The sequence below is a fragment of the Ricinus communis genome, chromosome 5, assembly GCF_019578655.1.
Source record: "Ricinus communis isolate WT05 ecotype wild-type chromosome 5, ASM1957865v1, whole genome shotgun sequence".
Lineage (NCBI taxonomy): Eukaryota > Viridiplantae > Streptophyta > Magnoliopsida > Malpighiales > Euphorbiaceae > Ricinus > Ricinus communis.
Genome location: NC_063260.1, coordinates 15,716,896 through 15,788,984, shown reverse-complemented (window position 1 = coordinate 15,788,984; position 72,089 = coordinate 15,716,896). Strand labels below are relative to the sequence as shown.

The 72,089-nt window shown below is 36.4% G+C and overlaps 1 protein-coding gene and 1 non-coding gene across 4 annotated transcripts in view; both read right to left on the bottom strand.

The window, feature by feature from the left end:
* The window catches only part of LOC8263086 (protein VACUOLELESS1), a 9,884-nt gene extending 905 nt beyond the window's left edge, over window positions 1-8,979 (bottom strand). The window contains exons 1-13 of one of the 3 annotated variants that reach the window (XM_002526601.4): window positions 8,054-8,978; window positions 7,442-7,732; window positions 7,033-7,172; window positions 6,120-6,225; window positions 5,942-6,034; window positions 4,743-4,832; window positions 4,522-4,635; window positions 4,268-4,375; window positions 4,069-4,142; window positions 3,034-3,088; window positions 2,149-2,330; window positions 1,232-1,361; window positions 1,007-1,109 (exon numbers count right to left, since the gene is read on the bottom strand). In XM_002526601.4, the coding sequence (XP_002526647.2) occupies window positions 1,007-1,109; window positions 1,232-1,361; window positions 2,149-2,330; window positions 3,034-3,088; window positions 4,069-4,142; window positions 4,268-4,375; window positions 4,522-4,635; window positions 4,743-4,832; window positions 5,942-6,034; window positions 6,120-6,225; window positions 7,033-7,172; window positions 7,442-7,732; window positions 8,054-8,863 (2,296 nt within the window). In that variant the 5' untranslated portion in view covers window positions 8,864-8,978. Of the gene's footprint in view, window positions 1-1,006; window positions 1,110-1,231; window positions 1,362-2,148; window positions 2,331-2,918; window positions 3,089-4,068; window positions 4,143-4,267; window positions 4,376-4,521; window positions 4,636-4,742; window positions 4,833-5,941; window positions 6,035-6,119; window positions 6,239-7,032; window positions 7,173-7,441; window positions 7,733-8,053 lie in introns of those variants that run through there. The other 2 variants (XM_015723849.3, XR_007215917.1) reach the window with 2 other exon arrangements.
* Window positions 8,980-47,606: 38,627 nt separating this feature from the next.
* LOC112536099 lies at window positions 47,607-47,712 on the bottom strand. The gene has a single exon (XR_003080165.2). It is a non-coding gene; the product is annotated as a small nucleolar RNA R71 (small nucleolar RNA).
* Window positions 47,713-72,089: the final 24,377 nt, after the last annotated feature.

The window sequence follows — 72,089 nt, the reverse complement described above, 5'->3', positions numbered from 1 at the left end:
GGCTATACTTGCTGCTGCTGATTTTTAAGCTCTTCAGTCAACTCCACAACCAATCTATCCACTCAACTAGTTAACCATCTTTTGTTCAGCTATTCTCTCTAGATTGATTAGCCAGCCGCAGCAAAGGAACATCCGCAGTCAAATATATGAGGAGTTTCAATGCAGCAGGCATTTAAGTTGGCTTTCCCAACTATTTATACATTTGTTAAGTATGGCCACTATCATCCATTTTCCAAATAAAAATGTTTAATTGGGGTTTATTTCCTTAGTGGGTTCAACTGAATCATTGTTAGAAGAAACAAACAAACCTATAAAGGAAGGAACATGTTTTTGAAAGCCAGATGATTAAGAATATATATAAATCTTGATTTCAGTTTCCTCTACTTTTCTGCTTTTAATTTCACCAATGGGAGGTTTAAATTTAGGTCCCTCAAGGTTGTTCTTATGTGCTGTTTGCAAATTTGGTTTGTGAAACGAAAAAAGAAAAAGAAAAAGAAAAAACATTCATTTATCTGTTTGAAGCATCCAACTAACTAACACATTAAATTGCTTACTAACACTGGGAATAATTTTCCCATGGTCGTTAACACTTCAAATTTTTCTAATTTAATAATTAATTTCAATCTTGCTTACAGTACAGTCATCACAGAAATATTGCAAAGAGGTTAGCAAGCAATATCACTTAAAAATCAACTTCAATCAATAACCTAACCTGAAATGGGAGCACTCACATGCCTGCCACATTGCTTTCAGGTGAAAGTGTTCACTAGAGTCTCTTAGCAATTTTCACAACAATGACTATATTGTGCACAATAAAGTTCAACGATGAATTCAAAGACTAGTGGAATTTTATTTCCAAGGTTCAGTGATGGTGAATCTTACCAATCAAGCATTTCATGCAACACAAAAGAATAATAGTAATAAAGAAGAAAATATGCAAGCAAAAAGATTGATAGCTGAGTTTGGTTTCTATCATGCCACTTAAAAATTACACAAGGGATCTTACCAATTGGTGGTCTCTTCTCCTTAGAAAACTTTTCCAGGGCATCCCAATCTCTGATTGTTGCCAAAGCAAAAACTTTAAGCCAATACCATCTTTTCTCAGAAACCTGTAGGAAGTTAGCATAAACAAGATGAGGATAAAGATCATAACAGAAGGATGAAGTTAATAGAAAAATATCACTCTCTGCTCTTTATCTCCTGGAAGGCAACATTAGAGAGCTTCACACACCTTAAACTCTGTTTTCACTTTTATTGCAGCTCGATGATTTCCTAGCACAATGCATGTCCTAATAGTATCACTGATACTTGAATCAACAAATATGGCCTGCTTTGTAGAGACTTCTAACTCGTGTTGAATTCTGGATGAATAGCAAGTTATCAGCAGTGCAGGTATTAAGTGCACTTATTGGAGGAAAAAAGACAAGCAAGTTGCAGAAGGGTAAAAGAACAGAGAAAGGAGGTCAAACATGACAAGCTACAGAACACACCAGAACAAATGAAAGCAATACTACATAATATTTTAATAAAATTTACACTAAGAACATGCAATCTGAAAAAATTATAAGAAAAGAATGTCTTCAAATTACCCCCATCAATTTGTATCAGTCAAAAATCAGTCCAAAACCATTCAATTTATAGGGGAATAAATTCATAGTTGTGCTATTTTACACCACAAAGTGTGTATGGAAGGACACATTTTGCATTTAAAACAAATGGCATTGGTTGTTGCACTGACCAAAGCTTTTAAACATAATAATAACAGCAAAAAGAAACTCTTTTCTTACATACTTTCAGCTCATAAAAGCAAACCATTAATATTTCTTTGCAAGATAGTGTTGACATTTTAAAATTATCTGTTAATAATAAGCACATCCATTAAGAAAGTATATTTATCCAGTCCATCGGACATTCCAAAGCGACATGTGAGTTAAGGTAACATTCTCATACAGTTTACTTATTAGAACCGATAGCTATACACTACTTGATGAAATTTTTCATATTCTTTTATTACTTCTCCAGATAACTGATTCAGGAAATGAATAAATAATTGGAAGATGCAGTGTTCTTGAAATTTTACAAAACAGACAATGTTAATCATGACCGCTGATTTAGTGATGATAACCAAACATTGTTGGCAAATACTACCTCAACAGTTTTGCATGCTCTTCCGCAGCTTTAGACTCAAAAGCATGTTCCTTGGTCTCCAAGAAAAGGTTTTGGGCCTTTTCAATGAGCTTTATGCGTGGACCGTGAAGTGGAGATCCTTTACTTGCCATTGGATTTTTCCCTAGTTCCCATGATTCTTTCCATAAAAGAAAAGCGACATCCTATAGGAGCAAATGATTTCCAGAATAAAGCAAAAGGGCAAGAGAAATAGAGAAATTAAGTTAAAATTCATAAGATATTCAATGAAGCTTTGAAGTAACTAAATTAATTTGATAATTCATGTATTATTAAGTCTTGTCAACCCAAATCACAATTCTAGAATACATAGATTAGACAGACCCACCCTATTCTGCTTTGTATCACATATTAAAAATAGGAGAAGTCTTTTGTGTTGATACTACTTTCAACTAGATCTTTCAAATATTAATCAATTTATCTACAACCTTCCCATATCTCACACAAACAAAAACGCGCATATATATATGTAGAACATGTCTGCAATACATGTGGAGTTACAGGACAATTTTGCAATAACAATTGAAAACTATTACATTAGGGTTTCATATTCTATCAACCTGGATTGTGTCTCAAAATTTAAGGGCCGTGTGATAAATGCTTAAACAGTTTTTGTCCTTTATAACATAGCAGGTATTATTACATTGATAAAAGGCTCATAGTATGGAAAATTTAGAACAAATTACCCTGCTAAAACAAATGAAATTTTTAAGGCATTGCTTTCAGCAGCTTACCCAGCGAAAACCTAAAACCGATTAGATAAAACCTATATATTCTTACTCTCCTAAGGGACATCAACACCCCCAGAGAACCCAAAATGTTGACCACTATTGAGCATTTTAAACCTACTTGAAGCTGTCCAGTTGATAGGAAAAAGTCCTTCAAGAATTCATGTTTATAACACCTGAGACAATCACACCAACGGGTAAAATACAATCAATAAGTATTCCAAAATTTATGATTGCAGTTCCAACTAGAGAAATAACCAAAAAGAGTAGGATAAGAAAAATAAAACTCATCATGCAACAATACATAATAAAAATCGTTAACAAAAAGCTTCCATGCTTGCCATAATACAAGGGAAAAAATGGTCCATCCATGCGTGCAGGGAGCTGCAGAAGAAGCCTATGAACCTATCATGCATCAAATGGCAGCCCCTTGCATACAACTATGCTAAAAGGCACAAAGATGCAGTGAGACAAAGCATAAAGTGCACCAACAAGACATGTTTATTATTTCATAATATGCTCATTTGCAGAACTGAGGCATTGCATAGACATAGTTGTTCAATAAACAAATCCTATTTGGACTAAGCCGCCTCAGTGGTTTAGTAAATAACATATGAATAACTCACAATCATCACGGAAAAAATTTAAAATAAAATAAATATAAGGCCATACTTCTACTCTGGAACTATACTAAACACCTTTGCATTAAGATCTTCTATTTATTAACAACACTATCATCGATGTCAATGTCATTCTCACTGTTTAATCTTCATTGTCCTGTCTCACAATTTTTTGAGACTTTACAATCTCTCTCTATATTCCTCTGCATCTCTCTCCCCACCAACAATTTTGGCCCTCTATCTTTTACTTTTTATGACTTGAAGGTTCTCCTATTCTGTAATCTCTTATATGGAAGAAGCTTAAGATATCCCTCCCTAACCCAGTCACATCTCTGCTCCAAGTGAAAAACTTATTGGTTAAGATATACATTGGATCTGCAGGTAAGCTACAAAAAACCTAGATGCCTCAAAAGGACTGCTAGAACTTATTACATTTTAATATTATCCTACCGGTAATGGAGCACAGCATGAAGCATAATGTACGTCAAAAGTAAAATGCTGGATAAAAGAATAATACACTTTAAAGTTACACCTACCATGCGTAGGTTACAAACAAATCATGTGCTAAGGGTCTGGCTTGTATTGTTCCAAAGAATTCTAAGGCCGGCCTCTGCATCAAGTAAAATTAACAATTAAAACAAGTAATTAATCAATAAGAACATTTTTCTTATTCCCAAAATGGCCTAATTAACATACACAAGACAAAGACCTGTAAATGAATTATTGAAAGCAAACCTTTTGCCATATATGAAACAGAACAAGGTAAACAAGGTCAGTATCACCACTTTCAATGGCCTTCATCAGAGCTGTATCTTCTTCTCCAATGCTTAACAAGAGAGGAACCTGATGTGAGAGAATCCCAATCAATATGTAAGTTAAGTGTGTGCCTATATATATATGATAAGCATTTCTGCCCATTATATCATGCCACTTTTCTCTTTCTAACCGATGATACAAGAAACATCAATAAAATAAACTAATCAAAAAACCTGTTTGGAGGAGCGTGGTTCATAGTCAACAAGCATAGCAGCTAATTTTCGGCGACCACTCTTATCAGCATGGGCAGCAACTGCTGCATAAGATATACCCTTGGATAGTTTCAGCTGCAAACAATTGTATAATAAGTTGCATTTACATGGGGTAAGGAAAACAAGTCAACTTCTAAGTTCTCTAGGTTTAACCAAAAATAACTATCAAAGGAAGAACAAACCTTATCAAGCAAGATTTCAAGAAGAGTTGCATCGGGAATTGCTAGCGAAGCTGCTATCTTTGAACATGCCCAATGCATTATTACTACCTCCTAAGCAAGGTAATCAAGGGAAAGTGAATCCACATGTAAATGATTTTATGCTCCAACTAGACAACATCTAATATCAAGGTTAACCAGTTCACTATATGATATTATCAAACTACAAAGTCTTACGTCAAAGCACTAGTACCTAGATTACATGTACAATCAATTGGAAGCAACAAGCATCCAACCTCTATATAATTGATATAAAATTTCTGCACTGTCAGAACAAGCAAACTATCTTTTCCATGCACACAACTAGGAAATAAGACAAGGAACTCAAGAATATTAATTAATTCACACCTCCATCTGATAAACATATCAAATATCAAATAACCAACAAAGAAAAAGAAATCTAAATTTAAGGAACCTCATAATCCAAATCAACAATAGCTGATGTAGAATAGTCAATTGGAGCTTAGGATGCTGATTTCTTGACATTGTGCTAATTATTTAAAAGTTGAAGATAAATGGACCAATCAGACATTTTTATGTCTTGGATATTACTAAATGAGTATCTTTTGTTCCTTAGATGAATTTGAGATGGTTAATACTAAAATTTGTAACCTTAAGCTGCCTAAGTTCATAATACATTACACAACGTTTCAAGTCACCATCCCAAATGCTTAACCATCATGGCATAGGAACTTCCACCTGTACCCATTTACCACTTTAATGACTTATGTATTATGATCATACTTACCATAAATATGTAACAAAATTATATATAGCCAGTACCCACATTTTCTCCAGTGTTAAAAGTTCTCCTTCCCCAATGAATCTTGCAAACTTCTATGTGTTTAAACATATACTCTATATTTTACATGGCAAACCCGTTGCATCATGACCATCTAAACAACTGGAAGCAGGTAAACTGAGGCTCTCTATTCACTAAGCTACAAAATATTCTATACATAATATATTGATGCTCGCAGGAAAGCCAGTAGCTGTTCAATACTTCTTTAAAGCCCCAATTGCATATACATTAAATATTTTCTTAATGAAATCAAGTCAAAGTTCAACTTAAGATGTTTGGTTCGAACATAGAACACAACTATTGAAAAATGCCAACAAAACATGACCGTGCAAAGAATGGTGATGTATGGTTCAGGACTTACCTGATTCATTCCAAGGTACTCTGATATTCTTAATGCCAAAAGGTGTTGGTGAGCATTAATCAGACGACTGATCAGAACAGATGCTGTAAGGGACTGAATTCACAAAGTTTATTCAGCACAAATTTTCAAGAAATGATAAGCATCAAATTTAGAACTTAAATCACGAAGTGTTTGAAACCTTATACTGCTGAATACTTAGAGGGATACCAATCTTAGAGTCGCGTACAGCGTTTAAGACCCTTAAAGTTTTGCACATCTCTTGAATACGATCACGTTGAAAATTGCTGCCAAAGCCAACTGGATATCAATACCAAGAAAAGGAAAATCAGGAGAAAAAGAAGAAAAAGAAACAAGAATCTTTTTGAAGGTCATATAACCCACAAATTAATGAAGCATGCATGCAAGTTATCAACTATACATTAAAGTAAAACTAATGGACATGGTACTTCCCACACGTTGGTCTCAGCTCTCAAGTAACAATATCAGAAGAATCAATTTTAGAACCTCGAGATCTTTTCCTAGTTGAGAACAAAAAGGAAGAAATACACGATAAACCAATAATGTGATCTCCTTGTAAAGAAATATACATGACTTACATTTGTAGCAATAAATGAAACAAATCTTATACCATGTGTGCATAGAAGTACTTGAAGCATGCAAATACTGCCCATAAATCACTACATTCAAATTTCCCCAAACCTACTTCATATTCGAATTGCCGCAAAAACCAAACTAGAAAACAATTTTTAATGCAGGTGCATCTGACAAGCATACGAAAACCCAGACCACTAATCAAATTTATTTAAGTGATTACATGCAATCATTTCATTGAAGCAATACACAGATTTCACCATATTAACAGCTTAATTCATTTACAATAAGCAAACGCCTGTTATAAGGAACAGAAATGCATCTAATCTCCATCCAGAATTTCAGCCCATCAAGATTTGCTTTTAAGGAATTGCATAAGGGAACTTAGCAGTAAATTGATTTCACATCACATTAAAGATATCTCATCAGGCAATAAATGTTTCAACATATGGTAACTGACAAAATCTGATGATGTCAACTGCAGAACAAACCAAAGTCACCTACAAAAGGCTTGGCCATAGCTTGCAGCTCTTAGTAGTGTCCTTTGACGGGAAACATCAAATTCATGACCAGCAGCATCTACACATGCTTCAACAGCCTCAAGCAAGGACGCACGAATCAATCTCAGATTTTCATCTGCCTGGTAGACAAAAGACAACATGAATTTCCTCAAGAGAAATTACACTAATTCATAATTCAAATGACTTGCCTAAACACATTGTGAGATCATGATGTAACAAGAGAGCAACAAATAGCACATTGTAAATAGACCAGACAGGTAAATTGTTAAGACATTGAAATAAGTAAATTATTTAAGGAAGTACAAAACCGATGGCTTCCTATAAATAAATTGTGCAGAATTAAAACAAGATGTTATAGAGTAAGTTTGCAAAATAAGTAGTGGCATACCTTAGCACTTCGCCTGTCAAAATGATCCAATGCATCAAATAGTAATGATGCAGGTGATGTACTTCCTATGTTAAAGATAGATTCAGTAGAATCAGGTACCCGTTGTAGAAACTCCATACTTGTGTTGGATAAAATTCTCACTCCATCGCACTCAGGAATAAGAATCAAAGGTTCATCATAAATGTAGGAGATGCAACCATGAGAAGGACCAACCATCAAAAGCATATCATCCCAATAGAGCAGTACAGTATCCAATCCACACCAGGCCATTTGCTCAGGAGGAAGGGCCGACTGCATTTAGTAAAGGGGAAAAACTTATATGACTTCTCAAGACAATATTTTTAAAAAGAAAAAACAGCAGAGTATAATCATGCAAAGCTTGCACAATGCAGCAGGTCTGATATATTGTTGATAGCAGTTAAAGAGTATTCCAAGCTCTCTATGACAGAGGAATCCATTACTAAAGTAACATTATCCCAAATTCAGACCTTGTTGCTACTAGACACAACAGCAAAAAGAATACACCAATTTGAGTAGGGCACCAAAAGTAGATAACAAAACTCCACCATCGAATATTGAACTACAGAAAATAACTAATTATACCAAGATTACCTCACATTGGTACAGATATAACAAATCAAAATCTGTACTCAACAACGCAAGACTGCCATCATGTCTAAAACAAGCCAAAATCTTTCCATTATGAGACACAGCAATTTTAGACACTGGCCCCAGCAATGCCTCCTCAGAAAGACCACTGCTAACATTCACTTGCACATGCCTGACCTCATCCTCATCAACATTCACAAGCCCTTCTCCCACGCCTAAAATCACCTCCACATTTCCGGACACCGTAAACTGCGGTTCAATCACAGCCATACAATGCGGCTTCTCCTCAAACTCAAGCCCTAAATCCGCCATCTTAACAGGCTTCACATCCTTAAAATCCGCCACACAGAATAATTTCCCAGCCTGAGTCAAACACACAACACCATTCCCCCAAAATACGCACTCCACCACGTTTTGCTCAAAGCATTCTTTTCCCATTGAATAATTAGGTTCTATAATCTCCGCGTGAATATTGTAACGGTAAATCGTACCGTCTTGGACTATGCAGATCAGGGTTTGGTCTCCGGTCCATGACATGCCGATCAGGCGTCCGCCGGGGTGTTTCCAGACGGTTTCGGAGATTAAGATTCCGGCGGAGTTGAAGATTCGTAGTTTTCGGAGGGCTGATTCGGAGTAGAGTTGGACAATTTTTGAATCGTCTCGGATGATAGCGATTGGACCGCCGAATGGAGCGCAGGCTACTATATAACGTGTAAAGTCGATGTTCTTCCATTGCATTTGGTATATTTCTTGTTTTCGATAAAACGTTGTTGTTAAGAGTTGCCATTCTGCTGCTACGGAGACGTTTGACATTGTTGATGCAGATGATCTCGGATAGTGGCAATTATATGATTGATTTTAGTTTTCCGGAAAGGCTGATGATCTCCGTTTCTGTTTCACTCCGACTGTATTTAATAAATAACTAGTTATATATTGAGTGGAAATTAATTAAATATTTTTATTAATAAATTACATATATTGTATTTATTAATTAATTTTATATTCATATTTTATAATTAAATTTATTATATTCTATATAATAATTATTTTTATTATTTTTATTAAATTATTATAATTTTTAATATAAAATAAATAATTAATAAAGTATATATATTAAATATTCCCTATTCCTATTAATTTGTATATCAAATATAAATATAATAATTATTCTAATATCGGTACTCATTTTTTAAATTTAGATTTAAAAAAATTATAAAAATTCGATGATGAAATTTATTGTCTTTCTCGGATCTCAAAAAATTAAAAAAGGGCGAATCTGAGTAAAAATTAAGAATAATTGAATTTAAAATTACTTTTTTATAATTAATTTGGACTTAATTGATAGAAAAATAAAGTTTGAGGGGTGAAATTTTAATTTTTTATAAGTTTAGAACTAAATCGTCAAAATTTTTAAAATTTTGGCCCCCTAAAGACCAATCGGCTGAGCGTAGAGCCGATTGGCTCTCCATAATGTCGATTTGCTGTTTTTCGAAATTAAAAAAAAAATTAGAAAGTATTTATGATAATTATTAGAATTTTTAAATATTTTTAATGATAATTATTTAAATATAACATATTTATTCTATTTTTATTTGATAATTTGATAAAGCGAACGGATAATACAGTTTATTTTTCAAATAATTAAATATTTATTTGTTCTTGTAAGGTTTGTGGAACCTTACTGCTATAAATAAATTGATACAACCTAGATCTAGGGTTAGCTACATTCCTTAAGGTGTTCTTGAGCTACAGAGATATATTGATATATACAGGAATTAGCCGTTAAGAAAGAATTCTAAATTAGAAAATCCATTTAGAACAATAGAAATTTGTTAAAATCTCAAAGCAGAACTGGATTCTTAACCAATATTCAATGATGACTCAAATATCAACATCCAACTGTGACAACTTGAGGGTTCTTCAAATTCAACACCATTAGCATTCCCATCTTTACAAATTGATTCTTTTACTTTTAGGTATTAGAAACATGATTAGTTTTCTTAGTTTATTGATTTCTATATGTTTTAGATGATGAGAATAAGATTTCTTGTGAATTAACATGCTTATAAACTGCTGGGAATTAAATATGATATTATGAACATGCTAAAAATTATATATGATAATAAGAACGTGTAGGATTTTGGATCTACTACTATCTCTGTTCTTAGCTTTTAGTTATGATTAGTCAAATGATTAGAATTGCATGCTAAAATTAGTAATCTCATCATTTTTACTTAAAATTATTTTTAGGATTCCATGATCAAAATCTGAAATTTTATCGTTCTCATTTACTATTTATCTTTATTTTCTAGGGTCTGCATGATATGTTTAAGATTTTCACTTAACTCTATATTCTTTTGTGTTTTCTATTTAGTTTCATATATTTGTAATTGATTTTTCGTTTTCTATTGTCAGCACACATTTTCTAGATCTAGATATCGAGAAAATTACGGAAAACCCTATAATAAAAGTTACTGCCTTTCTCCAATCTCAAGAGATGGAGGACGGGCGAGTCCGAGGTCAGATTGAGTTTAATCTAATCAAAATTATCTTTTTAAAAATCAATTTGAGTTTAATTGTCAAGAAAAGTAAAGTTTGAGAGTCAAAATGATGATTTTCGCAAATTCAAGGACTAAATTGTAAGCTTTTTTAAACTTTTGCTCTTTAGAGCCGACCGGCTACACAGTACTATTCGTGGTTTTCCTGATCCGACATCGTTTTTTGACATTTTCATGTCCAAAATGACTTTTTCTAAAAGGATTTTTATTAATAAATACAAGATTTTATTTGATTTTATCAGGGATAATCTCAAAAGAACTTAAAATGTATCGATATGTTCTTAGGGTTTCTGATATGCATTGTTTTACATATGTTCATATGCCCAATTACTTCCAACTTTGTGCATAGTTATCTTGTTGTATGCCAGAATCACTTGTGTTTTGGTTCCTTTCATGTTTCAGGTGATCATCGATGGACATTCTCAGTATTTGAGGGAGATACATGCGAATACGGACCAGAATCCATCAAAATTGAGCAAAGGCTAGCATTTCAAGGTTGAGCATGGCCTGGACTCTAGCCGTGCCGAACCATCGACATTTGACCCTCAAAAGTGACCTTTCGGCACGATTTTTGAGGACACCACAGCCTCCATCACGGCCTGTGGTGGCTCAGCACCGACGAGGGCATGGTCAGGGAGAAGAGGCTGATTTTTCAGGACTCGGAGGTCCACCACAGTCTTGAGCGCGGCCGTGCTGACCAGCATAAGCTTGAGCACGGCCATGCTGAGACATTTATATAGGCAAAATCGAGTTCTTTTATAAGGGGTTCGATTTTCTGACTTGATTTTTCACAAACATGCACGAGCCACCCTTTTCCAGACTTCGATATTCGACTTTGGGAGACTATTTCACCTATTGAAGGACGAATTCCATTGGTTTAAACATCACATTGAAAATCAAGAGTGGATTTGGAGTCATTCAAGAGGCAATTTAGGGTTCATCATTCAGATTTGAGGATTTAAGGTTGTTCATCTGACTTGAAGAAAAAGGGTGTACATATTTTTAATTTGCTTTTCTGTGTTTGTTCCTTCCTTTGTGTTCCTTATTAGCATGAGTAGCTAGAATTATTGAACCCATTGGGGTTCCTATGTTGTTGGATTGCATTTAATGTTTATGAGACTTCGATTTATCAATGCTTGTTTTCTTTTTGCTTTCATTATTAATGAAAAATCACATTATTCATGAGACATTGTGAGTTGCGATGTTTAGATTGCTTTATATAATTGAGAAGTTCATTTAGTAATTGAAAATTTGAATAGCAAGAACTGGTTAATGATCACTTAGAGATAAGGGTAATTGACTAGCCGGGTTAAGAATTAACAACTCTTAATAGTAGTGGATTTAATCTTAAGGCTAACCTAAAATCAATCGTTAGGAAGAGATTCCATCGTTTAGGTTCTTAGGTTTAGGGATTCGATGTTCTCGAGAAGGAAATCAAATTCAATTTAGAATCCACTTACGGGTAATCACAATTGGTAATCAATATAATCTTTACCTTCACTAAAATCCAACTAGCTTAGGTCTCATTGGGTTTGCTTTTTCCTTTGATTATTTCACAAAATCCTTTCAGACTGTTTGACATTTAGATAATTACTTAGCTTGCATCTAGTAATAGAATAGTAACTTCATCGATTTATTAAGGTTAGATAATAAAAAAATGCTACAGTAGTTCTAGGATCACCCTTTTCTGAGAATACGACCTTGATACTCGCCATTAGTGCTAGTCTGCATCGATAGGTTCACTGCTTTAGATTGTAGCTATATAAATAGCCTATCAGTTTCCCAGACCCTAGCTCTATAAATGCATACTTAACTCCTAGGTCTAAGGGGGGATACCAATCTAAAAAGCTACAACTACACACTGATTTTTAAAAGCTTTTAGCAGTTGATACACTTTTTGAAAAAACAACAAAGAGTTGAGACACTAAGAAAGAACTAAGAGAATTAGAAAGTTTTTAAAGAGAATGAAAAAAGCCTTTTCATATCCCAAGTAGCACTAGATTCTCAACTGATCTTCGATTTAACTACATCATCATCTCCTGAGACTCGAAGAACAACCAACTACACTGACAACCTAAGGGTTCCCCAGCATCACCATCATCCATATCATCTTATAAAATTGGTTCTTTTTACACTTTTTTAGAAATATGATTAGGCTTTATCTTTATTAATTTATATGTTTTATGTGATTAGAAAAGGTTTTTTTGTGATTACATGTTATAACATTGCTAGAAATTGAATCTGATAAATAAGAACATTGCTATGAATTGAATTTGATAATAAGAACATTGTTGGGAATTTAATCTGATAATAAAAACATGTAAAGATTAATAACATGATTAGAGCTTTATATTAGATCAATAATTCTTTCATTTTTTTTTGTAGTTAAATGTTTTGGGATCGCATAATCAAAATTTGATATTTTGTTGTTTATTTGTTTACTGTTAGTTTAAATATTCTAGGATTTGCATGTTCTGCTTAGAGTTTCTATTTAATTCTATGTCTTTTGTATTTTTGACTTAGTTTTTCATGGTTTTAATTGATCTTTTATCTTCTGTACATGTGGAATTAGCTCCGGGGTGATCAAATCGTGGAAGAAACTACTAAAAATGCCAACCAAAGCCCTAGAATCGATTGGCTCAGTGATGGTTGCTATTTGTGTTAGCTACAATCTAAGGCAGTGTACCTATCGATGCAGTCTAGCACTAATGGCGAGTATCAAGGTTGTATTCCTCGGGAAAGTGAAAGCCTAGAGTTACTCCTTTGTTCTTTGTTATATTAACCTAAAATTAATGATGAATAATTTCTAAACTAACTAATAGCTACAAGCTAAGTTCTAAGGGAGATGCAGGAGTAAATGGATAAATGAAACAACCAAGACAAGAAAGCAAACCCAAAGGAAACCTAAACTAGTTGGCAATCAAACAAAAGATAAAGGATTGATGATTCCAATTATGCTACCCGTGGATGAATTCTTAACTGAATTCGGTTTCTCTCTCGAGATAACCGAATTCCTAAACCTAATAACCTAAAGTTGGAATCTCTTCCTAACGATTGATTCTTAAATTAGCATTAAGCTTTAATCCGCCTCTATTAAGCTTTGTTAATTCTTAATCTGGCTAGTTAATTATCCTTATCTCTAAGTGATTATTAACCAGTTCTTACTATTCAAAATTCCAATTGCCAAATGGACTTCTCAATCACATAAAGCAATCTAAACACCACAATTCACAACGTCTCATGAATAATGCATTATCTTATTAATACTGAAAGCAAGAAGAATATAAAACTAACTCAAACAATCCAACAATATAACATTAAGCCAACATAGTAAAGAAATCCCAATGGATTTAATCAATCTAGCTAATCATGTTCATTATCAAAACCCACAAGAATTTAATTACAAAAATGAGTAAGGTAGAGAAACCCGAATACACCCTTGGATGAGAGTAAACAGCTCCAATTCCTCTTGCCCAATCTTGAATCGATTCTTGTTCCTCTTGCTCAAATTGAAGCCAATCAACGAACCTCACCCAATCTTCAATCATTGAAGGGAATCCGATTTAAACCTTGGTCTAAGTCTCCTTTTTCCTTAGTTCCAACTCAGAAAACCCTTAGAGAGAGAAAAATTAAAGTTTGGGACGTTCTCCCCCCGTTTTCTTCTTTTCTTTCCTCTTGCTCTTTCTTTTAATTAATTCGTTCTGTCGTCGTGAACATGGCCGTATTGATGGCTATGTTGGGAGCACGGTCTGGTGTTCCTGGCCGTGTTGGGAACACGGTTTGGTGTTCCTGGCCGCGTTGGGAACACGAACCCGTGCTGATGGCCGTCTTACTCTCTATGGTCGTGCTCCCTAACGCCTCTTCTTCTTTGATGTCTAATGCACCCAACACGGCCCGTGTTGGGAACACGGCTAGTGTTAAAACCAACACGGCCATGTTCAGATTAGGGATGCACGAACTCGACTTGTTTCGACAACTTTGACGTCCAATTCTTCCCTTTATCACTCTTTAACTTCTGTTGGACCTAAAGCACATAGACAAATGCATAGGGTGAGTGTTGGGACCAATTCACATCCAAATGTACATAAAATCAGCCTTAAAAACCCCATTTAGATGTGTGTATTCCACGCACATCAAATAACCCCACACTTAGCTTATTGCTTGTCCTCAAGCAATCAAAAGTAAAATAAGGAAAATAAACCACTAAGAAACAATAATTAAACTGATAAACAAGCTAGAGAGCCCCTACACATATCCTTAACAAGAATAAGTCAAGCAAAAAGAAAAGAAGCAATCAATTCAAGTATCACAACCAAGATGCTAATGATTCACAAAATACTATCTCAACAAAATTATTCAGAACCAACTCCTCACAAGATTCACTCTAAATCACTCAAAGTGTTTAAAGGGTAGTGTTTAATTGCTCAATGCATTAAATACTGCCTTACTTACTATATGCTTGCTCTTAAATCCTGTTTCTACCACTTATGGAGAGTCAACAACCATGTCAAGAGGTCTTTATAAGGGTTGTAATGGGGATTAAGTAGGGATAGGTAAATTTGATAAGAGTTGAACCTATGGTGTTCTGGAATAAGATAAATGAGCCACAATAATTACAAGGGATAAACAATGAACAGTAGTCTAAGGTGGGAAATAGGAATCAAGTCAAAATGTAAACTCCCAAAAGCAATTAAACAATTAGCTCACTTACTTTCTTTCTTTTCATCACCTTTCCTTCTTATTCTTCTTCTTATTATTATTTTTTTTTCTTTTCTTTTTTTTTTGTGGAAATATATAAGGGAAGAAACATTCACATAATACAGTGAATTTCTTATGGATTGAAGGAAGCTACTACAAGTTTCCAATGCTATTCCTAAGACAAAAATTTCCAATAAAAACAACTCATATGCAAAATCATAACCCAAAGCAGAATAAAACTAAGTGGTAATGAAATATGATAAAAAATGGTGAAAGAGGGGGTTATCTATAGAATCAATAAACGAATGAAGGCTATTTAGCTAGAATGAAAAACCTAAGTGCCTCTATTATACCAAAGTGTTAAACTCTCCTTGTGGCCCTCATAAGCATTACCGAGCAAGTTCTAAAAGTAAAGACAGTAATTAGCACTCTCAACAAGAAATAAATAAAAGCATATAAAGTGTATGCTTACAATTGAGGCTCAATTTCTCACAAGTGTGCTTTTTGAGTAGGTTCCAAACAAAATCATCAAAACAGAATTAAATAAACCAAAGCAACTTATTGCAAAACTCAAACTAAATAACTTACATTCTTTCGCAAGACTGAACGCTATCGGTTTTACCCGAGCACATGGACATAAACAAGAATTCTAAATCAAGTCAATAGTAAGTGCATCGAAACAAAGTGAAAAATTTTCAAAATTTTACAAAAAATTGCACAAAGAATAAACAAATAACTGAGATGAGATAAATATCACCCACCCCACACTTGAAGGACACACTGTCCCCAGTGTACAAAATATAAGAAATGAAAAAAGAAAAAGAGCTAATACTGCCCTGACTATGGCTCCAGAGTGAAAAGAGGTGCATCATCAGGGATATCAAGGCGTTGGCTAATCTGTGGTAGAGGAGTGGCTGCAAATAATAAAATAAAGAATTAAAATCGAAACTGAAACAAAAATTAAATAAAATATGAAAACTAAAACTAATAAAATGTTTCAAAACAAAAGGTTAAAATATTAGAGATTAAAGATAAAAATTGGGGTGCCTCCCTAAAGCGCTTCTTTTTGATGTGATGAGTCTTCTTAGCTGGACTCATGGTGAAAAGCAAACGGGCGTGATCGACGACCATCCATCCTTCTTCCAAGGAAATGTCTTCAAGTATCCGCTTAGAGGGATAATCGTCAATTTCCTCTTCCCGACTGTCGAGCAAGCTGCCAGTATGATGGGCAAAACTCGCTCCTCGTATAATTGCACGTAGTTATGATGCTCTAGGGGCTCTTCCAATTTGAAAGCTGAAGTTTCACCAATTGGAAGGATCGACAGTTAGGCAATTTCTTCAGGAATGTCGATGGTTTTCTCCAGTCCTTGGCTTGGTTCACTTGCCAGAAGAAACTCGAGCTCCTCTAAGACTTCTTCATTGGATAACTCATGCTCATCTTCCATTATCGAAGGGACTTATGGAAAATCCACTAAAAATTCCTCTAACTGCAACTCAGCATCATCAACTGTACGCTCCTATTGGTAGTCTTTCAAAGGAATCATGTTTGCCTCTTCCTTTTCTGGTTCCATCTCCATGTTCAAAAAATCGTCCTGCACAGAAGCATCATCGTCAAACATAGTAGATAAGCCAGAAAAATCCTCACCTGAACGCAAAGTGATGGCGCTCAAATGTTCCTCGGATTCAGTAGCGTTTGATGGAGTTCCCCATTGTTCTGCCACTAGTAACTTGAAGATCAAGCCTACTTGATGCTCTATGTTCTTAATTGAGGCTTGTGACTTTCAAGTACCCTCTCTGTTTGTTGGAATCTATCATCAAGACTTGCAATGAACCTCATCATCAGCTCCTCTAACACTAACTCTTCATCTTGAGTTGAAGGTGTAAGATTAGGCTGCTGATGTAGTTGCTAAAATTCTGGTGGTTTTTGGCCATCTAAGCTCCATCCAATGGGTGAATAAGTGCTCCATTCTTGATTGTAGGTGCTTCCATACGAGTCATTTGGCCAACTTCTCGTATAATTCACCTGTTCATAGTTATAAGAACAATGAGCAACATCACTATACAATGGATAATCATTACTCAAATGTAAACCAACAAAATTCACAAAGAACTTGAGATGAAAGGATAGGAATGGAGAGTAGATCGGTACCCTGCAAAATGATTCCACTCGAGCTTCTAAAGATGCACAGGTATCCCAATTTTTTGCACTCTCTTGGTTCCTGATCCCATTTTCAAACTTGTCATACAAAGAGTTTGAATTTAGCATTGAACCTCCTTATCATTCACTATCTGAATCATAAACTTAAACTAAATATATATGTACAAATAAAATAAAATAAATAAATAAATAGATAAAAAACCATAAAATAATAATAAAAAATGGCTAAATTAACAAATAGCAAATTTCACTCTAGTTTTCAAACATTCCCCAGCAACGACACCAAAAACTTGATGGTTGCTATTTTTGTTAGCTACAATCTAAGGCAGTGTACCTATTAATGCAGTCTAGCACTAATGGCGAGTATCAAGGTCGTATTCCTCGGGAAAGTGAAAGCCCAGAGTTACTCATTTGTTCTTTGTTATATTAACTTAAAATGAATGATGAATAATTTTTAAACTAACTAATAGCTACAAGCTAAGTTCTAAGGGAGATGCAGGAGTAAATGGATAAATGAAACAACCAAGATAAGAAAGCAAACCCAAAGGGAACCTAAACTAGTTGGCAATCAAACAAAAGATAAAGGATTGATGATTCCAATTATGCTACCCGTGGATGAATTCTTAACTGAATTCGGTTTCTCTCTCGAGATAACCGAATTCCTAAACCTAATAACCTAAAGTTGGAATCTCTTCCTAACGATTGATTCTTAAATTAGCATTAAGCTTTAATTCGCCTCTATTAAGCTTTGTTAATTCTTAATCCGGCTAGTTAATTATCCTTATCTCTAAGTGATTATTAACCAGTTCTTGCTATTCAAGATTCCAATTGCCAAATGGACTTCTCAATCACATAAAGCAATCTAAACACCACAATTCACAACGTCTCATGAATAATGCATTATCTTATTAATACTGAAAGCAAGAAGAATACAAAACTAACTCAAACAATTCAACAATATAACATTAAGCCAACATAGTAAAGAAATCCTAATAGATTTAATCAATCTAGCTAATCATGTTCATTATCAAAACCCACAAGAATTCAATTACAACAATGAGTAAGGTAGAGAAACCCGAATACACCCTTGGATGAGAGTAAACAGCTCCAATTCCTCTTGCCCAATCTTGAATCGATTCTTGTTCCTCTTGCTCAAATTGAAGCCAATCAATGAACCTCGCCCAATCTTCAATCATTGAAGGGAATCCGATTTAAACCTTGGTCCAAGTCTCCTTTTTCCTTGGTTCCAACTCGTAAAACCCAGAGAGAAAATTAAGTTTGGGCGCTTCTTCCCCGTTTCTTCTTTTCCTTTTTCTCTCTTGCTCTTTCTTTTAATTAATTCGTCTTGTCGCCGCGAACATGGCCGTGTTGATGGCCGTGTTGGGAGCATGGTCTAGTGTTCCTAGTCGTGTTGGGAATACGATTTGGTGTTCTTGGCCGTGTTGGGAACACGAACCCGATGGATGCCTTTGTACACTAGTCGTCGCTCGTGCTCCTGCTGCCTCTTCTTCTTTAATGTCTAATGCACTTAACACTATCCGGTCCGGTGGTGGTACTCCGGAACACGACGATGTTAAAACCAACACGGCCATGTTCAGATTATGGATGCATGAATTCGACTTGTTTCGGCAACTTTGACATCCAATTCTGTTCCAATTCTTCCCTTTATCACTCTTTGACTTCTTTTGGACCTAAAGCACATAAACAAATGCATAGGGTGAGTGTTGGGACCAATTCACATCCAAATGTACATAAAATCAGCCTTAAAAACCCCATTTAGATGTGTGTATTCCATGCACATCACTTAGTGCAGAGCCAATTTGGCTGTGTGTTGAGCAGATTGAATTTACACCCTTAACCGATCGGCTTAGCACCCCAAAACTCTAATTTTCGACCTTTTATGGATTTTTGATGTATTTATGTTCTGTAATTAAATTTTAAGAATATTTCTCTTTATTTTTTAGTTGTAGGCGGGTTTTAATAGCTAAATTTATTTTTGTACTTTATCTTTTGCTTTTTTTTTTACTATGTAATTGATGTGTGCTACTTGTGTTAGCTACAATCTAAGGCAGTGTACCTATCGATGCGATCTAGCAGGTATCGTGAGTCGTATTCCTCGGGAAAGTGAAAGCCTAGAGTTACTTCTTTATTCTTTGTTATATTAACCTAAGATGAATGATGAATAATTTCTAAACTAACTAATAGCTACAAGCTAAGTTCTAAGGGAGATGCAGGAATAAATGGATAAATGAAATAACCAAGACAAGAAAGTAAACCCAAAGGGAACCTAAAATAGTTGGTGATCAAACAAAGATAAAGGATTGATGAATCCAATTATGCTACCCGGGACGAATTCTTAACTTAATTCAATTTCTCTCTCGAGATAACTAAGATTCTAAACCTAATAACCTAAAGTTGGAATCTCTTCCTAACGATTGATTCTTAAATTAGCATTAAGCTTTAATCCGCCTCTATTAAGCTTTGTTAATTCTTAATCCTAGTTAATTATCCTTATCTCACAAGTGATTATTAGGTTCTTGCTATTCAAAATTCCAATTGCCAAATGGACACAATCTCACCTGAACAATCCCCTACGCGTCCTCATGAATAATGCTATCTATTATTAATATTGAAAGCAATAAGAATACAAAACCAACTCAAACAATCCAACAATATAGTATTAAGCCAACATAGTAAAGAAATCCCAATGGATTTAATCAGTCTAGCTAAACATGTTCATGTTTAAAACAATATAGGAAATCAATTACAATGAAAGAATAATGAAAATAAAACATGTACACCCTTTTCTCTCGAATTGGATGAACAACTCCAAATCTGGATCTACACTTTGATTAATCTCCCAAATTGCCTCTTGAATTGCTCTGATGTGCGTAAAATACACACATCTAAATGGGGTTTTTAAGATTGATTTTATGGACATTTGGATGTGAATTGGTCCCAACACTCACCCTATACATATGTTTGTGTGCATTAGGTCCAAAAGAGGTCAAAGGATGATAAAGGAAAGAATTGGAGCATAATGGGACGTCAAAGCTGCCGAAATGAGCTAAGTATGCCCATGCGGAAGGTTAACACGGCTGTGTTGTATTTAACACTGGCCGTGTTACCAACACGGCCACTAACACGGCCGTGTTGGATGCGTCAAACATGAAAGCAAAAGAAGCTTTTAGGGAGCACGGCCACAGAGAGTAACACGACCAGGAACACCAGCCCATGTCCCCAACACGGCCAGGGACAATGCCGTGTTGGAAGCGACAGGGGGTATTAATTAAAAGAATGAAGAGAGGAAAAGGAGAAGGCAGCTAGGGTTAGGATGTCCCAAACCCTAATATTTCTCTCCCTAAGGGTTTTCTGAGCTGAAACCAAGGGAAAAGGAGACTTGGATCAAGGTTTCAATCGGATTCCCTTGAAGGATCGAAGATTGGGCGAGGTTCGTTGATTGATTTTCAAATCGAGCAAGACGAACAAGAATCGATTCAATTAGAGCAAAAGGATTTGGGGCTGTTTACTCTCATCCAAGGGTGTAATCAGGTTTTCTCTACTTTTGCTTATTGTTGTAATTGAATTATTGTGTATTTTGAGAATGAGCATGATTAGCTAGATTGATTAAATCCATTGGGATTTCTTTACTATGTTGGCTTGATATTATATTGTTGGATTGTTTGAGTTGGTTTTGTATTCTTCTTGTTTTCAGTATTAATAAGATAATGCATTATTCATGAGACGTTGTGAATTGTGATGTTTAGATTGCTTTATGAGATTGAGAAATCCGTTTGGCAATTGGAATTTTGAATAGCAAGAACTGATTAATAATCGCTTAGAGATAAGGATAATTAACTAGCCAGATTAAGAATTAACAAAGCTTAATAGAGGCGGATTAAAGCTTAATGCTAATTTAAGAATCAATTGTTAGGAAGAGATTCCAACTTTAGGTTATTAGGTTTAGGAATTCGGTTATCTCGAGAGAGAAATCAAATTCAGTTAAGAATTCGTCCACGGGTAGCATAATTGGATTCATCAATCCTTTATCTTTTGTTTGATCACCAACTATTTTAGGTTCCCTTTGGGTTTGCTTTCTTGTCTTGGTTATTTCATTTATCTATTTATTCCTGCATCTCCCTTAGGACTTAGCTTGTAGCTATTAGTTAGTTTAGAAATTATTTATCGCTAATTTTAGGTTAATATAACAAAGAACAAATGAGTAACTTTGGGCTTTCACTTTCCCAAGGAATATGACCTTAATACTCGCCATTAGTTTCAGTTGCATCGACAGATTGTAGAGCTAACACACAGTAGCACCTATCAAGTTTTTGGCGCCGTTGCCGGGGAATGTTTGAAAACTAGAGTGAAATCTGCTATTTGTTAATTTAGCCATTTTTTTTAATTTTTATTTATATTTATTTTTGTTTTGTTTGTTGATGAGCATAGTTTTACACATATTTGCTTGCATATTATTGCGTATGTTCTTAGCAATTATTGTGCTTTTATTCCCAGATCACCTGTGTTTTATGTTCTTTTGCATTTCAGGAACATTTATATGACCATCATTGGTGTTTAAGCAATTATAGATCATTACGTGCGGAAACGGACGAGAATTCACCAAGATCGGATAAGAGCCCTTGATCGTACATTGAGCACGGCACGGACTGCGCGTGCTCGACCATAACTTTGATTCTTGAAATTGGCACTTTGGGCACGGTTTTCGTAGCCACCACGGCCTTGGCGGCCTGTGATGGATAACACGGGGAGCAACCACGGCCCGTGGTGGCCAACAGGGGAGGCTGGTGAAACCCTACTTAGTGAGATCCATAGTTTCGTACGGCTGGACTTACCGGCGTCTTGACCGGCCCTTGAACACGTAGTCAGTCGAGTTAAATATATAAGAAAAATGAATTTTTCTTAGAAAGGGATAGGGGAAGAAGTGACATAGAGCCCGCTACGGCCGGTTCGATTTTGCGTGTGATTGAGTGTGAGAGTTGGCGAGGGAGTAAGAATCCCTGAAATTGCAAGGTTTCGAGTGCAAAACAGTAGTGGAAGCAATTCAAGAGGCGTTTGGGAGATTAATCAAAGTGTAGATCCAGATTTGGAGCTGTTCATCCAATTCGAGAGAAAAGGGTGTACATGTTTTATTTTCATTATTCTTTCATTGTAATTGATTTCCTAGATTGTTTTAAACATGAACATGTTTAGCTAGACTAATTTAATCCATTGGGATTTCTTTACTATGTTGGCTTGATATTATATTGTTGGATTGTTTGAGTTGGTTTTGTATTCTTCTTGTTTTCAGTATTAATAAGATTATGCATTATTCATGAGACGTTGTGAATTCCTTTATCTTTTGTTCGGATGCCAACTAGTTTAGATTCCCTTTGGGTTTTTCTTCTTGTCTTGATTATTTTGTTTATCAATCACTCTTGCATCTCCCTTAGGACTTAGCTTGTAGTTAATAGTTAGTTTAGAATTTATTCATCATCCATTTTAGGTTAATATAACAAAGAACAAAGGAGTAACTCTGGGCTTTCGCTTTCCCGAGGAATACGACCTTGATACTCGCCATTAGTGCTAGACTACATCGATAGGTACACTGCCTTAGATTGTAGCTAACACGAGTAGCACCCATCATTTGTATATATTTATTTTGTTTAAGTTTATGATTCAGATAGTGAATGATAAGGAGGTTCAATGCTAAACTCAAACTCTTTGTACATAATTAACTAATAAATTAGATTAATAACTTTGAATATGGACTAGGCTTAATAAAATAGGCTAGACTTAGATGGACCTCACATACTATAGTGCTTGATGTGTAGAAATATAATTGTTCGCATTTATAAGAAATAGCCTGTTAAATAATAAAATTAAAAATAAAGATACACAAATAGGGAAGATAGCTTCTGGATCTATCTTTGGGTTTATGGTGTAAAGCTCCCTTATGGAATCGAGAAACACCACTCATTAGTAAAAGTGTCCCAATGAATTACCCGAGTGGCGACTCCTATCTCCGCACTAGTCTTTATGACTAGTTAGTATGTTCTCGATTAGGTTGAAAAGCCTTATAACGTTGTAGTCACTAAGCCACTTGGGTACACCCCTGAAACCGTCGCCTATAGTGGCGACTCCACCGAGGATTAGAAAAGTTGATTCTAGTGTATTTTTATCCTTAATTTTATTATTAAATGAGTAATTCTTGCATCACTACATCATTATCACATATTGTGCACTTTGGTCCCTATAGCCGTGATGACGTCGGCTAGTGGTTCTTTGGTTCCACTTGAACCTTAGAATTGTGACACTAGCTAACCTTCATTCACAAGTGATGAGTGAATTTCCTTCGTCATATGGACCTTGAATGGGGAGACAAGCCAAGGAAGAACACCTTTTACTTGTAAGAGCCTTTTATCCTTACTCAAGACTCGGCTCATGATAATGACCGTAGTAATCACCTCTAAGAATCCTATTGCTTGCTATTTGAAATGTCTCTCCTTATAAGTGCTCAAAGCCCACATATTAGAAAGCCTCGGCCCAAGAATATGTAGAATCAGGCCCTATGCCCAAAATATGCAGGCTTTATACTTATATTAGGAAGCATTGCCTTATCTATTTTATTTGCTTTAAAAGTTTATGGCATGCATGTCTGGCCTATTATCCCCTACTGATAGAAAGCCTAAATCCAAAGTCCTAGGAAAGAAAGACTCGTCATGAACCGTGTATGGGAGTAATAGGGTTGGAAGGATAACTTGTATATTAATGTGTGTACTAACTCTTCCTTTTGTCTTTGTGCATAGCACGTGCATTATGTATATCCTTCTATTTTTTTAGCCATACAAACACTTCTTTGGGTTGGAAGAGACAAGATAGTGGAAGGCTAGAGAATACCAACTCACCGAGAATCTGAATAGTATTAGAGCTCCTTAAAAATCTAAGACATTAAGCTTCCACAAGTGAGATTGAAACTACATCCAAAATGGCCAATAAAGAGCAAACGAGTAAGATGTCAAGATCCTCAAAAATGCCGTCATTGACTATCTGAGGGGTGTGATTCAAAAATGCTCTGATTCTGATAGTTAATCCCCCTATTATCGTAGATTCAGTTGTGGTTTCCACTGAAATGGTTGTCACCACTATTGTTGCTGCTGTTGAAGCCAATGCTGAAGACCCCTGATAGAAGGAGAGTAGCCTAAAAATTTTAGGACTTTGATGAGTATGTGTTGGACCAAGCCCAAAGGGAGACGACCCTTGCCATTAATGAAGCTGTAAGTGGCTTAAGTGTTAGGCTTAACAAGATGCAAGGCATGTTGGAAATTAAAAGGTTGGACTTGACCTATAATTTTAAAGAATTGGTATTAACGGGTGAAGACAAGTTGTTTGAGAAGTTCAAGATGCCTGAGATGAACAAGTCCAATGGAACTAGTGACCCAAAGATTCATCTAAAGTAGTATGTCAAGCGCACTTACGATTCCTCAGCGTGGTTGCAATTTTCTAAGATTATAGTCATTGTGATTATTTTTTAAAAAGTGCGATCATGCTTCTCAGGCGCGCCTGCGCTTCTTCTTGATTTCTGCAGAAACTATCAATAACAATTTTATTCCAAATTTGTTTAATGAAAAACTAGGCATTTTTTAGTATTTTTTCAGCCCCCAAGGTTATAAAAGCCTAATTTCATAGTATTGCATCATTTTTTACATACATTCTCATTCAAGCTTTCCAATATTCTTCTTCTCTACTTTAATTCTTCCCATACTCTCTTCAATTTTTCAAAAATTGGTATTAGAGCGAAGAAAGACTATTGGGGGAGGCTCTTCTTCCTCTGAATCTATCATGGAAAGGGTGACGGGTGCCAATGATGAAGTTCAAATCAAGTTTATGATAATTAAGAGGAAAGAGACTGAACTAAGTAGGTTTTTCGATGAAGAGGTCCTTATCAAACTTGGCATATCTCAAGAGGTAAACACTTTTCTAGAAAATATTGGTCTTAGAGAATTCTTTCTACCCCAATCCATAGAATTTGGATTTGATAACCTTACTAAGGAGTTCCTTTTCTCCTTAGTGGAAGATGCGGATGACTACTATGGTATAAAGTTTAAACTCTTTTGGGAGAAAAATAACCTATCACGAATCCAATTTTCATCTATCTTTGGTTTTCAAGAAAGAAGCCACATTTCCATTATTGAAAACCTTATTGAAAGGCCTCTTTCCTTTTCTCAATTTCAGAGGTAAATCTCCACCAAAGAAACATTTTCCAAAGACTTTCTCTCTCTAAACACCTCAAGTCCTTCACTCATTAGGCAGTGCATAGGATGACTGCAACTAACATCCATACAAGGGACAATGGGGTGAAAAAAGTGCCTCAAAAAGACCTTTTTTCCTCTCTACTATGATCAATGGTAAATGTATTCTCACTTCCAAATTCTTCATTGATCATCTTTTTCTTCTTGGCAACACACAAAAGGTGCAATTCTTGTCTCTTCCCACATCACCAACAATGCCAAACACCTTCAGGTCCTTACTCTTTTCAACAAAATCTTTCTTACTTCTCCTATCTCACCTCTCTTGTTAGGTTTAGTCTTTCTTAATAATTTCTTAATATTACATATATTTGCATGCTTGATTTTGAGTTGTTTTTAGGGCAGATTATGTGTTTTTATATTAGAATCACCTTGTTTTAGTTTTCTTTGTATCTTAGGTGTTTTTCTAGGTACATCATCAAAGTTAGAGAGAAATCAGACCAAAATCGAGAAGAAACAGACGAGTCGGGCGCTTTTGGCTGTTCAACATGCCTTGTCAACACACCCGTGCTGAGAAGCACGGTTAAGTTCAGAGGGTGTGCTAAAATGCATTAACCATGGCCAGAAAAAGCGATTTATAACACGGTTTTCGAGAGTGACATGGCCTAGGAGCATACTAGTGCTGAGCAGCATCGCCCAATTCCAAGCAGTGCTAAAGAAGGCTAGATGTACAATTTTAGCTCAACACGGCAAGGATCCAGACCGTGCTGGTCCGCACGGTCCAAATCCAAGCCGTGTTGGATTCTGAAACCTAATCTAAAAGAAAAACTGGCTAGAGAGACGTAGAGAGAAAACTTTAGGGGTATTCAAGACAGACATTGAGAGTATCCTTTCAGACGATCAAGAAGAGAAAAACAGAGGCGAATTCCACTTCAATGTCATCCATATAGTTGCTCTTGAGGATTGGTTTGAAGATTAAAAGGAAAGAAGAAGGAGAGCTTGAGCTTGCTAGATTGGATTCAGAGTTATTCAAAAGGGGATAGCATTTCCACCATTTGAGGAAAAGGTGTTCATGTTCTTTTCAATTTTTGCTTACTTTATATTTGATTCTTGTATTAGTTTAATCATGAACATGTGTAACTAATCTTATTAAACCCATTTGGGGTTGATCTTTAGTCATGTTAGGCTTGTTTATGCTTAAGTGATTGGATTGTTGATTTAAGATTGTAGTTTTCATTCAAATATAATAAAATCTATTGTTTCTTCTTCATTGCGGAATCGATTTGAGAACCCCATTGTAATTGAGAAATTCAATTGAGTTTGGATAATTCCTTGTATGATTAAGTGATCTGCATCTTAGAGATAAGTGTAATAACTTACTCGAATAAGAACTAGACATTCTTATTAGCAGTAATTGAGAGATTAATGTTATTCTAAAATCAATTGTTAGGGAGAGATTTTAACTTTAGATCTTTAAGATTAGGAATTGGTTAACTCGAGAGAGAGGCCAATTCATTTAAGAAATTATCCACATATCACAATTCTTAATCGATCAATTTATAATTTATTATTTTTAAGCTGGCTAGCTAAAAGGATTCCTAATTGGGTTAATTCATCTTATTGTCTTTTCCAAACTTTCATTCTCTTTGTTAAAATTTAATTTTCATTTGCATTCTCATTCATTTTTTAGTTAATGATCTTCACCACCTTTTGATCGGTTAGATAATAGGAATAGTGTAGTAGTAGTAGCTTCTCAATTCCCGTGGGATATGACATGATGCTTGCCATAATTAGATTACATACGATAGGTGCACTTGCCTGTAGATTGCTAGTTGTGTTTAGCGAAGCATCACTTAAGTATGGCAAAGTTATAAGACTTGGGCCTAAACGGGAGGTTCATAGAGAATTCTTCCTTCTAATAGGAGATTATGTGGATGATAGAAAGAAGAGAAAAAATGGCCATAGATTGACAAGTGAACCTACTCCCTCTACTTTCCAAGGACAACCCTCTCTTTTGAAAAAAAGGGCAAATGTAGAGGACTTGTAATTACCTCCATCATTTGCATACAGATATGGTGAAAATCCAAAAAGTCCACAAGATCCCTTATTGCCATGATGGCTGGATTTTTTAGATGAAAGGCATTCTGGACACACTCATTTGTTGGACTTGCCCTTGGTGGAGAATCAAGTATGTCATAATCATGGTGTATGGTGATCTCGTATCCTTACCTAGACTATGGGCATCTACCTTTTACACACCTTTGAAACTTTTCCACCAGTATGGGCAAAAGCAACAGATCTTGGAATTCCTACCTGAATTCAAAGGCTTCCCACTCAGATAGGATTTCTTGGATAAGATCGAGAGACTTTGGCCCTGCCGAGACATAGAGCGAAACCTTGACTTCAAAGGCGATCTAACCACCGATGACAACTTCAACGCTTAGGTTTAGCTTCAAATTTCCACTTCTCTCGACTTTGCCTGATTCAAGAGCACTTGGGAATTAGATGCTCTATTTAGAGATGCAGATGTGAAAAGAAAAAGAACATAGAAAAAATATGCTTCTTTTAGATCTTATTTATTTTGCTTAGAACTTTTGGCTTTATTTTTCTTTTAGTTAATGTGTAGAATAGTAAACAAACATATATATGTTTGATAATAATTCTAAACAATTTATTCATTTAGTAAAAGCTCAGATGGGTGTATTTTGGTTTCTCAAGATATACATCTTGTCATGAGCCAATCTTTTCAGATTTTCTAGTTGATTATTTTCTCTCTCATTGCCATGACTTTTGCATGACTAGCCTTTTCAGATTTTTGATTAGAAAGCTATTATTTCTATTATTTACTCTTTATACATAGTATTTCTTAAGACGATATAAGTTGATTAGTTCAATGAACTCATTCTCCTCCAGGTTTGAGATCTTAGCAGCACTTTTGGGCAGTATCTTCTTTACCGAGTACTATACGTATCTTTCCCTGGCAGTCGCTTCTTCTGGATATTCTCTATTTTCTATGAACCATTTCAGATTATAGTGCCATGGCTTCTCTTCTGGTCCCATTTGAACTTGTATTATCTGATTCCCTTGATAATAAGGTGCACCTGATTTTACAACCATCGAAAGCTTCATCGAAAGCTATGAGAAACTGACTTGCATAGATGATAGGGTAGCCAACGCATCAGCCATCTGATTCTCATCTTGAGGCAAGTGTACAAAGTAATACTTGGAGAAATTGCATACTAAAGTCCTAAGATAGTTAACATATGGCTTCATGATGTGCATAGTTTTACACATATCTGCTTGCATATTATTGTGTATTTTCTTAGCAATTATTGTGCTTTTATTCCAAGATCACCCATGTTTTGTGTTCTTTTGCATTTCAGGAGAATTTGTAGGACCATCATCAATGTTTGAGCAATTATAGATCAATATGTGCGAAAACAGATGGGAATTCATCAAAATTGGACAAGGGCTCGCATGTCAAACATTAAGCACAGCCTAGGTCAAGGCCGTGACCAACCATTAGCCTTTGATCCTCAAATGTGGCATTTTGGGCACGATTTTGAGAGCAGCACGGCCCTCAAGACTGGCTGGTGGCTGCGCATGGCATGTGAAGAAAACCTTACTTGAGATCGGCGGTTCGGCCCGGACTCGCCGCTGCTAATCGATGATGTGCGTAAAATACACACATCTAAATGGGGTTTTTAAGGCTGATTTTATGTACATTTGGATGTGAATTAGTCCTAACACTCACCATATGCATCTATTTGTGTGATTAGGTCCAAAAGAAGCCAAAGAGTGATAAAGGGAAGAATTGGATGCCAAAGTTGTCGAAACAAGTCGAGTTTGCGCATAAGGAAGTTGAACACGGCCGTGTTCCCAACACGGGCACTAAAATGGCCGTGTTGGGTGCATTTAACAAAGAAAAAAGATGCATTAAGGAGCACGACCACAGAGAGCAACACGGGCATCAACACCAGGCCATGTTCCCAACACGGGCATCAACACCAAGCCGTGTTCCCAACACAGGCATCAACATGGCCATGTTCGCAGCAGTTGGAGGAATTAATTAAAAGAAAGAAAAGAGGGAAACGCAAAAAAAAATGAGGGTTAGGACGTCCCAAACTCATTTCTTTCTCTCTATAAGGGCTTTCTAAGCTGGAATCAAGGAAAAATGAGACTTGGACCAAGGTTTCAATTGGATTCCCTTCAAAGATTGAAGATTGGGCGAGGTTCGTTGATTGGTGTCAATTCGAGCAAGAGGAATAAGAATTGATTCAAGATTGGGCAAGAGGAATTGGAGTTATTTACTCTCATCCAAGGGTGTATTCGGATTTCTCTACCTTTACTCATTTTTTTGTAATTGAATTCTTGTGGGTTTTGATAATGAACATGATTAGCTAAACTTGTTAACCCATTACGGTTCTTTATTTAGGGATTTTTGTACTTAACTTTTGAATTGAATGTATTAATTTTTAATATTGGTTTGCAATGGAAGTGCTTATTGATTTGTTCTTCCTATCTTATTGAATGATTATTGGAATTTGAATGTTCTTGAGAAAGACGTTTAGGTTTGGATTGTCCTTTGCAACCTAGAATTGAATTCGCCTAGAGATAGGGTGTTTGTTCTACCGGATTTAAAATTAACAACTCTCAATAGTGTTAAATGGTACATAATGCTAATTTGGATAATTAGAGTTAGGAAGAGATTTCAACCTAATTAATCTAATTTAAGATGTTAATGTCCTTGAGAAAGGCGTTAATTGCGTAGAGATTTTCCTATGGAAATTGAATTCAATCAATCAATTCCATCTTTAATTTCCATTCCCTAGAGACAAGAATTCCCAAGGGGTTATTCCTTAACTTGAATTAATCCTTCCCTAGTAGCCGTAGTTAGATAACAATTAGAGTAGCTATTAGTTGATTTAGGAATTATTCATCATTCATTTTAGGCTAATATAACAGAGAACAAAGGAGTAACTCTGAGCCTTCACTTTCCTGAGGAATACGACCTTGATACTCGCCATTAGTGCTGTTGCATCGATAAATTACCTATTAGAGAATGCAGATAGTAACCATCAAGTTTTTGGCGCTGTTGCCGGGGAATGTTTGAAAACTAGAGTGAAATTTTATGTTTGTTAATTTAGCCATTTTTTTTATTTTTATTTATTTCTGTTTTACTTGTACATATTTATTTATTTAAGTTTATGATTCAGGTAGTGGATGATAAGGAGGTTCAATGCTAAACTCTTTGTATGACACGTTGGAAAATGGGATTAGGAACCAAGAGAGTGCTAAAAATTGGGATACCTGATGTGTGCTACTCATGTTAGCTACAATCTAAGGCAGTGTACCTATCGATGCAGTCTAGCACTAATGGCGAGTATCAAGGTCGTATTCCTCGGGAAAGTGAAAGCCCAGAGTTACTCCTTTGTTCTTTGTTATATTAACCTAAAATGAGTGATGAATAATTTCTAAACTAACTAATAGCTACAAGCTAAGTTCTAAGGGAGATGCAGGAGTAATTGATAACTAAAATAACCAAGACAAGAAAGCAAACCCAAAGGGAACCTAAACTAGTTGGCAATCAAATAAAAGATAAAGGATTTGTGAGTCTAATTATGCTAGGCCGACTAATTTTGCAAGATTTGGTTTTTCTCTTGAGATAACCGAATTTCTAAACCTAATAACCTAAAGTTGGAATCTTTTCCTAACGATTGATTCTCAAATTAGCATTAAGCTTTAATCCGCCTCTATTAAGCTTTGTTAATTCTTAATCCGGCTAGTTAATTATCCTTATCTCTAAGCGATTATTAACCAGTTCTTGCTATTCAAAATTCCAATTGCCAAATGGACTTCTCAATCACACAAAGCAATCTAAACACCACAATTCTGACACATCTCATGAATGATGCATTATCTTATTAATCGCGAAAGCAAGAAGAATATAAAACTAACCCAAACAATCCAACAATATAATACTAAGCCAACATAGTAAAGAAATCCCAATGGATTTAATCAATCTAGCTAATCATGTTCATTATCAAAATACACAAGAATTCAATTACAACAATGAGTAAAGGTAGAGAAAACCCGATTATACCTTGGATGAGAGTAAACAGCCCCAATTCCTCTTGCTCGAATTGAATCGATTCTTGTTCCTCTTGCTCGATTTGAAAAGCAATCAACGAACCTCGCCCAATCTTTAATCTTTGAAGGGAATCCGATTGAAACCTTGATCCAAGTCTCCTTTTCCCTTGGTTCCAGCTCAAAAAACCCTTAGAGAGAGAAATATTAGGGTTTGAGACCTTCTCCCCTGCTCTTCTTTTTTCTTTCCTCTCTTCTTTATTTTAACTAATTCCCCACTACCGGTGTTGGTGGCCGTGTTCTAACTTGGCAGTGCGCTAGTGTTGATGCCCGTGTTACTCTTTTGTGGCCATGCTCCTAAAACTTGCTCTTTGATGTTTGAACACCAACGCACGCGTTGGTCAGACGTGTTGGGAACATGTGGCGGTGTTGAAACCAACACGGCCTGTTCGCATCGTCATTTTCAGCCTTCTGCTTTGGCAGCCCGCATCCAATTATGGTCCAATTCTTCCCTTTATCATCCTTTGACTTCTTTTGGACTGTGAGAGCAGGGCTAGGGGTGGTGTAAGGACCAATTCACATCCAAATATCCATAAAATCAATCTTAAAAACTCCATTTAGATGTATGTATTTTGCGCGCACGTCAAATAACCCCATTGACTTAGCTCATTGCTTCATTCCTCAAGCAATCAAAAGTAAAATAAGGAAAACAAACCACTAAGGAACAATACTTAAACCTGGCAGTGCAAGGAAGCTAGGCTCCTCACTATCCTATGGCGTAAGTCAAACAAAAAGAAACCCAAGCAATCAGAGCCTGACCAAGATGCGATAATTCATAAAAATCATCCTCACACAATTATTCGTAACCAACTCCACCAGATTCACTCTAAGTAACTCAAAGTGTTTAAAGGTAGTGTTTAAACAGTGTCAATGATGCACTCTTGCCTACTTACTATATGCTATTAAACCACTCCCTACCACTTACGTAAGAGTCAAGCACCATGTCAAGAGGTCTTATAAGGGTTGTAATGTGGGATTAGGTAGGGGTAGGTAAATTTGATAAGATGTTGAACCTATGGTGTTCTGGTGAAATACATGACATGCACAGTGATCCTGAATAATCACAAGTAAACAATGGATAGTCCAAGTCGGTGGAAATAGAATCAAGTCAAAATGTTTAGCTCACTTACTTTCTTTCTTTTCATCACCTTTCCCTCTTATTCTTCTTTTTATATATTTTTCTTTTTCTTTTTCATAAGGGAAGAACATTCACATAATAGAGGTGAATTTCTTTCTGATCAATTAAGCTCTGATTTTCTGACAAGATTCCAAAGCTATTCCTAAGACAAAAATTCTCAATAAAAACAACTCATGTGCAAAATCATAACTTAAAGTAGAATAAAACTAAGTGGCAATGAAATATGATAGAAAATGGTGAAATATGGGGTTATCTACGGAATCAATAAACGAATGAAGGCTATTTGGCTAGAATAAAACCTAAGTGCCTCTATCATACCAAAGTGTTAAACTCCCCTTAAGCCCTCATAAGCATTAAGCAAGTTAAAAGTAAAGACGAAGAATGGTACTCAACAAGAAATAAATACAAGCATATAAAGTTTATGCTTACAATTTAGGCTCAATTTCTCACAAGTGTGCTTTTGAGTAGGTTCCAAACAAAAATTATCAAAACAGAATTAGATAAACCAAAGCAACTTATGCGAACTCGAACTAATTATCTTACATTCTTCTCCCAAGACTCAAACCTACTTGTCGCTTTACCCGTCCCCGTGGATATAAATAGGATTTCCAAAAGCAAGTCAACAGTAAGAGCATTGAAACAAAGTGAAAAATTTTCAAAATTTTACAAAAAATTGCACAAAGAGTAAACAAATAACTGAGATAGGATAAATGAAATGCGATATATACACTAGAAAAGGATCTGAATTTCATATACAAAGCAATAAAACATGAAAGCAAGTGTATATTAATATCACCACCCCACACTCAAGGACACACCTCCTTAGTGTACAAAATATAAGAAATGAAAAAGGAAAAGAGACCAATCTATAGCCCTCATCTATAGCCGGGTGAAAAAGGTGCATCAACAAAGTAGTTATCGTATGTATGGTCATGCGTGGTCTGGTGGGGAGGGTGGCCTTTTGAGGATCTAAGTGTGTCATCGTGCAATGGATGCGCGGCGCTGGGCTAACTAGGGAGGCTCAGTCGAGTGGAAGCGGGTGCTACGGAGAGGAGGCCAGGGCGGTTGGATCATCCGCTCGCTGAGGGATGTCAAATGGCTGCTTTCGGAACCCTGGATAGGCAGCAAAACAGAAGCATATCATCAACATGTCACGCCAGAGGGCTAACCTACCTCGCAACAAGGCGAAGCATAACCGCGCCTCTCAAACCGAGCCATGATCCGCTGTTTCAATTTAGCCCGACGCAGAAAAGGTCCCACGGAAAGCCTATTGTCGAATGAAATGCCGCCGCCGCCTCTACCCTCGCTTACCCCTCAGGCCTCTAAACTCAATCAAGGACCTAAAACTAAACAAATAAGAACCGTATGAAGCCGAGTAGGTAGGTGGTCGTGAATCGTAAGGAAGCGGGACATCACCTAGGCGGTCAGGGTGATCGCTGGTCGCCTCCCTCCGAAGTCGCCGCAAGGGCATTCCTCGCCTTATACTCGTCCTAATGACCGCACACGAGTCACCATCCCCATACTAACCAATTGGGAAGTCCTAACATTTCCATCACCCCACTCACAAATGTGGTATTCTAAACTCAAGCTCCCTTAGTCGGGTAATGTAAGTCCCAAAAACGTAAAAATACCTTCGAGTTGTGCACGTAAGCAGCTAATCTATCTCCCGCCAACAAGTATCCCATGTCGACGTCTATTGTCACGCCGAAAGAAAGTATGGGCCAAATGGAAGTCCTTCAAATGCTCTATACTCGCCTGTGGATGGTCCTAGGCAGCCCAATGCACGCAGTACCGCACCGCCAGCCCTAACCTTGACCTTGGAGGCACCCAGATCCCCCTGGCCTCGGTGTCACTGCAGATCCTCGCCATCGTAAATCGCCCGCTACGTCGCCCCACCGTATCATATCCGTACGTATACTGAAAGCGCAAACACCGCCCTCATCATTGAAGTGCCAACGCGCCGCACACTTATCGCGGAAAAGATCGCACGCTCTAAAAGCTCGCATCCGATCGGCTGTTAAGTCCAATCTGGCAACCGCAGAAAAGAAAGTACCGGCAAACCTACCAACTCCCTATATGTTGGTTCAACTATCTCAAAGAAAAGTGAAATGTCTCTAAGATATCGGATCACGCAGTTTCAGCGAAAGGCTTTTCAAAGGGCTATCGCCTATCCGCTATCTTTCTTTCAAATTCCAAATTTCGGCTGATTGATATCTATCTCAAAGTATGCTTGGAAAAGTAGAATCGATGGCATCATGTTTAATTTGTCTCCGAACTGGTTGCGGCGCTGACCGCTGAGAGAGGAAGAAGAACCACTCCCATCTCTAAACTCACGATCCTCATACTTGAAATATCTTAAATGACTATCTAACATGGCAAACAGGGATAGGTTGTTCCAAAATAGTCAATTGGCGGTTTACAACAGTCTTAATCCTTCATGAATTTTGCAACTACGCTTTTGAGGGTTGCAGTTGCGATTTGGAGCTTTGAAGATCCTTCACCTTCACCTCTTTCATCATGAATGATTTCTACAGTCTTGACTTCCTTAAGTAATATGTCCTTAAACTTGTACTTATCACGGTCGCGCTTTTCATAAATACTTGACTTTAGGATTAAGGCTTTCTCTATACAAACAACACTTGATAGATCATTAGTTATAAACTTAATTTGAGTGTCAAGATCAAAATTAGAGACTTTAGCCATATGATAAATCATCTAGGCTAACAATCTAACCCTTTTTTATTTTGACAAACCAAATTGAGTTAAGGTGATAGAGAAATAATTAGAGCAATTGAAATTGAAATACTCCCCCCTTAAACCTTGCAATAGAACCGTTCATTTAACTACTTGCTTACCACTTGTTTGTTGAGAAAATATTTTATAGTACTTGTTTATTATTGACCTTTATTTAAATGTTTATCATAATTCTCACCAATGTTCATTATTCACTAATTCTCCATCTATTTTTTCTCCCCTTTTTTAATATCAAAAAGAAAAAAAGAAAATAATAAAAGAAGGAGTAGAAACATTCATAATAGATTAAGACTGCATTAAGTAAAGAAAAATTCAAACATTGTAGGATAATAGATTACAAAAACCCAAAGGAAGAAGAGATTTAAAATTGAAAAGTAATAAGTAGAAGATGCAATAGAACATGTAATACATGAATTAACGAGTGGCCCTAAATATTTTGAGAACCACTAGTCTATTCTTCATCTTTTTCCCTACTCTCATCCTCAAAAAGTCTCTAAGAGCTTGGATGATAAGGAGGAATACCATGGACATGTTTAAGAATCTCAATGAGATCCTCATGGGCATGTTTAAGAAGCTTATAGAATTTTTCAATCTTCTTGACTTACTTTGTCATAAAGATCATCATTTTGTCCTTTAAGATCACTCTCCCTTGAGGAATACCAATCTCTTGTTTTGCCTTTTGCCTCCTCATTAGGAGTTTCATCTACTTCTTCCTCTTGGCCCTCAATGTTCAACCTTGCCCTTTTCTTCATCCTTGCTTGCTCCATATTAGATATAGCACTAACAGCCAAAATTCCCTCATAAGAATCATCCCTAACCTTTCTAATGACTTATGAATGTAGATGTATTTGAGGGTGATGTAGTTTGAACTTATGGGTAAAGGGTGCTTTAAATAGGCTAAATCTGAAAGGAGTAAGGAGTTTGAAATAGTTTACTATCATGGACACATAGAAGGAAACCAAAATGCATCTATGAGAGGATTTTGTTAGGTCGACAAAGTGGTAAATGAGAAAGTAGGAAAGTTGGCTTGACTTATTATGGTCATGCAATAGAGAATGCATAATCCTTTTGTGTGATTTTCTCATTGCCATGACACCTACCATGAATAGTGAGGGTGATGAATTTATGAAGGTTCTAACGAAGGAGGGCAGTGTTTGGCATTGGAATTTTTATCAAGTTTGGTTTGGATTGAAATGGATTTCCAAAAGTTCACAAGATTTACCTCTAGATCACCAAGAGCCATAATGCCACTGTCACGACCCGATCTGTGGGCCCATGACTGGCACTAGGGAAATGGGTAAGCGTAAGGCCATCGAATCTCTTAGTAAGCCTAACACTTACTAACTTAATTACATCGCATCTAATATCACTGATGTCACAATTTCTTAACCATTACATTCTACATATTTAATTCGGTCTCCCAGAAGAATTAGGCAAGACGGGAACTACAATAATTTACAACTAATAAGCCTATTATTTTTACTGCGGAGAATCTAAAATTTTACAAGTCAAATTGTTAGGGGCTACAGTAACCCTTTTCTTTTCTATCCTTATGCATAGCACGTGCATCATGCATCTCATGCATTACACATATCATACTAGCCCTTTTATTTTTAGCCATATAGACACTCATTTGGGTTGGAAGAGACAAGATAGTGGAATGCTGGAAAAGATACCAATCTCACCGAGAATTTGGACTGTGTTAGAGCTTCTTGAAAAGCCAAGACATCAAGCTTCCACAAGTAAGACTGAAGCTACATCTGAAATGGCCAATGAAAGAGCTAATGAGCAAGATGTTGAGATCCTTAAGAATATAGTTATCAATGATTTGAGGGGTGTAATTTTAGAGGAACTCCAACAACTTTTGTTTGATGGCTACAAACCATGCTGCCACTGCTCTCATTGCACTGCCTCATCGACCCAACAGAGCTTATCCAGCTCAGAATCATCGCAACCGCGCCCCACGCCATCGATGATACAAGACTGGGAAATGGAGTGCCCCAAGATTTCTAGAAGTTTGACGAGCATGTACTATACCAAGCCAAAAGAGAAATAGCTCTCGCCTAATGAGCTAAGTTGTTAAACGTCGTGCGGAGGTGCAAGAATGGCCGGTAATCAAAGGGTTGGACGCAACCTATGATTTCAAGGAATTAGTGCTGACTGGTGAGGTTAAGTTGCCTGCAAAGTTCAGGATGCCTGAGATGAACAAGTTCATCCAAAGTAATATGTCACCATCATGGAAACTACATAGTTGAGTAGGACCTGAATTGTCAAACTATTTTTGTTATCATTAGAAGGACCTCTGATATGTCTTCGAAAGAGTTCATGACATTCTCTTCACTATAGCTAGGGGTGATCATGGACACTTAGTTTGATGGTAGTGTGTTATTGTAGTTTGGTAGGGGATTTCTTCTAGTATTGGGTTGCTCTAGGTCAGTCGGTTTCTTAGCATTAATGAGGTCCTCAATTTTATGTTTCAGTCAGATACAATTGTCTGTGTGGTGGAGAACTTCGTCGATTGCTGGACAACGTTCACATCCAAAGTCAGCTCCCTCCAGCTTGATAATTCGACCTTCCAACGGTTCGCACAACCTTTCTTTTGTCATTTTCAATTTCTTCAACTAGAAGCCCATCTTCATACAGGTCCATAAAATTCTTCAGGTTCATCATCTGGAACCTTCGATCCATTTAGGAAGAACATTTCAGACCACTATACGAACTTGGTCTTTTTCAAAGGGCTTGTTCTTCATCAATCCAGCCTTACTTCTCCACCTGATCAAGAAATTAAAGAAAGACTCATTTGGTTTTTGCTTAGTGGACTCAAGATCTCTAATTAAGACTTTCAACTGAGTATTATAGTCATATTGCTTAACAAATGAATTACATAGTTCACGACATTCAGCTTTGGAGGATTTTTCTAAACCATGATCCCAGTTTACAATAGGTCCTAGTGACAGTACAAACAGTTTAACAATTTAGGTCCTACTTAGCTGAGTAGTTTCCATGATAGTTATATATTACTTTAGATGAACTTTTGAATTACCAGTCTCGTTGAACTTGTTCATCTCGGGCATCATAAACTTTGCAGGCAACTTATCCTGATCCTTTAGTACCAATTCCTCAAAATCATAGGGCGGGTCCAACCTTTTGATATCCAGCATGCCTTGCATCTTTTCAAGCTTGGCGCTTAAACCACTTACGCCCATTCTCGGTGGTGCGTGCGGCATCCCTTGGTCAACCGCTGGTCCACATACCACATACTCATCAAAATTCTAGAAATTGGGGCACTCCTCTAGGCAAGGTCTTGCAACAAGGCGCAGTTAGGTGAGAGTTGTAGCATTAGACTCAATTACAACTACAACTAGATCAACAACAGCGGGGGGACTAGTAGTGCAATCGGAGCAGCAGGAGGGGCTTGATTCGCAGCCATCCCAGACAAAAGTTGTTAGATTTCCTCTCAGATAACACCGCTTATATCATTAATGATGACATTCTTGAAGATTTCAACATCTTGCTTGTTATCTCTTTCATTGGGCATTTTAGATGTAGCTTGTGTCTCGCCTGTGGGAGCTTGATATATTGGCTTTTCAAGGAGCTCTAACATAATCTGAATTTTCTGTAAGATTGGTATCCTCTTTATCCTTCCACTATCTTATCTCCTCTAACCCAAAAGAGTGTCTATATGGCAAAAATAAAAGGTTAGTATGATACATGTGATGCATAAGATGCATGATGCACGTAATATGCATAAAGGTAGAAGAGAAAAGGGTTAGCATATGTATTAATATACAAAGTATCCTTCCAACCTGATTACTCCTGCATACTGTTCATGATGAGTCTTTCTTTCATAGGATTTTAGGTCTGGGCTTTTTTACAGCAGGGAATAGTAGGTTTGATGCATGTGCCATAAACTCTCAAAGCAGATAAAACAAACAAGGGAATGTTTCCCAATATAAGTATAAAGCCTGAATATTTTAGGCCTGGGGCTTAATTCCATATGCTCTTTGGCTGAGGTTTTCAAATATGTGTGTTTTGAGTACTTATAAGGAGAAACATCTCAAATAGCAAGCATCAAGTTTTCTAGGGAAGATTACTACTGTTACTACCGTGAGTTGAATCTTGAGGATAAAGGCTCACAAAAGTGTTCTTGCTTGCTCGCGTTTTTTTCGAAGAGGTGGAACTTAACCCAGCACAAGGTTATTACCACGAATCACAACCTAGGGTTTCAATGGAACCAAAGAACATAGTGATGCAAGAACCACTCATTAAATAATAAAATTAAAGACAAACATAAACTTGAATCAACTTCTCTTATCCCCAGCAGAGTTACCGCAATAGGCTGTGATTTTAGGCGTGCACCCAATTATCTTTAGCGACTGCATCACTGTAAGACTTTCCAACACTAATCGGGAACACGCTAACTAGTCATGAACGGATGCACGCAGTCAGCTGTAGGATTCATCGGACACTATTTTTACTAATGAGTGAAATTTCTCGATTCTATGAGGAAACTTACGACATAAATCTAGAGATGGATTTGAAAGCCAACTTTCTTATTTGTGTATCTTTGTCTTTAATTTTATTGTTTAATGGACTATTCTCTATAAATGCAATAGTTATATATTACACATCAAGCACCACAACATGTGAGGTCCATTTGAGCCTAGCCCATTTTATTAAAGCCTAGCTCATGCTCAGAATTATTAACCAAACTTACTAGTCAATTATATACAAGGCTTACCTGGTCTAGCTTAATTATAAATTATGCTTTGATTTCCAACCTTTAAACCTAATAGACTACTTTTGTGAAAAGCCTTAAGTTAAGTGATCTTAGGTCTAAATATGGCCCAATTAATTCAATTAACGCATGGAAAAGATCCACTAAGTCTATATGGATTTTAAAATCCAATTATCATTAATTAACCTAATGGACTACAACTTTAATACCAGGTTCAATTTTAAGGCCTATTGTCTATATGTCAATTTTAATTAAGGCAATCACACACAAATATTTGGCATGCATCCTAGATAAAGCAAAAACTAAAGTGCAAACAATAAATCTAGCTATTACAACCCGCCTATAACTAAAAATGAAAGAAAAAATGCCTAAAACTAAGTTAGAGTCCATAAAATTGCCAAAATACATCAAAGACTTAAAAAACCATACTAAAATCATGCAACAGCTTAGCTCTCGGCTTTCCTCACTACGGTTCTTCCTCTCATGCTCAGTCGATCTTCAATGCACTGAGGGTAAATATTCAATTAGAACATATAAAATTAACATTAAAAATGAAATATAATGATAAAACCCTAAAATCAAACTAACAGTAATCAAATACGGAAGATTCTAAGGCAGATCTAAATTTTAATTATACAAGCTTAAAATTTAATTCATCTACATGGAAATACAAATCAATTATATTTACTATTCATTTACTAATCAAATTCAAAATCCAATAAAATCATAATATCATATTCAAAACCTTGTGCGTTCTTATTATCATATTCAAAACCCAATAAAATCAGCAATATTAAATAGAAAGAGATTCTAATCTAATCATGTGAATTATGTGAAACTAACATCAATAATAAAAAAAACCAAAAAAATAATTCCTAATCATGTTTCTATAAACAAATACAAAAGAACCAATTGAGAAGGAATGTTGATAATGTGGATGTAGAGGAACCCTTAAGTTGTCACCGTTGGTTGTTGTTCTGCGAGTCTCATGAGACGAGGAAGTTGTTGAATCAAAGATTGGTTGGGAATCCAGTTATATTTTGGGATTTCAGAAAAGCTTTTGTTGTCCTTCAATGGATTTTCTAATTTGGAGATCTTTCTTAGTGACTTGCTAAAAACCAATTCTCTATATATATCGATGTATCTCTATAGTTTTAGAAAACTTTGAGGAATATGGCTAACCCTAGACCTAGGGTGTATCAATCTATTTATAGCATTAAGGTTAGGAACCCTAGGAAAGATAGATAAGTATTCAATTATTTGAAAAATAAACTATAATTGTCCCTTTCTTTTATCAAATTAATATCAAATAAAAAGGAATTAAATATTTTATATTCAAATAATTATCATTAAAAATATTAAAAATTCTTAATAATTATCATAAATACCTTATAGAAACTTATTTTTACCAATTTTTGGTATTTTAGGTTGAAAATATACATAAAACGACGTTAGATTGAAAAAGCCCAATGTCGCACTATGTGAGCTATTCATAAAAGAGCCTTATATAGTAAAGGATAAAAGTTCCAAAATTTTGACGATTTAGTCCCTAAAATTGTAAAAACTGTTGTTTCATTCATCAAACTTTATTTTTCTATCAATTAGGTTCAAATTGATTCTAGAAAAGTAACTTTAAGTCTAATTATTCCCATCCTTCACTCAAACTCGCCCTTCCTCAATCTTTAAGACTCGAGAAAGGTAGTAACTTTTATCATTGGGTTTTCTGTAATTCCCTCGCTATATAAACCTAGTAAATGGGTGCTAACAGTTTGTATATGTGAATAATAATTCAATCTAAAGATGAGTTTATTATTTGTCATACATTATTATGAGTGTTTGATCGTTACAATAAGAGTACCACTAGCAATTAATATTATTGTCCAAAGACTTGATATTAATATTACACTAGGTATTTTAAGATGGGTTGTGGAATTATTTGAATTTGTTGATGATTGAATTTTGGTCATGATGTGAGTATATTTACGTGGATTATTATGTTCTCTTAATAGCTACTCTTGCTACTTTATTTGCTAACATGAATTCGGTTCCAGTCCTTAATGGTACCTGATAACAGAGCATTATAAGCCAACATGTCATGTCCAAGAAAGATGGGGTCGATTAAGTATAAATTCCACTATAGCTAGGAGTCTTAGAATCTATGTCATGATCAGAGTCTATCTGAAGAATCTGATCCAACCTAGAAATCTTCACATAGCCAAGAGAATAAGTTTTATTATATTTAAGCCGACCTATATCTATGAAGTTCTACTTCTAGTAAGACAAGAAGACTGTTATATTCTATATAAGGAACCACTATACCATATTTATAGGTACAAGCTAATTTACACACTAATTATACTTAAGCCATCCTTTCATAAATTACTAACTTAACCATCAAAGTAAGTGGCCGGAGAACCCCGTTAGATGCTTTATAACCATTCTTGTAAGTATTCCAGAGCTCAAGTCAGCCTTTGGAAGATCTTGTTGATAGCTCAATTCTTGACTGAGTTATTAGTACCAAGTTTCAGGATTGGAAAGAGAACATCCTAGTTGTTCTCGGCTGTATGAATGTTGACCTTGCACTAAGAACTGAGCAACTTGCTTCTCTTATGGGCTCAAGTTCCTCTGATGAGAGAAGATATTATGAGAAGTGGAACCACTCAAACCGCATGAGTCTAATGATCATCAAGCGCGACATTCTAAAGGTTTTTAGGGCTGTGGTATCCTAAGGGATAACCAGTGCCAAATATTTCCTTATTGAGATGGAAAAATCTTTGCCAAAAGCGATAAGTCAAAAACAAGCACACTTCTTCAAAGCTTGATTTCCATGAAGTATAAAGGCAAAGGAAATGTAAGGGAATATATTATGAAAATGTCTAACACTACTTCTCAAACTTAAGGTCTTAAAGCTCGAGATGTCAGAACACTTACTCATGCATTTGGCATTGATTTCTCTTCCTGCATAATTTAATCAATTTAAAATCAGTTACAATTGCCAAAAGGAGAAATTGTCTCTTAATGAGCTTATTTCGTATTATGTGTAAGAAGAAAAAAGGCTAAAGCAAGAGATGACAAAAAGTGCTCACTTGGAAAGCACTAAAAGAAGGAGCGAAAAGAGGAAAACGAGACTAAAGAATAAGAAGTGATGAAGCGGAAGTCCCTGATCAGGTGTGACAGGTTCTTCTTCTAGACATAAGAGATACATGATATCATGATATCTTATGTCTTGCCAAGCAGAAGAAATGTATGTTCCCACTTTGGTATGTTTTGAGGTAAATTTAGCTCGTAACCTAGAAACAAAGCTTGTCGTGCTACTGCTATACTATACTACCACCAATATTTGAATGTATTGGTACAATAGAGGAGATATAAATGGCAAATTAGATATTTAGGTATTTAAAGGTTATTATTGCAGACATCGGGTTACTATTTGATTTGAAAGATGCTTTGTTGTATTTAAATTTGAAATTTAGTTTCAATTTCCTATTTGGACAAGTCTGCATATTATTATTCTTTTGGAAATAATCAATTTACCTTATCTTTAAATTCAAATGTTGTTGGAACTAGTTTGCTTATTGTTTGTGACAATCTATATTTGCTTGATACTATAGCTTCTTATCGTGAATCCTGAAATGTAGAATCACGTGGTATTAAGCATAAATTTGATCATGAAAATTCAATAGCATTATAGCACAAGCGCCTAAGTCACATATATAGAAATAGGGTTGAGTGACTTGTGTCAGATGGGTCTTAAGTTCCATTGACTTCACAGACTTTAATGTCTATGTTGAATGCATTAAATGTAAACAGACCAAATCAAAGAGATTGGGTGCATACAAGGTTGTAGATTTCTTACAATTGATACATACAGATATATGTGGGCCTTATCCTACACCATTTTGGAATGGTCAATAATATTTCATATAATTCATATACGATTACTCTAGATATGCATACTTATATCTCATACATGAAAAATCATTTAAGGCTAAAGTTGAGAATCAACTCAACAAAAGAATAAAGAATGTCAAATCTGATAATGGATGTGAATATTACGGTAGATATGACAGTTCAAATGAACAATGTACAGGACCATTTGCCAAGTACCTAGAGGAATGTGGGATTGTCCCCCAGTACATAATTCTAGGGTCACCTAGCATATAAATGGTGTAGCTGAGAGACAAAAAAATACTCTTAAGGATATGGTGAGGAGTATAATTATCATTCTACTTTGCCAGAATCACCATAGGAAGAGCCTCTAAAGGCGCATATGAGCTTTGGATAGGGTGAAAGCCTAGTCTAAAGCATTTTCATGTATGGGGGTGTCCAGCTGAGGCAAGGCCTTATATGCCAAATGAAAAGAAACTAGAACCTCGAACAATGAGCAACTACTTTATTGGTTATTCCAAGGGATCTAGGGGCTATAAGTTTTATGATCTTAAGTTAAAGACAACTTTTGAGATGGGAACAGCCATGTTCTTTTAAGATATTGAGTTTAGAGGAAAATTAAATTAGAGACTTTGTCTTTGAGGAAGAATCAGTTCTGATGCTTGAACATTCCTATAATTCCTGTTGATGTAGCAAATTCAGAACCTCATCTCTTGTTTAAGATGAGGAAATTGTTCATGAAAAACAAACTTAAACTATTCGTGAGGAACAACTCAACATCCTCAAGAACCAGGCTTCAAGAGCCACTACCTTTGTGATGATCCACTGGAGAGAGAAGAAATGCTATTCCGGATGATTACATATAATTTCTCTAAGAACATAAGGAAAATAATGGTATGATGGAAGATGATCCAATCAACTTCCATTATGCCATGCAAGATTCCAACTTAAAAAAGTGGATTTAAGCAATGAATGATGAGTATAAGTCCATGCAAGATAAGGTTTGGGAACTTGTGCCATTACTAGAAGGTATGAAACCTATTCGTTGTAAATGGATATTTAAAACCAAAAGGGATTCAAAAGATAATATAGAAAGGTATAAGTGATGTGCGTAAAATACACACATCTAAATGGGGTTTTTAAGGCTGGTTTTATGTACACTTGGATGTGAATTGGTCCCAACACTCACCCTATGTATCTGTTTGTGTGCATTAGGTCTAAAAGAAGTCAAAGAGTGATAAAGGGAAGAATCGGAGCGGTTGGACGCCAAAGTTTAAACAAGTCAAGTTTATGCATGGGAAGTCAATACTACTGTTGGTTTTAACAGGTTCCCAACACGTTTTGAAGAGCAAGCTGTGTTCCCAACATGGGAACTAAAACGGGCCGTGTTGGGTGCATTTGACAACAGGAAAAAGAAGCATTAAGGAGCACGACCACAGAAAGTAAAACGGCCATCAGCACGGGGCCATGTTCCCAACACGCCCACCAATACCAGGCTGTGTTCCTAACATGGGCATAAACATGACCATGTTCGCGGTAGCTGGACGACTTAATTAAAAGAAAGGAAAGAGGGAAACGCGAAAAGAAAGTAGGGTTAGGACGTCCCAAACTCATTTCTTTCTCTCTCTAAGGGTTTTCTAAGCTGGAACTAAGGAAAAAGGAGACTTGGACCAAGGTTTCAATTCGATTCTCTTCGTAGATTGAAGATTGGAGAGGTTCATTGACTGGTCTCAATTCGAGCAAGAGGAACAAGAATCGATTCAAGATTAGGCAAGAGGAAATGGAGCTGTTTACTCTCATCCAAGGGTGTATTCAGATTTCTCTACCTTTACTCATTTTTGTAATTGAATTCTTATGGGTTTTGATAATGAACATGATTAGCTAAACTTGTTAACCCATTGGGGTTCTTTATCTAGGGATTTTTGTACTTAACTTTTGAATTGAATGTATTGATTTTCAATATTGATTTGCAATGGATGTGCTTATTGATTTGTTCTTCATATCTTATTGAGTGATTATTGGAATTCGAATGTTCTTGAGAAAGACGTTTAGGTTTGGATTGTCCTTTGCAAACTATAATTGAATTTGCCTAGAGATAGGGTGTTCGTTCTACCGGATTGAGAATTAACAACTCTCAATAGTGTTAAATGGCACATAATGCTAATTTGGATAATTAGAATTAGGAAGAGATTTCAACCTAATTAATCTAAGTTAAGATGTTAGTGTCCTTGAGAAAGGCGTTAATTACGTAGAGATTTTCCCACGGAAATTGAATTCAATCAATCAATTCCATCTTTAATTTCCATTCCCTAGATAACAATTAGAGTAGCCGTAATTAGATAACAATTAGAGTAGATTTAGTTCATTTCGTATTTAGCATTCAATGCCATTTTTAAGATTAGATAACAGAGAAGATTGAGTAGGTTTAGGTTCACACATTCTTTGGGGAATACTACACTTGGTACTCGCCATTAGCTATACTCCACCGATAGGTACACTACCTTTGGTCGTGTCTTGCTTGACTTAGCAACCATCAAGTTTTTGGTGCCGTTGCCGGGGAACGGTTTTCTATGAACTAAATTGAAATTTTGATATTTGTTAGTCTAGTCATTTCTCTTTTTGTTTGTAGTTTGTTTTCTGTGTATAGTTTTTATTCTTATTTTGTTTGTTGGTGTTGTTGTTCTTTATTGTGCTCAGGTAGTTTATGACTAGAAACTCTAATCCTGATCTTACAGAGCCTTTACCTGAACCCGAGCGCTCTCTTAGATTATTAAGGAGGCGTTTGCAGACAGTAGAGGAGGAGATTGGAGCAGAGATTCCTATTCTTGGAACTAGTGAGATGGAGAACCACAATGCAAATGGGGGTGATGATGATAGGACCATGTACGAGTTTGATAGGCCCTCTCTAGCAGGGATGCAAACTGGGATAGTGAGGCCTCTCGTGGCGGCCAATAATTTTGAAATAAAGCAGAATGTTATCTAGATGATCCAGAATACGGTGCAATTTGGAGGATTGGCGAGCGAAGATCCGAACTAGCATATCGCCAACTTCTTGGAGATATGTGATACCTTTAAGACTAATGGAACAACCGATGATGCCATATGGTTGAGGCTGTTTCCTTTCGAGGATAAAGCTAAAAAGATGGGTCGCAACCTGCCACCCAAAATGATCACACGGACTTTTGGCTGAAAAATTTTTGAATAAGTATTTTCCTCCTGCTAAGACTACTCAAATGCAAAATAACATATCTTCTTTTGTGCAGGGTGAAGGAGAATCAATGTACAAAGCCTGGGAGAGCTTCAAGGACTTGTTAAGGTGTTGCCCACACCATGGTCTTCCTCTCTGGATGTAAGTGCAGACATTCTATAGTGGCATGAATACGACCACTAGACAAATGGTAGATGCAGCTGCAGGGGGAGCTATCAATAGCAAAACACCTGAGCAAGCCCAGGATTTAATAGAAGAGATGGCCACCAACACTTATCAGTGGCAAACTCCACGGGCTAGAGGTCTAAAACCCGCTATATAATAAGAGATGTATCCTACGTACAAGTAGAGCTACTTTCTAAAAAGATAGAACAACTCAGATGCCTATTCCGAAGTAGCTCAAATTAATGAATTGTAATGCGGGAGGTATGTTTGCATCTTCTATGCCTACTAATGTTTCTAACGTTGAGCATGTTGATTATGTAGGTAGGCAGCAAAATGATCCCTACAGCAGTACATACAACCCAGGGTGGAGGAATCATCCTAATTTTAGATGGAGAAATTCTAATAACCAAGGTTCACCAGGATATCAGAGGTTGCATCAGTAGCAACCTATGCATTATGTTCCCCATCAACTAGGAGGGAGTCAACAGAAAAAGGCTAGCTTGGAAGAGTTGATGACGAAGTTCATTGCAACTTCAGAGAAAAGATTTCAACAAACGGACACTGCCATTCGGAATCAACAAACTTCAATTTAGAACTTGAAAATCAAATTTGGGCTTAGATGATGGTCGAGAGGCAACAAGGTGTGCCTCCAAGCAACATGTCTAATCTAAGGGAGCATGCCAAAGCAATTACTTTGAGATCAGGTAAGGAACTTCCTAGTCCATCTATGCCTTTTACTAATGATGATTCTAATGTGCAGGTGGATGAGTCGAAAAAGGAAGACCCCCTAAATGACTGCTCAGTGATAAAGGAGGTAGGGGTGCAGAGACAACCAGGAGGTTTGCCTAACGGGAGACTAGCCCAAATGAATTTGACTTTCTTTTTTTTTTTTTTGCTCTCAAGAATTCCGTCCATGCTGAGATGCAATGGGCAAACAGCCGAGATTGGCTTTGTTCTAATTGTGATCTCAGTCCAAGTGTCTGGGGAAAAGTTATCATTCTAGGTGGTCCAACCCTTTGTTCATTAAGGAGGACAAAAAGAAGAGCCTGAGGAGAAAGGAAAGGAAGCAGTTGAAGAAAAGGAGGATTCGAAGAAGATCCTCTTGAGGCCATACCAACCTCCCATTCCATATCCTGCAAAACTCAAACAGGATAAAGTTGATCAGCAATTCGGTAAGTTTTTAGATCTTTTTAAACAATTGCGGATTAACTTGGCTTTTGTTGAAGCTATTTTGCAGATGCCAAAGTATGCGAAGTTTTTAAAGAAGATTCTAAGCAACAAGAGGAAGTTAGAGGATTTAGGATTGGTGACCTTGAATGCAGAATGCTCGGTGTTTTGTGCAAGATTCCAAATAAACCATACGACCCAGGGAGTTTTACTATACCTTGTTTGATTGGGATAAATTGAAATTGCTGGCATTAGCTGATTTGGGAGCTAGCATCAATTTTATGCCTAGCTCATTGTTTGAGGAGTTATGACTAAGCACTTCTAAGCTAACTCCTACTAGGATGAGTATACAACCAGCGTATGAATTGTTGGCACCCGTGATTATAGAGGATGTGCTAGTTAAGGTTGACAAATTTATATTTCCTGTGGATTTTATTATTATGGATATGGATGGTGAGAGTGATGTTCCATTGATCTTAGGTAGACCATTTTTAGCTACATCTAGAGCTTTGATAGATGTTAGTAACAGAAAGCAAGAACTTAGGGTAGATGATGAGAGCATTACGTTTAATTTGACTAAATCCTTGAGACACCCATATGAGCACGATGGTACTGTGTGTTTGATTGATGTTATTGATGATATTATGGAGTCTCAATTGCAGGAAATGTTGATTGATGATCCTTTACAAGTGGCAATGCAAGAAAATGAGGATAATTTGTCTAATGAACAAGTGTTGGAGTAGCTAGAGCACTTATTAGCTGCTAATTTTAATGATGAAAATACTGATGGTTTTGTTGATCTTGACAAGTCGAGAGAAAAAGTCAAAGCCTTCTTTGAGGAGCCCCATTCTTGAATTGAAAGAGTTGCCAAGCGACTTAATGTATGCCTACTTAGATGAAGCAAAGCGCCATCTATCATTATTTCCGCCTATCTCACATGATGGAGGAGAGAGGGAGATGGTGTATTTGAGAAGGTATGCAAAGGCATTTGTGTATAAGATGGTCGACATACCGTGGATAAACCCGAGTTACTACCTTCATAAGATTTTGATGGAGGATGAGTTCAACGTGTGCCCCACCACAAAGGAGCTATGAACCCTCATATGAAGGAGGTGGTTAAAAAGGAGGTAATTAAACTTCTTGATGCATGTTTAATTTATCTTATTTCTGACAGTTCTTGGGTGAGTCCTGTGTAGGTGGTTCCCAAGAAAGGGGGCATGATTGTGGTGAAAACGAAAAGGATGAGTTGATTCCTACAACAGAGGCACGTCAGCATAGACTAATGCCATCGACTAAACTCGACGCTTGAATGGGACCATTTCCCTTTCCCTTTTTTATTGATCAAATTCTCGAGAGGCTTTCATGTAACACCCCCATCACATGCTAACCAATAAACATTAGCCAGGAAGCATACAAGCTTAATCCATAGACACCAATTAAGCTTAATTTGGACTTATATAACCCATGTTATGCCTAAAATACGAACATCAAGGTCATTGAATTTCTACGTTTTCTATCTTAACATACTTAAACTTAAATCAAGCTTAATCTTTATGCAATCATTCAATACTCTACTAATTCATGATAATCGGACCTTTAATTAATCAATGAGAGCATCAAATGAAGTTTTTCCAATTTGTAATCAAGAACCCTAATGACAAATTAATAACACTCAAGTAACAACTTACCAATTCAAATTGGGTTGCTTTGCTGCTATATGAAACTTAAATCCTTTAAAGCTTTTAGCTTGGCTCCTTCAATAGTTGGCAAAATCCTATCTTAATCTTAAGTTTTCTAGGTATTCCACTCCTCTCTCTTATTCCAAATTTTGTGTTTTTGGCCATGTACGAATTTTAGAGAAATGAAGAGGTAAAATGAGCTTGCTCATGGTTCCAATTTCCAATATTCCTCTCTTAATGCCACCACCTACTAAACTATTTTTATCACCCTAAATTAATTCTTACTAACCATATATAGGTACTAACTTTTAATTGTATCTTTTAAGTCCAATCTATTTACCCAACCTTCAACTATTGGTTCAATTAAGTCTTAAGGCTTAATACACATAACCCAAGTACTTAATCAACTTATCTAAATTAATAATCTAATATCATGCTTCTTATTCTCTACTTATAATTAATATATATATGTTCTCATAAAATAAAAATATCATTGATATACCATCATATGCCCAATGATTAAATGTAAATGCACATAACATGGATGATGAGAAAATGCAAAGCTATACTAACTCTCTTCCTTCCTTAAGTGAAATTTCGAATTTAATAACTCACCAACATTGGAATAGCTTCCGACATGTCTCACTCATCTGCTCCACTTCCCCAAAGTTGCTTTCTTGTGAATGATGACTCCACTTAATTTTGACCATAGGAATGTCTTTCTTTCTCAATTTCTTAACCCTTCCGATCAAGAATTTCTACTCGGCTCTTCCACATATGTCAACTTTTCCGTGATTTCTATCTCCGGCTCCGGAATGATATGACTAGGATCCGATCTATATCGCCTTAACATAGAAACGTGAAAAACATCATGAATAGAAGACAACTCAGGGTAATGCTAACCTATAAGCCAATGGTCCAACTCTTTCAATAATTTCATTCAAGGTCCACATACCCCTGACCTGACTCAATTTCCCTGTTTACCAAACCTTAATATTCCTTTCCATGGTGATACCCGCAAGAAAACTTTATCACCCACAATATATTCCATTTCCTTGATGCAAATCAAGGTAACTCTTTGTCAGTCCGTACTTTCAAATTCTTTTTAACTATCTCTATTTTATCCACTGTTTCTTGTACCAATTCTGACCGGACCTTCAACATCCCAAAGATAATCGGACTTACATTTTCTCCATACAAGCTTCATAAGGAGCCATACCGATACTAGAATGAAAACCGTTGTTATTATCAATTCCATCGTGTGGTATGTAATCATCCAGCTACCCTTGAACTCAAGTGTGCAAGCCTTCATCATATCTTCTAATGTCCGAATAGTTCTTTCCGATTGCCCATCCGTGTTTGAGGATGAAAAGTCAACTTGAAATGAAGCTTAGTACCATATGCTTTCTCAAACTCTCCCGGAAGCGAGAAGTAAATCCTGATCCCTATCTCGATACAATAGATATAGGCACACCATGCAATCTAACAATCTCGGAAATATACAATTCAAAGAAGTTTATCAAGTGAATCTCTTGTTAATTGTAAGAAATGAGCACATTTAGTAAGTCGATCAACAATTACCCAAATAGCATCATGCTTGTTAAATGTACGCGGCAATCCCATAACAAAATCCATAGTAATCTTATCCCACTTCCACACAGGTATAGATAAAGAATGAAGTTTACTGCAGGTGCACAGTGCTCTCCTTTCCTGATGTCAAACACTTACTCACACAAATTCTGCCCACATCCTTCTTCATTGTCATTACACCAATAATAAGGCTTCAAATTTTTGTACATTTTGGTACTTCCAGGATGCATTGCATAAGGTATAGTGCGTCTCATGCATGTCCTTCCTTCTCAAATCCCCTACATCGTGTACACATACCGATTTCTATTCAATAACACACCATCATCTTTCAACACAAATTGTGTATTCTTTCCTTCTTGCACTCTACCCTTCATCCTTTGCAAATAAGAATCTTCACCTGCGTGTCTTTAATTTTATCTCCAATCAAAGGCTTTACTTGTAATGTGGCTAACAGATCATCGTCATAAACATAAAACTTCACATCCATAGCTCTAAGTGCAACTAAATATTCTACATTGTAACAAATCATACTTGAAAAATTTTCCACTGACTTCCTACTTAAAGCATCGGCAACATTTGCTTTTCCAGGGATGATAATCAATAGTGCAATCATAATCCTTCGGAAGCTCAATCCATCTTCGTTGTCTCGAGATTCAACTCTTCTGCTGGTAGGGATATATTTCAAACTCTTATGATCGGTGAAATATCCGAAATGTCTCCTCATATAAATAATGTCGCCATATCTTTATCATTTAACGCTTAATTCAAGATCATGTGTAGGATAATTCAGCTCATGAGGTCGCGAATTGTCTTGAAGCATAAGCTATAACCTTCCCATGCCGCATTAAGACACATCCAAGTCCTTGCCTAGAAGCATCGATATACAACATAACCTCCATTTCGGATGGCAATGCGAGTAGTATAGTAAGCCTTTTCTTCAACTCTTGAAAATTTTGATCACATAACTCCGTCCACCTTTGGAATGGCACATTCTTCTTTAACAAAGTCATTAGAGGCTTAGCAATAACTGAAAAATCTTTTACAAATCTTCTATAATAGCCCGGCCTAACCTAAGAAAACTTTGAAGTTCGGGGAAACATTTCTAGGCGGTTCCATTCAATAATTGCTTTAATCTTTGATGAATCACACTCCATGTTTAGAAATAATATGCCCTAAGAATGCAATTTCTCTCCATCCAAAACTCGCATTTGTTGAATTTTATTGTGCTTCCTCAAAATCAGAACAATTCTCGTGTTATTCATGTTCTTCTGGCTTCTAGAGTAAATCAGAATATCATCAATGAACATAATAACAAAGTGATCTAAATATGGTCGGAAAGTCTTGTTCATCGTTGACATAAAATAAGTGAGGAGCATTTGTTAAACCAAATGGCATCACAATAAATTCATAGTGCCCATACCTTGTTCAATGTCGCCTCGGCAATAGATTTCTCTTCAACCCGGAGTTGCCAATAACCCGATCTTAAATCAATTTTAGAGAACACAGCTTGCACTTTTAACCGATCAAGCAAATCATCAATTCTCGGCAATGGATATTTATTCTTCAACGTAATCCTATTCAATTGCCTATAATCAATACATAATCGTATACTACCATCCTTTTCTTCACAAATGTATAATCTGGTGCTCCCCAAGGTGAAGATGCATTCCAGATGAAAAACCTTTATCAAGTAACTCTTCTAATTGCTTCTTTAATTCTTTTCAATTCTAATGGAGCCATTTTGTATGGTGCAATGGAAATAAAAGTGCGAATGCAGTGGATGATGTCAATCTCAAAATCAACCTCTCGATTTGGTGGCAAACCAGTGCAAATCATCTAAGAATATGTTAGGAAATTCTCCGACCAACGAAATGTCTAATACCCCTGGACTGACCTTAGTAGTATCTATAAAACTAATTAGATATGCTTCACATCCATTTTAATTAATCGACACGTATCATCGGCCGAAATCAAACAATTAGGAATTGTCTTCCTTTCACCCACCATTACTATTTTCATTTCTCCTTGTATTTCCATAGCCACTTCCTTCATTTTACAATCAACAATAGCATGATTTCTTGACAACCAATCCATCCCCAAAATAACATCAAACTCTCTAAGATTAATAACAACCAAATCCGCATGTAGTTTGACACTATCTACTACTACAAGACATGATCTCACTATCGATTATTCTCGTGATAATACCCAAAGTATATGATACATATATATCATAACCTAATGCCTCTATATTAGCATGAACATGCGCGATGCAAAATCATGTGATATGAATGAACATGTGGATCCAGGATCAATAAGAACATGTGCATCGGAATCATGAATAGAAAGTATACCGATAACAATTTCAGGTGCTACAAATGCTTCATTTCTAGTAGTAGCAAATACTCTAAATTGTAGCCAACTTGTGGTTGACCAATTTGTTACGATGGTGTTGCTGAAATAGTTAAACCTCCACCCCTCTTCCTCCCGCCTCGTCAAACCAGAATATTTTCACCAACACTACTCCGACCCACTGTATAAGATTCTCCATTATTTCTTCCCATAGGACAATCTCTAGAATAATGTCCCGGCCTACTACAAGTAAAACATACTATTGGTCTAGGTCTGACATTCTCCAGATGTCTCCCTGCTCTGTAATGGACAAATAGGAGCAAACCTCACTTGGTCAAACTTGTCCTCCCTCAAGTCCGGATGAATTGTATCCACCTCTCTATAAGGTCGTGGGAGGACTACTGACTCCACTAGACGATAACTATTCGGAGCTCTAAACTCTAAACGCGAGAGAAATACTAATATGTCTTGGAGGATTACTATAAGCACCAATGATCTTCTTCTTTTAGCTTCCATAGTATTCCTTTCAAATGATGTTTCTTGACTCTCAAGCAGCTTCAATTGAGCATTGTAATTATGAGGTTTCACCGCCATTTTCTCACGAATGTCAAGCCTCGAACCCATCTCAATTTCTTCCTTTTCAGCTCTGCTATTCTTCCGGTGCATACTTACATAATCTACAATTGAAGTTCAGAATGCAGTACATATATCATTCTGTTTCAACCGAAGAAATTCAAGCTTCTCGCTCTATAAATTTACGGAGTATTACTTCAGAATTCTCTCGAGAAATCATTCCAAGTCAAATTGATTGGTCGATCTTGCCTCTTAAAAGCCTGCTTCCCACCAATCAAGTGCATCTTTTTCTATTAAAGATATTGTATAAGCCTTTGTTCGGATGTGCAATTAAATCTATCCAACACCCTTCTCCACGATTTCATAACCATTCCTCGACCTCGCTAGGATTAGTAGTACCTTGAAAAACATTAGCACCTTGTTTCCTAACTCTTTCATAATTCTTTATCTATCGACAATTTGTTGTCGAGTGCTATGTTCATTTGCGCTCCGCTGCATCAGTAAAAATCCATAAACTGTTCCATAACATTTTGTACATTTCGATAGAATGTAGCTCATGCTCATCATGTTGATCATGTTCGGATGCATTTTCATGACCATGCACAGACTCTAATGACTTATCTGGGCCGATATGGTTCTCCTTGTCTCTCCATCTATATATATGAAATGCAAATATTCAATCAAGTTCAAAGAACATATATCATATGCTTAATGATGTGCAACATGAATCTACTCCCAATGAATCTAATCCCTGCTCGATACCACTAAAATGTAACACCCCATCACATGCTAACCAATAAACATTGTGGAAGCATACAAGTCAGAGAATATATACTGTGTAGATAGGTCAATATGTAGGTTGTTAAGAATCCAGACACAAGGTTATTAACATATAAACATATAATTATACTTAAACATCATTTAACAAGTATTACAAACATCTTCTTATGCCTTATAAGGCATACCATATATATAATGCACATAACATACAAAATGCATCGGGAGGAGACTTCACAACCGGCCCAACTTGGCAAAGCTAGACTTTGATACAACCAACGGATGCACTACTATTTACAAACTGAAAAGAAAAATTTTGGAAAGGGTGAGCCCCAGCTCGATAGATAAATAATCAACATAATCTATATCACATACACTTAATACAATTTCCACCCAATCACATAACTTTCCATGATATTCATAGTTTAGGTATAAAGTCATACCATTCTACTCAATTCATTACAACCATCATAGAAGAAATACAATTCAACAATTATGGTTAGTTCTCACGGCTTGTGGATCCCCTTTAATGTGCTGCTCCGCCTCATCCTCACATATCACACACGTGCCTCATCTCACATTATACACTTTTATAGCCTCTCTGAGGCTTTAGCCTCCCAAGGCTTTATATATATATCTTTTTTTTCGCGGGGAATCTACCATTCACATGCACATATGCAATTAACATCACAATTCAATCACACTTATATCATATTTCAGCAATAACAATTGTTCCACTCAACACCAATCATTTCCATCTCAGTCATTCAAACATAAACAATATTAGCAAACGCAATCATTTGCGAACATTTGATTAAATATATGAACATAGCAAATATTAACTATTTACTTACTCAAAATATACTTATTCCTTTAGCATATAAGAACCTCCTTTCTCCACAACTTCCCTGCCTGCCTTGAGTACACCAGTACCACACATCACATTCACATTTCTCACATTGCATATATACAATATTCATGTAAATGCGAGTTCTAATGCATTACAAGATCATCCCCTCTCTAATTCATAGGTCTAACTCTTCCTCTAAGACTCTCAATTACTGTTTTAATATCCTATAAACATTTCCCATCTAGTTAAATACCAATTTAACTCAAATTAACATCAATAAATTGCATAAAACTAATCTCCAACATTTCTGTTTTCTAGACAGAATTTAGTACCAAGGTATATTTATTGCTGGGCAAAATTGGCTTAATAAAAAAATCTCATATTAAATAGAAATATCCATTTATGCGTCTAGTTTCATCTCCAAGAAGAATTACTCAATTCCGACTTCTATAGATTTAATTATTTTCAAATTACTGAGCAAGGGTCATACAGCTAGTTGTACCCGAGCAGCAATCTGTTTGCTCAATTTAAGCAACCAAAACGGCAAAAATAGCGAAATCACAAAACTACAAAGTTATAGAGGACTCTTTAAAATTTCCATAGACACAAATTAAGCTTAATTTGGACTTATATAACCCATGTTATGCCTAAAATACAGAACATCAAGGTTGCTGGAATTTTGACAGTTTTCTATCTTAACATACTTAAACTTAAATCAAGCTTAATCTTTATGCAATCATTCAATACTCTACTAATTCATGATAATCAGACCTTTAATTAATCAATGAGAGCATCAAATGAAGTTTTTCCAATTTGTAATCAAGAACCCTAATGACAAATTAATAACACTCAAGTAACAACTTACCAATTTCAGCTTTTGGGTTGCTAATATGCTGAAATCCTTTAGCTTTAGCTTGGCTCCTTCAATAGTTGGCAAAATCCTATCTTAATCTTAAGTTTTTCTAGGTATTCCACTCCTCTCTCTTATTCCAAATTTTGTGTTTTTGTCCATGTACGAATTTTAGAGAAATGAAGAGGTAAAATGAGCTTGCTCATGGTTCCAATTTCCAATATTCCTCTCTTAATGCCACCACCTACTAAACTATTTTTATCACCCTAAATTAATTCTTACTAACCATATATAGGTACTAACTTTTAATTGTATCTTTTAAGTCCAATCTATTTACCCAACCTTCAACTCTTGGTTCAATTAAGTCTTAAGGCTTAATACACATAACCCAAGTACTTAATCAACTTATCTAAATTAATAATCTAATATCATGCTTCTTATTCTCTACTTATAATTAATATATATCTGTTCTCATTAAATAAAAATATCATTGATATACCATCATATGCCCAATGATTAAATGTAAATGCACATAACATGGATGATGAGAAAATCACGCAAAGCATTCGTGCCATATGTATTATTGTTTCGATCGTGTTACTTTTGATTCCATAGCACCTTGAAGACCAAGAAAGCGACATTCACTTGTCCTTATGGCACTTTTGCCTATAGGAGGATGCGTTATGGCTTATGTAATGTGCGCGACCTTCGATGGTGGTGTGACTAGCCATGTTCCATGACATGATAGAGGAGTCGATGGAGGTCTTCATGGATGACTTCTCCTCTCGTTCTGGTAACTCTTTTTCCCATTGTTTGCATAATTTAGAAAGGATGTTAGCTAGGTGTGTTGAAGCTAACCTTGTGTTGAATTGGGAAAAATGTCATTTTATGGTCCAAGAGGGTATAGTGTTAGGACATAAAGTGTCAAATGCAGGGATGGAAGTAGATAGAGCTAAAGTGGAAGTTATAAGTAAGCTACCCCCGCTGTTAGTGTTAGAATTTAAAGGGCATGTGGTTTATAGAAGGTTCATTAAGGACTTTTCTAAGATTGTTAGGCCTTTAACTCAATTCTATAATAAAAGACGCGTTTTGTATTTGATGATGATTATTTAGCGACTTTTGAGTTATTAAAAGGAAAAATAACCACACGGCTCCCATCATGGTTTCTCCCGATTGGGAGCCGCCCGAGCTTATGATGCTAGTGATTTTGCGATTGGAGCTATTTTAGGCCGGTAGGAGAAGAAGTTCCAACCTATTTACTTTAGTATGTGCCACGGATGCCCAAGAACACTATACCACCACAGAGAAGGAGCTCCTAGCTATCATGTTCGCCTTTGATAAATTCCGTTCTTACCTTGTGATGTCAAAGACAATCGTTTACATGGATCATTTTGCTTTAAGGTATTTATTTTCAAAGCATGATTCTAAGCCTGGATTGATTCATTGGGTTCTTTTATTGCAGGAATTTGACTTGGAAATTAAGGACAAACGAGGAGTCGAAAATCTGCGTGAACCATCTTTCTCGATTGGAGAACCCGCACTTGGAGGAGCTTAATGAGCAAGAGATAGATGACTTCTTTCCGGATGAGCACTTATGCTCAATGCAGGTAACTAATGATATTCCTTGGTTTTCTGATTATGCTAATTATTTGGCTGCAAGGGTACTTGATGAGCATAGTTTTACACATATTTGCTTGCATATTATTGCGTATGTTCTTAGCAATTATTGTGCTTTTATTCCCAAATCACCCGTGTTTTGTGTTCTTTTGCATTTCAGGAACATTTATAGGACCGTCATCGGTGTTTAAGAATTTATAGATCAATACGTGCGGAAACGGACGAGAATTCATCAAGATCGGACAAAAGCCCAAATGCATACATTGAGCATGGCCTAGACTCTGGCCGTGCACAACCATTGGCTTTGATTCTTGAAATTGGCACTTGCAGTGCGTAGGCCACCACTAGACGCCCGGTCAAGACGCCCTGAGTAAAACACCAGAGAGGGCTTGAACGGTGTGTGAAACTTGGTGGTGAGATCCATTAGCAGTCTGTGCGCCTTGACGTCTTTGCTCAGAAGACGCCTCGACCACTACCCGTCGTGAGTTAAATATATAAGAAAAATGAATTTTTCTTAGAGAAAAAAGGAGAAGGAGTGACATGAGCTCGTACGTCCGCATTTCGCATCGAGAGCGGTAGAGCATGCGGGGGTAAGAATCCTCCCGGAATCACAAGCTGTCCAGCAGGTGCATACAAAGCAATCAAGAGGGCATTGGGAGATTAATCAAAGTGTAGATCCAGTTTGGGCTGTTCATCCAATTCGAGAAAAAAAGGTGTACATGTTTTATTTTCATTATTCTTTCATTGTAATTGATTTCCTAGATTGTTTTAAACATGAACATGTTTAGCTAGACTGATTTAATCCATTGGGATTTCTTTACTATGTTGGCTTGATATTATATTGTTAGATTGTTTGGGTTAGTTTTGTATTCTTCTTGTTTTCAGTATTAATAAGATAATGCATTATTCATGAGACATTGTGAATTGTGATGTTTAGATTGCTTTATGAGATTGGGAAATCCGTTTGGCAATTGGAATTTTGAATAGCAAGAACTGGTTAATAATCACTTAGAGATAAAGATAATTAACTAGCTGGATTAAGAATTAACAAAGCTTAATAGAGGTGGATTAAAGCTTAATGCTAATTTAAGAATCAATCGTTAGGAAGAGATTCCAACTTTAGGTTATTAAGTTTAGGAATTCGGTTATCTCGAGAGAGAAATTGAATTCGGTTAAGAATTCGTCCACAGGTAGCATAATTAGACTCACCGATCCTTTATCTTTTGTTTGGTTGCCAACTAGTTTAGATTCCCTTTGGGTTTGTCTTCTTGTCTTGATTATTTCATTTATCAATTACTCCTGGATCTCCCTCAGAACTTAGCTTGAAGTTAATAGTTAGTTTAGAAATTATTCATCATCCATTTTAGGTTAATATAACAAAGAACAAAGAAGTAACTCGGGCTTTCGCTTTCCGAGGAATCGACCTTAGTCACATCGCCTAGATGTAGCTAACACAATTTAGCCTATCGATTCTCTAAAGGGTATGACGAGCCAGTAGAAGAAATTCTTGTCTTGACTGAAGTACTACATTTGGGATGACCCCTTTTGTTTAGGATTTGTGCATATCAAATTATCAAGAGGTGTGTATATGGGGAGGAGGTCATTCAAATTCTCAAGCATTGTCACGAGGACGGACACAAGCCGAAACCATCGGCGAGGAGGTTTTGGATGCTGGTTTTATTGCTGATTATCTTCTAGGATGCACGAGCATATGTCCGGCTCAGGATCAGCATGCCAGCGGTCGAGTAACATATGCTGCGAATGAAATGCCCCACATATTATACAAGTGTTGGAAATTTTTTATGTTTGGGCATTGACTTTATGGGTCCTTTTCCTTCTTCGTATTAATGCAAGTATATATTGGTTGTTGTTGAATATTTTTCTAGATGGCCTGAGGCACAAGCCTTGCCTACTAATGATGCTAGGGTAGTTGTGAGGTTCCTTAAGAAACTATTCTCTAGGTTTAGAACACCTCGAGCATTAATTAGTGATAGGGGAACCCATTTCTATAATTCTCAACTTGAGAAAGTGCTTAAAAGATATGGAGTATCTCAACGATTCTCCACGGCTTATCACCCACAAACGAGGGCAGAGAGTTAATAATAGGGGCTTAGCATTTGTAGGACCGAACTATAAAAAAGAAAGAAAGATTGGGCTACAAAGCTAGATGATGCTTATGGGCATTTAGAACTGCCTATAGGACTTCTACAGGGTTCACTCCCTTTAGGCTTATGTATGGGAAAGGTTGCCATTTACCTATTGAGCTAGAACATAAAGCGCTATGGGCACTTAAATCTTGTAACTTTGATTTAAATAGCGCAAGTAGACAGAGGCAGTGGCAACTAAATGAACTAGAGGAGTGGCGTCAACAACCTTATGAAAATTTGACAATCTATAAGGCGAAGACCAAACAATGGCATGACAAGCAATTGAAAGGTTTGAAGGAGTTTAACGTAGGAGATATAAAGTGGTTGTTATTATAACTCTCATCTCCGTTATTTCTAGAAAGCTCGAGTCTGATCTAGGCCATTTACGATACAAGTCTTCCCTTGTGGTGTGGTTGAATTGCATCATCCGAGAAAGAAATTTCAAGGTTAATGGGCGTAGTAGGTTGCGAGAGCATTATCTGGAGAGGTCCTTTGGGATGGGAAGCATCTGAATTTGGAGCTCCATTTCTGATTCGAAAAGGATTGAAGTCTAGCTTATGACTTTAAAGAAGCTTGTTTCTTTTAATTTCATTTTAATTCTTTAGTTTTTTCATTTTTGGTATTGATTTTGGTTTGAATTACGTGTGAACTTAGGTTGATTGTGTTTATGGTTTCTGGGTTTAAGCTTTATGTATGTTGAGTGTATGAGTTAAGGACTTATGGTTATGGTTGCAGTGGAAAGATGAGAAAGTCGAAAATCCTGTTTTGCAATTTCTAGAGCTCAACACGGGCATTTCCAAGACCGTGTTGGTAACACAGCTAGTTATGTTGACCCTGTTAATCAACACGGACCGTGTTCTATTCGTAATAAATTTTAAGGACACGTTCCGTAGAACGCAACACGAAGGCTACCATTAGATGCGGTGGCAACACGCCTGTTTCAACAGACCGCGTCAACTCGAAAATTAAATTAAAGATGGACACGTGCACAGAAGGTAACACGAGCATTTATGCCAAACCGTGTTGGCAACACAGGCATTTTCATCAAACTGGTAAGTTAGCACGTTTAAGTTCATTCAACACGTCTCGATACATCCAGTGTTACGCGGTGATCAACACTGTTGGGAACATGGCCCCGTGTTGATCAACACAGGCGTGTTCCGATCATTGTCTATATAAACCAATAGATTTCTAAAGGACCAAATTTTGGCCAATTCTCTAAACTTTGTCTCTTTTCTTTGATACTCATATAGAACGTTTTGGATAGTGCGCATTTCAAGTAAGTACCCTCCATCTTCATCTTCCATTCTTTGTTTTTTATTTTGGTTTTAGTTTGAATTTGTGTTTTTATGTTTATGTGATTTTGGTTTTGAATTTTGTTTTTGTTATTTAGATATTTCGATTCAAAAAAATTTAAGGATTAGAAACTTGAAAAACAAAAACAAGGATTGGGTTGCGCTATAGATATGAAAGAGTATACAATGATGATATATTTGGTGAATCAAATACCATGGTCTAATAAAAAAATTCTGATTAGTTGATAATATTGGTTTTTAACTTTGTGAAAGGTTTCATTAACTCCTAATTCATGTCTAGTAGACCTTATTGTTGTGATGTGGATTGAATTTTTTTTACAGGGCATTGAACGGTTTAACTTTATCGAGTTAAATCATTCGGTTTATCCATTTTATGTCGTTATGCTGCCAGAATTTTGTTGATCCTTAGCACTAAAAATTTCTTTTTCAAGTACCATATCCACTAGACGAGGATCAGGAGTTTACAAGAGGAGGCGGACCGATGGTTCCTCTTCCTCTCGATCCTCGATGTGACCGAACTAGTTCAGTCCAAGGCAGTTAGACCACCGCATAATAAATTCCTACTTTTCCACGGGTAGCCCACCTTGATACCAATCGATGAGGCACAAAGACTTGGGAAAGGGGGCGTAGCATGGTAGCCATCACTAGACAGTGGTAAATCTGACTGCATGGACCTATGCTTATTTCTTTTCAAATCTTCGTTTCTTTGCTTTCTTGATAGTTCACTCGACTTTATGGAGTTTTGTGTGAGCTAGCACTTTCTCTTTCACGCAGAGCATCAAGGCTGGAATGCTATTAGTCGTGGTTTCAGACCTCAACGAGAGCAATCCTTGGGGGAGTACACTTGGGCTTTATGGTAGAGGAGGATGTAGCTAGGGAGGTATATAGTCGCTATATACACACGACTAATATGTCATATATGGGGCGATGAAGGCATGGTGCATATAGTGCACCAAGCTTGCGAGGGACAACAGTTTGGTGTAAAATAGGACCATAGGACCACTAAAATCTGCTTTATACTTTATAGCGCACCAAAGGCCGGTACATAAGGATACTTGTTTCAGATAGATACGCTCTACAACAACTCAAAGAAGGTATTTTTCTATTTTGGGACTTACATTACTCGGTGGCTAGGAGCTTAAGGGTTTTGGAGGAGGCAACACCACATTCGATGAGCTAGGGGTGATGGAGACTTTGGGACTTCCGGATTGGTTAGTATGGGGATGGTGACTCATAAAGGGGTCATTAGGACCAGGACCAGAGTATAGTATAGATTGGAGTTCTTGCAGCATCAGCACAGAGGCGCGACACGCCCACAAGCTCCTAGTACATGATGTTCCACCTCCTTCTTTTGATATTCAGTCTTCTTCTTGGTATTCTAGTCCCTATTGCCTGAGTGTAGTGGCGTGGCAAGAGGAGCAGAAAGACTTCATTCGAGAAGAGGCTTTTAGGACCTTTACTTTACCGTCAGCCTCGGCCGGATGGCTTAGGAAGGCGAGGCGGCTATGTCCTCATGCAGCCCCGATCTGAAAGAGGTGAGTGGGGTTAGAGGCCTCATGGCCCCGATATTTTGATGATATTTTGCTGATTATGCCCCCGGCCACTTGCCGAGTTCATACAAAGCCATTTTGACATCCTACCAGCGATAATCCGGTGACCCTTCTTACAACCGAGCATCCTTCACTAGAGTAGAGCTGGCGACGAGCCTCCCACAGTGATGTTCCCGACCCACCCAGCTCTGCTCTCGCAGTGACACTACTGCAGACCCCTCACGGCACACTCTACCACAAACTAGCCAGCGCCTTGATATCCCTGATAATGCACCTCTTTTCTCTCTGGAGCCATAGTTAGCGCAGTATTAGTTTTTTTTCCCTTTTTCATTTCTTATATTGTTTTCTTTTGTACACTGGGGACATTGTGTCCTTCAAGTGTGGGGTGGGTGATAGTTATATACACTTGTTTTCTTGTATTTTGTTTATCTTTTAGCTTTATTTATCTTGTGTGTTTTTTATTTTATTTTTATTGTTCTTGTATATAAAATTTGGAGCCTTTTCTAGTGTATACATCGCATTTCATTTATCCCATCTCAGTTATTTGTTTATTCTTTGTGCAATTTTTTTGTAAAATTCTGAAATTTTTTCACTTTGTTTCGATGCTCTTACTGTTGACTTGCTTTTGAAATCCTGTTTATGTCCATGTGATCAGGTAAAACTGATAGTGTTGAGTCTTGCGAAAGAATGTAAGTTATTTAGTTTGAGTTTTGCACTAAGTTGCTTTGGTTTATTTAATTCTGTTTTGATGATTTTTGTTGGAACCTACTCAAAAAGCACTTGTGAGAAATTGAGCCTCAATTGTAAGCATACACTTTATATGCTTTTATTTATTTCTTGTTGAGAGTGCCACATCGCCTCTTACTTTTAGAACTTGCTCGGTAATGCTTATGAGGGCCACAAGGAGAGTTTAACACTTTGGTATGATAGAGGCACTTAGGTTTTTCATTCTAGCCAAATGGCCTTCATTCATTTATTGATTTAGTAGATAACCCATTCTTTCATCATTTCTATCATATTTCATTACCACTTAGTTTTATTCTGCTTTGGGTTATGATTTTGGATATGAGTTGTTTTTATTGGGAATTTTTATTTTGGGAATAGCGTTGGAAACTTGTAGTAGCTTCCATCAATCCAAAAGAAATATAGATACTTCCATATTAGCCGTCCTTAGAGATGCTAGGTTTACAAATTTCTATGATTCCCTGTTAGGTACTGTTGAGTCGAGCCTCAATAAAGGACCTATTTCTTTCAATTGTTTTCCAAATATCACGATTTCTTTAAACGATAAAAATGTTTTAAAGAGCATCGTTCTTCAAATCAAAACTCACAATTACAAAATGCTTGAAGGATCTATTCCGATAGCATTAATTTTCAAAATTCATTACAAAGCTATGATTTCTGCCTTTGGTTCCAAACACAAGCTTCACTCACCAAAAGGAGAAACACTGTTCCTACAAACAGATCTATCCAAATCCAACGCAACTATTCCAAAAACCATTCAATGGAAAGACATTACACTTCCAGAAGAATGGATCCTTGAAGGTGCAACCCAACCTACATCTCCAAAGCAAACAGAACCAAACACAAACCTTAAACACATAGCCCAATATCCGGATGGAAAGGTAAAGATCACATTCAATGAAAGTCAACTTCCTCTAGATTTTCTGATGATGGTTCTTCAACCTCGACCATAGATATTGGAAGGGTATCCAAAATTCCTTCTATTATCTATGCCCCTTACAAAGAACCAATTCCATCTCAAACACAACCTAGATTTTCAACATCCGATATTCCAAAACACTCCGAATGTTGATTACCAAAGCAACATCCCCAGTATCTACCATCGATTCAAGAAAGATGACGAAGATATAGAGATAACCTCTACCCCATCTTCACCATCACCATCAGCCCATTACCCAAAACCTTGAAGCGGTAGATCAACATGATTTCAAAAGAGTTCAAATTGATAAAAAACTCTTGCATGAAGATTTCTATTCAAAGAAAAACCATCTTAAGAAGCTTTGGTTTTTTAAGAATTTTTTAAAAGAAAAGATAGTATTCGGAAAAATACTATCAATTTTGCATTCAAAACAAAGCCCAAATCAAATTTTTGATTGGTTTCAAATTCTATCGCAAAGAAAATGGTATCCTTTATCCCTTTAAGGATAAGACCATTAGTCCCTACGATGTAAGGAATAAAGCCCCCGAGTGGAAGGTAGGAGAAAACCTAATCGGCTCGCCCGTGTCCGAACATCCTCCCTTAGGAAGTTAACCATTCCTTATGGAGAAAGTGAGATAGAGGCTACCCCTTACAAATTGGTAGGCGAAGACCTTGAAAAGAATGTCAAGAATATTGTTCAATAGAACAATTATTTGAACACCCTGTCTAAACACTATAGGAAAACAACTGGTTAGAATAGAAAACCAGATTCAAAAGCCCCTCGGTGGTGACATCTCCAATCCCCAAGATCGGTCAACCAAAAGAGTCGAACTTGTAGAGCTTAAAACCCGCTTTTAAGCCATATACCACCAAAAGCCAAGCCAAGACCATTTCCAAAAGCAAACCGAGTTTGTTAAAGCAATGAGAAATTAAGTAGATTAGCAACCTCCGAGTCGTCCAAAATCTAGTGCCGAGATACTCCTCAAAGCAGGTAGGAATATCGCAATAGGACAAGCCCAAAGCGATGAATCAAATGATTCGGAGCTTGAAAGCCCTTCCAAAACCCTTCAACATCAATGATTAGGAATCCAAGCCCCTAGATTGACTCGGAATACTCATAGGAGTACCGCCCGATCTAGGAATTGAAAATAGAAATAACATCCTAACCCAGTCTAGATTCAATGCCTCCTCCGTCTATGAATGGAATATAGATGGAATGTCTGAATACAACATCCTTGGTCTCTTACAACAGATGACCATGGCAGCCAATGCCTACAAAACCCAAAGTAGTACCTCAGATAGAGCCATTGCTGAGCTCCTGATAGCTGGATTTTCTGGCCAATTAAAAGGATGGTGGGATTATCATCTCACTCAAGCACAGCAACTCCAAATCCTAGGTGCTATCCAAACCATAGTAGAAGGAACTCCCATTCTAGATGAAATAGGAAATCCAATTGAGGATGCAGTGTCAACTCTAATCCTCACTATTTCCCTTCATTTCATAGGAGACCCTTCTCTGCTCAAAGATAAAAATGCCGAGCTCCTTAGTAACCTTACCTGTAAGAAGCTTAGCAACTTCCAAAATTACAAAGACACTTTCCTAACCAGAGTCATGCTTAGGGAAGATTCTAGCCAACCTTTCTGGAAAGAAAAGTTCTTAGCCGGTTTACCTAAGATTTTAGGTGAAAGAGTTAGGAATACCATAAGAGAAGCCCATAACGGTCAAATCCCTTATGATTTCTACACTTATGGTGAGTTAGTTAGTCTAACCCAGAAAGAAGGTTTAAAGATTTGTCATGACCTTAAGCTTCAAAGACAGCTCAAATGGGAGATGAAAAAGACTAGGCAGGAACTAGGTAGTTTCTACAACCAGTTTGAGTACAACCCTATAGAGCCCGTGTCTAGTTGTAAAGGGAAATGCAAAGATGATTCTTATTCAAAGTCTTTCAAAAACAAGCGATTTTCCAATTATATAAAGCCTTCTAAAAGCAAGGAGAATTTCTATAAAAAACCCTCTTCTTCCAAATTTCATTCAAAATTTCCAAAGAAAGATTTCAAAAAAGATTTTTCAAAAATTACTTGCTTCAAATGTGGTAAGAAAGGCCATACTTCGAAGTATTGTAAGTTTTCCAAAAGACTTCTTGAGCTTCAAATAGAAGAAGTTTTGCAAAAGATTTCTGCTCTTCTAGTTGATTCATCTGAATCAGAGTTCTCAAACAGTGAGGAAGAATTTCAAATTGATGAAATCAAAACCTCAACTAATTGTTCTGAGACAGATTCAGAGAGCTCTTCAAAGAACATTAATATGCTCACCAGGCAACAAGAAGCTCTTCTTGAGGCTGTAAAGCATATTAGTGATCCTCTTATTCAAAAGCAGGTTTTAAAAGAGAATTTAAAAACTGAATCTCTGGTTCCTTCTTCTAGTAAGAATACTTATGATCTTACTATGATTTTGGACAAAGGGAAGAAGTTGAAAAACCCTCTTCCTACTGTTCAGGAACTCCAGAAAGAGATTAAAACAATCAAAACAGAACTCAAAGAGTTGAAAGAAAAATAACAAAATGATTCTGTTTTGCTTCAAAGCCTGATCCTCAAACAGAATAGTGATTCTGATTCTGATGAGGAAAATGATTTTCAAAACCTTGAAGTTTCTGAAAATGTTCCTGAAAACTTTATCAATGTTTTAAAGGAAATTACTTCAAGAAAATATTTGATTCAAATAAAGCTTGTTTTCCCTGGTGATTTCCAGATAGAAACCATCGCGTTGTTTGATACAGGAGCAGACCTCAATTGTATCAATCATGAATCGGTTCCTAGAAGGTTTCATCAAGAAACCAAAGAAAGGCTGACTTCAGCCAATTCTTCAAAGATTAAGATTGCTGGTAAAACTGAAGCCGCAATTCTTAATAATAACATTGCTTTAAAGAATGTTTTTATTCTTACAAAGGATCTTCAGCAAACTGTTATCTTAGGGACTCCGTTTATCAATTTGATAACTCCCTTTAAAGTAACAACTGCTGGAATCATTTTCAAAGCTAAAGATTCAAAGATTGTTTTTCCTTTTCTAGAAAAACCAAAAAAGAGAAATTTGAATCTTATCAAAGCACATTCTATTTACAATTTTGAAATCAATGCTTTGATCAAAGGTAAACAGACCCATCTTTCTCATCTTCAACAAGATGTGGGTTTGAAGAGAATCCTAGATCAACTGCAAAATGATTTTATTCAAAGAAAAATTTATGATTTTCAAATGAAGATTGAGAATGAACTCTGTTCTGATCTTCCAAATGCTTTTTGGAATCAAAAGCAACATATGGTAGATTTGCCATATGAAAATGATTTTTCAGATAAGCAAATCCCTACTAAAGCCAGACCCATTCAGATGAATGAGTCTTTAGAAAGCCATTGCAGATTAAAGATTAAAGATCTTGAGTCTAAAGGTTTAATTTCAAAGTCTAGATCACCTTGGTCTTGTGCAGCTTTCTATGTCAATAAGAATAGCGAGATAGAAAGAGGAACTCCTAGACTAATGATCAACTACAAACCCTTGAACAAAGCTCTTAAGTGGATTAGGTATCCTATTCTAAATAAGAAAGATCTTTTACAAAAACTACATTCTGCATTCATCTTTTCAAAGTTTGACATGAAATCAGGATTTTGGCAAATCCAGATTGATCCAAAAGATCGTTACAAAACGGCATTTACAGTCCCATTCGGTCAATATGAGTGGAATGTGATGCCTTTTGGATTAAAAAATGCCCCTTCTGAATTTCAAAAAATCATGAATGACATTTTTAATCCATTTTCAAAGTTCTGCATTGTCTACATAGATGATGTTTTAATCTTTTCAAATTCCATTGAACAGCATTTTAAGAACCTAGAAACGTTTTTCTATGTTGTTAAGAAAAATGGTTTAGTGGTTTCAAAGTCTATATTTCTTCTTGTTTCAAAGTTTTGCAAAGTTGTATGTTTGTTTAAAGCTTTCAAAGTTGTTTATATGTCCATGTTCAAAGTCTGTTATTATTAATAAAGCAATTCAAAGTTTATCTTCTTTATCTATCTTCTTCTTTTTTCCCCATCATCAAGCGTATGCTCTGTGCTTGCCTCGTCTGAGGATCCTGCACATCAGAAACTTGCTGATTGTCATCTTCACTGCTTAATATTTCCTTCTGTGATTGAACAAAGTTGTTTATATATATATATAAAGAATAAGAGGGAAGGGTGGTGAAAAGAAAGAAAGTAAGTGAGCTAATTGTTTAACTGCTTTTGGGAGTTTACATTTTGACTTGATTTCTATTTCCCACATTGGACTACTGTTCATTGTTTATCCCTTGTGATTATTGTGGCTTGTGTGCAGGTCATTTATCTCATTGCAGAACACCATAGGTTCAGTTCTTACCAAATTTACCTACCCCTACCTAATCCCCATTACAACCCTTATAAAGACCTCTTGACATGGTTGTTGACTCTCCATAAGTGGTAGGAGTAGGATTTAAGAGCAAGCATTTAGTAAGTAAGGCAGTATTTGATGCATTGAGTGATTAAACACTACCCTTTAAACACTTTGAGTGATTTAGAGTGAATCTTGTGAGGAGTTGGTTCTGAATAATTTTGTTGGGATAGTATTTTGTGAATCATTAGCATCTCGGTTGTGATACTTGAATTGATTGGTTCGTTTCTTTTTGCTTGACTTATGCTTGTTAAGGATATGTGCAGGAGCTCTCTAGCTTGTTTATCAGTTTAAGTGTTGTTCCTTAGTGGTATATTTTTCTTATTTTACTTTTGATTGCTTGAGAACAAGCAATGAGCTAAGTGTGGGGTGATTTGATGTGCTTAAAATACACATATCTAAATGGGGTTTTTAAGGCTGATTTTATGTACATTTGGATGTGAATTGGTCCCAACACTCACCCTATGCGTCTGTTTGTGTGCATGAGGTCTAAAAGAAGTCAAAGAGTGATAAAGGGAAGAATTGGAGCAAAATTGGACGTCAAAGTTGCCGAAACAAGTCAAGTTCGAGCATGAGGAAGCTAAACACGGCCGTGTTGGTTTTAACACTAGCCGTGTTCCCAACACATTCTGAAGAGCAAGTCGTGTTCCCAACACGGGCACCAAAACGGGCCGTGTTGGGTGCATTTGACAACAGGAAAAAGAAGCGTTAAGAAGCACGTCCATAGAGAGTAACATGGCCATCAGTACGGGGCCGTGTTCCCAACATGCCCACCAATACCAGGCCGTGTTCCCAACACGGCCATGTTCGCGGCAGCTGGACGAATTAATTAAAAGAAAGGAAAGAGGAAAACGCGAAAAAAAGTAAGGTTAGGACGTCCCAAACTCATTTCTTTCTCTCTCTAAGGGTTTTCTAAGCTAGAACTTAAGGAAAAATGAGAGTTGGACCAAGGTTTCAATTGGATTCTCTTTGAAAATTGAAGATTGGCGAGGTTCGTTGATTGGTTTCAATTCGAGCAAGAGGAACAAGAATCGATTCAAGATTGGGCAAGAGGAATTGGAGCTGTTTACTCTCATCCAAGGGTGTATTCGGGTTTCTCTACCTTTACTCATTTTTGTAATTGAATTCTTGTGGGTTTTGATAATGAACATGATTAGCTAAACTTGTTAACCCGTTGGGGTTCTTTATCTAGGGATTTTTGTACTTAAATTTTGAATTGAATGTATTGATTTTCAATATTGATTTGTAATGGAAATGCTTATTGATTTGTTCTTCATATCTTGTTGAATGATTATTGGAATTTGAATGTTCTTGAGAAAGACGTTTAGGTTTGGATTGTCCTTTGCAACCTAGAATTGAATTCGCCTAGAGATAGGGTGTTAAATGGTACATAATGCTGATTTGGATAATTAGAGTTAGGAAGAGATTTCAACCTAATTAATCTAAGTTAAGATGTTAGTGTCCTTGAGAAAGGCGTTAATTGCGTAGAGATTTTCCCATGGAAATTGAATTCAATCAATCAATTCCATCTTTAGTTTCCATTCTCTAGAGACAAGAATTCCCAATGGGTTATTCCTTAACTTGAATTAATCCTTCCCTAGTAGCCGTAGTTAGATAACAATTAGAGTAGCTTTAGTTCATTTTGTATTTAGCATTCAATGTCGTTTTCAAGATTAGATAACAGAGAAGATTGAGTAGGTTTCGGTTCACACGTTCTTTGGGGAATACGACACTTAGTATTCGTCGTTAGCTATACTCCA